This window comes from Salarias fasciatus, chromosome 13 (genome assembly GCF_902148845.1).
Source record: "Salarias fasciatus chromosome 13, fSalaFa1.1, whole genome shotgun sequence".
Lineage (NCBI taxonomy): Eukaryota > Metazoa > Chordata > Actinopteri > Blenniiformes > Blenniidae > Salarias > Salarias fasciatus.
The window spans coordinates 19265717-19329887 of record NC_043757.1 but is presented as its reverse complement, the minus strand read 5'-3'; the positions used below and the strand labels follow the sequence as shown (position 1 = coordinate 19329887).

Genomic DNA, 64171 nt, shown 5'->3' with positions numbered 1-64171 from the left:
GTCTCGATCCAGGCCTTCTGGTCTGCAGTCTGAACACCGGTCATGGCCTCTATGGACACTTGCTTCTCTTGGATTGTATTTCTGCGCCGGGTGAAAAGTAAAGCAGTGGACTTTTTCGCCCGCTTCTTTGGAATGAATCATAGCTGTGATTCATGCCTGAAAAATAATGACTCTGATAAGAGTATGGAGAAACCTTGACACTTCAAAAAGAGACATCAGTGCTTATCTGACTCTGATAACACATTAACAACATTTTCAATGTAGCTTTTTGCTAATTGCAGCAAATCCTGACTGAGCATGTGCTTGTAGAACATTTTCATGACCTATCTCATTAAGAAAACATTTTGGATAGGATGAAGAAACATTTATTGAGTAAAATATTTTCAGCATCAGACAGCCAAAAAGCAAACGACTCAGTACACAACAGGGTAATAAGGCAAATGGTCTAACACAAGGGTTTGATTGGGATGTCCACTGTCCTCTACAGCAGCCTAAAGTTACTAAAAGAAGCACTTGATGTGAAAGAGGCGTGATCCAACCAGGAGCTAATGGCAATAGAAGTCCATGTCCTGAGAGAAAAGCAGAGCATGATTTTGGTTATCATCATAAAATGGAGTAGTAGAAGAAAAAACACATTATAACACAAAATAATGTCACATCAAAGAGATGCAACAGACTCACAGTTGTTTGCATCGCCACTGTGTCTTCAGTAAACTTCTGCGTCTCGTTCACCACAACTGCTGGAAAGTATCCGATGATGCCCATCTGGTCCACATAGCGCTCACTGTACACCTGCCAGCAAAAGTAACACAGTCCCTCGAGCAAATTAACATGCAAACCACAACAAATGCTTCACATTTCCCTTTCTTTCATAAAAAATGACACATTTTAATCCTTGTTCATGTTATACGCCATAAAATTCAGATTTTAATGAAACGATAACCTGCTTGGTTTAGCACAGCTGATGCCAGTCATGGGTACAGTTGTGAGAGTGTAACAAATATGCACATACACTTCCAGACCAGAAGACTCCAGCGCCCTCCGATGGCACAAGTTTAGAATACACATAAACCATCTGACCCCTTCTGAGGTTGATGAATCTGCAGTCAGGCGCTATGAAGTCATCCAAAGCAGTGGCCATCGAGAGAACATCTAGAAAATCACATCGAGCTGCAGTCACTCATATGTGTCCACTGTTTTAGAATGCAGCAAAGTGCATGAATTATTTTGATGCATGTTTCTAATTTAAAAGCTTTCAAAATCCTTTCATGCAATGCATCATGCATTCCTTTTACGGTCCAACTTACATGAGCATTCTGGATCTCCACATCTTTTGTTGTCTGCTAGTTTATCCATCATGGTTGCCCTTGTGGTCCAGTGCAGTAATCCCACAATCAACAGAATCACCGGTGCATAAGTCATGATTCACAGCTGATCAGGGTAAAGATGGGATGTGTCTCTCAGTGAAGGTGAATGTGGATGTTTGAAAGATCTCAAAGCTAAAAAAGTCCCAAAAAACTTCTCTCAGACAGAACTGAATGGGCTGAGCCCCTGCATCACAGGTTGCTTGACCAATCAGTGTTTAGTTTGAGAAATGCCAGAGCCTGAAACTTTATTTCCCACTGGGGAGTTGGCTAACTTTCCTCTAATCTTTCTCTCTTGGCAGAAACAGAGTTCACAACTGTGTGCTTTCAAATCTGGAAAACAGGATGCTTGTGCTGCAGTGCAGTGTGTTTATGTTTGCAAAGATTTTTAAAGTGGCAAAATGCTGCAGAAAGACAACACATCTCTCCCGTAATGGTGCTTCTTCATTGGCTTCTTCTCAAAAAAAGAATTTGAAATTGTCATTTAACACCATCTCCACTTTTAAGATCAGGTTTAAAACCTTCTTGCTTGATCAAATTTACTGACAGAACTGCTTATCTCACCGTGGTTAGATTGCTGCATTGCAAGATCCTCTTTAGTGCACTGAGCTTCTCTGTTTTCTCTCTCTGTACATTGCTGTTTTAGTATAACATGCCCCTAACATTCTGTCTGTCCTGTAGTCTGTGCTCTTTCCTCTCTGTACTTTCCTTGCAGCAGCTCTGGGAAGTTCATGATCTGAACTCTCTGCCACCATCGATTCTGTAGCAAGTGGTTTAACCTGTCAGTTGTCTCTCTCTTTCCTCATATGCCTTTTATCCGTCCGTTGTTGCAAGTTTCATCTCCTTGACGGTGGTCTGCTGCAGAAGAAGCATCTATACCAAATATTATCGCAGCATGATACTAAGACACCCTTGTCTTGGTTTAATAGCATGCTTTTTGAATTTTTTAGAACAATGAGTTTTAGCAATTGAACTGCGCTCATAGCTATAAATCCTACTATTTTATATAACTTAAAATAATAACAATATTAAGTTATGAAAAGTCCTCCAAATCATGTTTTTTCTTCACTGTAATCATATTACAGTAATGACTGTTTCAACACTGTGTAATTTCTACGTGTGTGATTTCACTGAGCATGACAGAAAACAATGTGATGTGTACTGTTATGATATCACAGGTCGTTTCTCTCTGACAAGTTTTTAGAGTGTTTTGGGTGAATAACTTATTTTAAAAATAAATTGAGTTTCACACATCATGTGGGAGTTAAGTTTTATGATTTACTAGAATAAAATCAAGTGAATTTCCAGATGTGACATTGTGAAAACAGTTGAAACCTTAAGAGAGAAAAAAGAAAGAGAATCATACATTTTGGTGAAAATACAACATTGCATCAAGAGATCTGGGGCCAGATGTGTTCCAACTTTGAAATTTCCTATAAATAAAATTAACATTTTCAATCACTAATTTGCAGTCAACTATTGTAAAACAGGCCTAAATGATTTATGGTCTGTTTTTTCTCCATGTTTATTGTTCATTTTCATGAATTCTACTTTCTTTAAATTCAAAATGCTCTGAAACAATATTTTGAACATTTGGTATAAACTCAAATTGTTTCACAAATGAAATACTGATGGCACCAAAAAGTCCCTTTTTTCATGTTATTGTATGTATGTATGTATGTCAAAACATAGCATAGTAGATGAGATGGACTCATCACAATAGACCAGTAAAATGCATTAACTTAAAATAAATTGAGTTTTGGCTTTACTAAAATATAAACACACCTCTGTAGAAGCGTTGAAGTGGCTTTATTTACATCTAAATGCATGTTTTGGCTGATGAAACAGTCTCATATTTTCTGACATAATCTGTGTGAGCTCGTAATTATGTCCCTTTTTATCTGATGCAAAGCCCTGCAAAACAGTGTGCGTGTGTATGCTTGTTTCTCTAACATCGCCAGTTGAGGTGGGCGGTGTTTCAACAGACTTACGTCAATGTGCAGGATAGGCAGCAACGTGTGCCGCCCCCTCGTGCTTTGCAGTGCAACAAAACGATCGCACACTCTTGGCTGTCGGGATCGTGACGTACATACAGTGTAAACTAAAAAGCGGAGTCTCGGACGGGACTGTTATTGTTTGATTTGAAGAGTTTTGGGGGGAGTCCGGTGCTTTATTTTTATTCAGGGGGATATAACCTACTACAAGGAGGATATTTACGAGTCAGTACTAACATTTTACTTGCCTGATCTGGAGTGTATTGTAACAGTTTCGCATCATAATCGTTCAGGTAGTGGTAGGCTAAAGAGTTAGGTCCCAAAGCAGTCGATGGATGCGCGGGTATCCGAGCTGTTCGGCTCAGGAAATGGACATGGCTCCGGACACCAAGGCTTTGGAGTAGCTCCGAAAAAAGCTAGTGCCAAGAACAAGAAACCAAAAGCTCGCTTCAGTCGCAACTTTAAACCAAGCAATAACACTCCGTATCTACCTCCAGAGGTAAGGAGGCGCACACCCGCAGCTAAGTGCTGATATTCTTAACCACATGTAGCTATGCTTGATAGAAGAAACGTGTGTTTTGAAATGTGCAAAACTGTGTTTTAAACATTATATTACATTTTCTGGCGCCGGCCGGGTTAGCCGCTCTTCCTCGGTGTTTCAGGTTAAGTGGTTTGCCCATTGACTGATGAAGACTTCCTGTTAGCCTTCCAGCTAGTAACTGTAGTTGTTGATAAGATACATTAAAAGTAGGACACTTTGAAACTTTATTGTGAATGCGGTTGAACAGCTTTCTTCAGGACAGCTTCGGATTTTTAACATCTGGTATTACTAGCAGCAACGACGGACACTAGAGGAAGCTGGTCACCATTTAACATGGAAACCACTTAATCCAAAACACCAGACTTGTCGGCGAATCCGCTGTGACACGTCGCTACTTGGTGGAGGGAAATGAATGAGATAGCTTTCTTGGGCCAGGATTAGCAAATTAACATTTAATGTCGCCAAGTTCCGCTGTGGTTGCAGTCTTTGAGCCTAATGTGTGTGCGTGCAAAGCCGCTTCGTGTGACTTACTGGGAGGCTCGTAATTTGCGAGCTAGCAGAAGCGGAACAGCTGTGTTTGTAAATAGGGGGGCGGGTGTAGGGATCACACAGCCTGAGCTACTACATGATCACTAAAGGTCAGGACCTGATTATAGCTTTAGTTTAATTAACTTCACTATAGTCATTAAAAAAAACAGTTTCTCACCAGTAATATAAATACAGATGTACTTATTGAAACGGAGAGAAACCTGTAAACAACAAAGATAAATGATGAGCGTAAGTTCAGGAATTACCTCAAAGTTTGTCATTTATTCCGATTAGAAATGTCAGATTGACTACGATAGTCCCCCCCTTTTTCATTTTAATGAGTTTTTTTCGTGGAAAGCTCCTTGGGAGTGTTCTGTGATAATATAGTAAAGTATGCGTTACTATATTAAGAGTAATTGAATAACTGAGAATCATTTTTGTTTGCATCAATTTAAAGAAGGTGACACTTTTCCTAATTTTCTGGGTTAATAATATGATCTTTTCAAGGTCATCAAAGGTTATAGCAGGCAAATTAAATGAACTGTTTTGGCTGGGCAGCTGGGTCATAAAGTTCACAAGGTTCGCCTTCAGCTGTAGAGATAATCAACAGTTGACAATTTCTTTAACATAGTCAAAATGTCCCACGTCTCATAACAAATTCAGTGGTTGTGTGTTTGTGTGTGGCTGACAGCAATTTCCTATTCACAGCAGGACACTGACTCCTCATTCAGTCAGATTCCTTTTCTTTTAAACAAATCAATAGCCTGTTGTTTCACTTCTCTACAGCCTGACAGGTGTTGTTTTTTTGTCTCTCTTTGTGTCTCTACGCATCTCTTAGGCTGAAGAGGGAAATATAGAGTACAAGGTAAGCAAATTTAATTTGTTTTTAAAGGGACCTGTTAAGACCTATAGGTTTATGGAATACAGCTGTGTCTTGAAGTTGATGTGAATGTTTTGGGTAGAACTTTTACAGTCAGACTGTGTCAGAAGAAATGTGTGAGAAAAGTCATCCTGTCGTTGAGATTCAATACCTACAGCAGATAAGCATATTTATAGTTTGTACCTGGACAGCTGTCTGCATCGACTTTACGGCTTTGTTGCCTTGGTGTTTCTTTGTCATTCTTTGTGTCAAGGTGATAGGTTTATTTACCTGTCGACGGGCGTGTTTTAAGGAGAGCTCTAAATTACGCCACCTCTCCTTTGTTTAGCTGAAGCTGGTAAACCCAACACAATACCGCTTCGAGCACCTGGCAACACAAATGAAATGGCGACTGCAGGAGGGTCGAGGTGAGGCCGTCTACCAAATAGGTGTGGAGGACAATGGCATGCTGGTGGGACTATCGGAGGAAGACATGAGGGCATCACTGAAGACGCTGCATAGACTCGCAGAGAAGTAAGTTCAGCAAGACTTCCTCTGTATTGTTCTTAGTAAAGCTAATATCTGTCTTTTAGAAAAAAATGTACCTAATAAATTAAATCTTGGTCCCTAATGTACTGTAGGCCACACAATGCTGTAGTAGTGGTGAGCACGCTCACCTCACAGCCCGGTTTGATTAACTCAGGGACTTCTCTGGTTTCCTTCACTACTCTCTGATGGACTGGCCACCTGTGCCTGGTGTTTCCTGCCTTCAATTCCAGCACCCTGCAATCCTGTTGGATTAAACAATGCAGAAGATAGATGGATGGATACATGCAATTCAGCTCCTGTAATTTCTGGGGTTTTCCGTTGACAGGGTCGGAGCTGACATCGCAGTCCTCAGAGAGCGGGAGGTGGACTATGACTCCGACATTCCTCGTAAGATTGCAGAGGTTCTCATCCGCAAGGTGCCAGATGACCAGCAGGTTGGTGCAGTTTTCTGAAGACTCAGAGTTTTCGTTGAATACTCTTAGATTCTCTGACTTTTCTCTCTGCATTATTCCTGCAGTTCTTGGACCTGCGAGTAGCTGTACTGGGTAATGTGGACTCTGGTAAGTCCACTCTGTTGGGTGTGTTGACACAAGGTGAGCTGGACAATGGACGGGGAAGAGCGAGGCTCAACCTCTTCAGACACCTACACGAGATCCAGACTGGACGCACTTCGAGCATCAGCTTTGAGATCCTTGGTTTCAACAGTAAAGGGGAGGTGAGATAATGTCATAGATTAAAATAAACTCTTTTTCACATATATTCGCCCTGCATCTGTTTGTAAATGTGATTTATCAGAAGACTGTCGACAACTAAAGCCTGGTAATTACACTGTCTTGACTTTTACTTTTCCCCCTAGGTTGTGAATTACAGCGAGTCTCGGACAGCAGAGGAGATTTGTGAGAGTGCCTCTAAAATGATCACCTTTATCGACTTGGCGGGTCACCACAAGTACCTGAAAACCACCATCTTTGGCCTCACCAGCTACTGTCCAGATTTTGCAATGCTGGTCGTCAGTGCAAATACTGGCATCGGTGAGCACAGCTCCGACCTGGCACCGATCCCATGTTTATGTGTATAGACACCACATGGTAGTGGACTTTAACAGCTCCTGCAGAATGTGATATCTGAGCTTACGTAACAGGCCGCCCCTCCAACCCACGACTTCTTTATCCCCACCACTTGCTTTTTTTCCCGGCATGGCGAGTCTAAAAATATCTCAAATACCATCCATTCATGTCAGTGTAGCTTGAGCCTGTGGAGGTAAACTCTAAACCTGCCTGCTTAAAATCTGAGCCCGTCTGCGCTTCAGCACTGCTGACATTGCAGAAAGGACGCACAGACAGTCGCAGAAGTTGAACTCAAACGCTTTCAGGTGTCCCAGTCTGATCAGAGGTTCGACGTATTCTTGTTGTTCATGAAATCCAGTTTTTGTGTTTTTATAAACTGATTATGTCAGATTGAATTTTAAAAAAAAATTAACATTTACAGAAACTCAAGAAAAATATGAGCCTGGTAATAATACTTTATTTACATATTGTACATTGTTTAAAAAAAAAAAAAAAGTCCAAATGCGTTTCTGCTACCTTGACTCAGCACAAACACGACCTCGAAAAAGAGGAACATCTCCTTTTCTTACTGCTTTTGTACTTTAAGAAAAAAGGAAACCCAAAGTCTTACTTCAGCTTTCTGTCAAACTATATGTTTAATTTATGTATTCCATTTGCGTGCATTATTTATTTCCATAAGCCCAGACTTTGTGTGATTGCAGCCAGTGAGACTGAGTGCATAAATCTCTGCTCTTTGAAGAATATACTTTGAAAACGGAGCTGCTGTGACGGGTGGTACAGCGTAGACCGTTATCTGATGTTATTTGTTCATATAACCTATTTTGAAGTAGATATAAGATGAAATAGTGAAACAGCCTCTCTAAGTCGTGATTCAAACCCACAGTGTATCAGCTGGGGACAGCCTGGCTTTGGATTTCTGTGTCTCTGTCAGCTGTGACCGATGAGAGGTTTGTGGTACAGAAAACAGTGGTTGCTTCAGGTGGGAACAGACGGCGATATACAGTTGGAACATAGTGTCCTTTTCAAAATAGTCTGTGCTTTTGAAGAGTCTAAAATGGCAGCCTTTAATTAGAAAATCTGCTTGTTTTAATTTTGCAAGTGTCAAGGAGACTTCGTATGTGAAACCTGAGCCTTTGTTACTGCAGCCCTGGTTATTAGGTGAGCTATATTCAGCCGCTGTTAATACACAGTTACATTAACGGCAGCTTTTCTTTTTTTTATATGCAGTTGTACTGAAAGGTTGTAAACAAATGAAATCATGTATTTGGGAGATAGTTTCACAGTCTTTGTAAAAATAGCTATAAATAGATTTAAAAAGAAATTCCAGTTTTACACATGCAGTAAACAATGTATGGCCACAGTTTTAGAAGCAAACTTTTGAGTTTCCTGAGCACAGTCACAATATAAATAACATGTTTTGTCTGTGTGGTTGCATTTCTCACCATCAAAAGAAAACAAAGTGTAAATAGCTGGTCAGTGCAGCTTCGACCTTGATGTGTCCTTCAGTAACATGTGTTTATTTCACTGTAGTAGGTGTAAAAAATTACACTTAACAAGATAATCAAGTGTTAATTATAGAGAGATGATAATTATCGCCAGGATACATTTTCATTCTGACAACAGAGGGAAATAGACTCAAAGTTTTAGGGGCATCTGTGATAGAAGTGGTAGAGGTAATCGTCCTGTAGATCACGTGTCAAAGTATATGCCACTAAAGTTATTGTAAGTGAAAAGTCTTGTATTTCATTTCTTCATATAATCCCACGTTTTGTGAACCCCTGCTGGAGAATCTACGAGTAAATGAAGGCTGAATTTAACAAGCGTTTTTTTTACACAGCCACATAAGTAAAGTCCATAAAACATTTCAGCATTTCGGGGGTATGAATGTGATTTAAATCCAAACAGAGGCGGTTTCCTAGCTTGAATTTCTCCACAGGCTGCGCCGCAGACATCTCTGTGTTTATGTGCGTGTCTGCTCTGATATAGAGCCCGCCGGGAGAAACGGGGTCAAGAACGCAGACCACCTCAGCAATGCAGCAGACGGAAAGGGACGGGCTGCGGCCCAGGAGTTCCAGCCTAAATTATGAAACACAGTAATCGATCCGTACAGGGTTCGCCTTGGATTGTATCTGTGACAGTTCCACGAGCCAAAGGGTGCCTCATCAACTTGTATCTGTTTATCATCCTGTGGTGTGTCGATATTCTCCATATATGCCAGTTTAATTGTCAACCAGAATGAACTTTACCCTGAATTTAATGCATGTAAAAGGGGTCAAAATAGTTGGATTTTTCATCAGCTTGTGAATGCATGGTATGTGAACAGCATCTATAAAATCCTCAGTGGGCAGGTCATGTTGAGACATGTTCCTCAACCTGCTCCACATATCACATTCTCATTCATGCATATAAAGAAACACAACCCAGCAGTCATTCCTCTGGTCATTCCTCCTGGACATTGCAGCCTCTGGGTGAAGTCAGTTCAGCAATGTCCGGTTTGTTCTGTCATTTTGAACAAGCTTTACATTATTGTCATAATTACTATGAATGGCTCAGTATTTTCCAGCCCTGCGCTCCTTTCTGCTTTCTCCAGTGACATAACATCATACGTCATGGGAAAGTCTGCCTGCCCTGAACTTGTCTGCAGGGTGAAGGGTCGGACCGTATAGATAAACAGAGTTATCTCAGGTCGCAAATGTAGAGATTAGACTGTCTGGGTGACTTCCACAGCGCTGCAGTGACAGTTGCTGCAGTGTTTGTACACAGATGAATTTCAATGGCTGTGTAGTTTGTTGTTTGATATTGGACACTTGTTGGCACGTTCTTCTCTACTCGTGGTAACAGTTTTAGAGTTGTGCCTCCACAGTTATGTCCTTGTGAAAGTTCAGGTCGGGGACTTGTTCCGATTCTGCATATTTAAGACATAATTAGGCTCAAAGAACTACATACATACATACACTTGGTAAACATCACTTATGAACAGTCAGATTATCTTACCTGTTTCTCCAAACTTTGGTTTCCAGCTGGCACGACACGAGAGCATCTGGGCCTGGCCATGGCGCTGAAGGTGCCCATCTTCATCGTGATCAGCAAAGTGGACCTGTGCGCGCGGGCCACCGTGGAGCGCACTGTGCGGCAGTTGGAGCGTGTCCTGAAGCAGCCGGGCTGCAACAAGGTTCCCATGGTCGTGAGCAGCACAGACGACGCCGTCACTGCAGCGCAGCAGTTCGCCCAGTCGCCCAGGTGTGAAACACGCTCACGCACTTAATTACCCGGTTTTCACTCGGTGTGCTTCGTGGCTGAAGTGAGAAGCCGCAGAGTAACATCTTTTCGCCCTGATGATGATGGGCCTCTGCTCTCCCTCCCAGCATCACACCTATATTCACCCTGTCCAGCGTGTCTGGAGAGAGTTTAGACCTACTCAAGGTTTTCTTCAACATCATCCCGCCTCTCAGCAACAGCAAGGAGCAGGAGGAGCTCATGCAGCAGCTAACCGAGTTTCAGGTCAGTTCAAAGCTTCTCATCGATAAATATATAAGTATATTGTATATATAAATATATAAGTATGATTGACATTAGTGTGCATCACTGCAGGTGGATGAGATCTACACCGTGCCAGAGGTCGGGACAGTGGTGGGAGGGACTCTCTACAGGTCCGTGGCTTCAAGAACTATCATCCATCAAATTACTTTTTTTTTTTTTGTTTGGCTCGACTTTGCCTGATGTATTCTCTTTCTCTGTTTCTTTTTTTGGTGCAGTGGCATTTGTCGTGAGGGGGATCATCTTGTGGTAGGACCCACGGATTTGGGACAGTTCCACAAGCTGACCATCGGCAGCATCCAAAGGAACCGCTCGGCATGTCGTGTCCTCAAGGCCGGCCAGGCTGCCACACTCGCACTGGGCGACTTCGACCGATCGCTACTTCGCAAGGTTCGACTCTTGGTGTTCGGCGTAGATTTGCATGAAAAAATATCAACAATTCGGAAAACCTATGTAACAATAATGAGCATGTTTCAATTCATAGTTTTGAACCTCATTTTCTAAATACGTATCAGCTAAACTGCATGCTGGAATCTAATCTATTTGTATGTTTTCCTCTCCCAGGGCATGGTGATGGTCAGTCCAGAGATGGATCCCACCATATGCTGGATGTTCGAGGCTGAGATCGTGCTACTCTTCCACGCCAAGACTTTCCACAAGGGTTTCCAGGTTACTGTGCACATTGGCAATGTGAGACAGACTGCGACAGTGGAGGCTGTGTATGGCAAGGTTAGTTATCTTTCCTGAACATCAGTGTCAGTGTTGGAAGAGCCGTTCTCCCATCAAGCTTTTTTCAAGATGAGAAATTTTAACTGCTCAGTCGTGAAACAACTATATTGGACGGACATTAGATCAGAAAAATAAACAATTTCATAACATCAAGTTCTTATTCTTTGTTGTTGTGCTTCTGCCTGCAGGAGGAGCTGAGGACGGGCGAGAAAGCAGTGGTCCTCTTCAAGTTCATCAAGCACCCCGAATACCTGAAGGTGGGTGCGAAGGTGCTCTTCAGGCAGGGCGTCACCAAAGGTATCGGCCACGTCACCAAGCTGCAGCCCATCGCGCAGTACCTCCCCTCCCCGAGAGAGGATGACGACGATGCCTGAAGGTCCGGACACAGCCAGAGCAGAAGACACCGTCCCGCCCTCCTCCTGTTCCCCACACAGAGCTCTGTAACAGGACGTTGTTTCATCGCCCTTTTTCCAAAAGCCTCGTTACCATCTTGTCTATTCGTCCTCCTCGGCTAGTATTTAAGTCTGATTTCTCCCGCTGCGGTCGGAGGAGTGTCGTTTTCACTGCCGCCGACGCTCTCTGACAATTTCAGGGGAGAGCATCTACCGATGTGTTACTGTGAGATCACACATTCGCAGTGCAGCGCAGCGCGGTGACAACTGGGAAACTCATCCAGTGTCGCTTGCACAGTTTACATCAGAATGCACTCCTAACAGACACACACACACCACGTTACTCACACACATTTGCACTGAAATTTAAAGGCCAGTGTTTATATACTCGTGGCGGATGATATGAGATGCTTTGACATCCGGGTGTGTGACCTGCTGTCTGTGTTACCAGCAAAGTGCCTGACTGAAACACAACTCAGATGTTCACTGTTTAAACGTTCGTAAATCACACCCCTTCTCAATAACGCTACAAAAGTCAAACAGCTTGTCAGTCGCACAGAATGTGACCGGCGCACTTTATGGAGGTTGGGGGAGAGCACTGCAAGGTATTAAAAGTTTGACCCTGGTTGTACGTCCTGCCTGCCAAGATAGCCCACTCACCTTTTCTCTGTCACGTTCTGTCTGGGAGTCGTCGTCGTTTGTTTCTTATTGTTCACAAATATTGCCTCACGATAGGGCAGAGAGGTGACAGAAAGTCCCGCTGCCTATCTTTCAAGTGCTTTAGTTACTCAGGTCGGCGTAGACGCGTTAGACTGCATTCCACTTTCACAGGAACCCCCCCAGTGGAGGTTTCTGTTGCTGACTGAGAGTTCAAGGAAAAACAAACGAGACTTGTTTCTTCCAAAGAGGTGCGTTTTTGATTATGCATTTATATGTGAAGCTGATTTCTGACGCAGCTCAGTTTTAAAAGCAATTATATCTGAGGTTTCTTGATGTTCACTTAAGTTACTGATGTCACAAGCTTTGGAGGGTTTTAACACAGTGCCTGATTGGAGCTGCTGTCTCAGCAGTTTCCCTCACAATTCCCACTTTTACAACTTAGGTAAAAATAAAAAATACTCAAGTTGGTGCTACAAGAATCACCCTTTGATATCCAGGAGACAACATTGAAAGTAAAAGTGAATTTCTGCCCTGCTAGAGGTGGCGGCCGGCCTCGCCGTCCGTCTTTAGTTTTGCATGTTGATGTGTTTGCTACACGCTGCTCGATGCAGAGTTCTGGTTGGAGCACCGATGTTGTTCGTGTGTGCAAAGAATGCATTTCAACCAAAATATTTTATAGCATTTATAGACTTCAGGTAATCAAGTTTGTTTTAATGCGTCTTTGAAGTATTTTATAGATTTCTAGGAGTTTCGGGTTTTACTCTTCATTCACATTTTTCCCCCACTGTTGCAGCCCTCCTAAGATTACTGCTTTTCTTTCAAATGAAAGTGTAGTATATATATTATGTTTTTGGGGTGAATTGCAATATTTATGTACAGATCCAATTTGTGTGTCAAGATGTACATGAATAAAATATATTATTGCTTCTTTTTTGGGTTTGTTTTATTTTTGTTCTTGAACAGATTTCTTTTCAAGGTTGCGGTATCGTCGCAGATCAAGACTCACAACTAAAAGGCGAGGTTTTGTTTTTTTGTCATGGCTCCTCCCTGCTTTTCTGTCCAGCTGATGCAAGAAAAGGCAAGAGTCATTTATCCAGGCGGGTCTTTCCCTGTTGGTGAACTTCACCACAGTACCTACTCCACGCTTGTAAAACTGTGAAGATAACTCTGATTTTTATGACACAATTTCCCTCCGACGAGAAATCAGGTTGAAAGTCTACCCAGTTTATGCCTTTACTTAATGTATGCCCTCAAATTAGAACTGATTACAGTAGAAACTGTTTAATCACAATTGTCTGAAGGGACGTGAGCATTTCTTTGCCTGTGGATGTTTGAGATGTTTTTGTTCCAAGGAAAAACAAGATTTCTTTTCTTCTTTATATTTGTTTTGAAGCAGCAGGCCTCATCAGTGTGAGACTTGTGCTCGGGAGTCTTGAAACTGTCCAAGAACAAATAAATCTGTCCACATTCCCTTCAAGGTTTCAAGTAAAAGCATAAAACCATTTTCTGTCCAAATGTGGCACCTGCTGGCCTATCCGAGTACTACACCCAGCCTGGACAGTTTACGGCAGGTAACTCAAAAGTCACCATTCCATGTAAGAAAACGAACATCCTCCTGCTTAGTTTAAAAGTTTTATTTATGTTGCTGTATCACAAAGACTTAATTTTAATTAAAAGAAAAGATTATTAAAATACTAAAATCTTTAAATTTCCATTTAATGAAGAAAAAAGGCAAAAGCTTAATTTACTTTTCACACATTATGAAACTGCATCAGCGTAATGATCTTCATTAGACTCCTCCTGTTCGAACATGGCTTTTGATTCTCTGGGTAAAGAAAGGAGTCTTAGCAGGATTTTTTGGTCCATAATGAGAAATCAGCACCTCATTTAAAAATGACAATATGTTCATGCTTCAAGGCAGCAAAGTCAAACTGCGGCTTTTCTTGTCATGAGACATGAGTGTGTGTTACCCACACAGCCTCAGTTTCTCTTGAAAAAAGAATCCAAGGTGCCTGCGCTTCCACCTTGGGATCGCTGTTTTTTCGCAGCGGGTCCTGACGGACTTTTGGTTTTTGTCTTTCCCCGAGAGGAAGGGGTGGAGCCTCCCGGTCTGAGAGAAGAAGAGGGGAGCGTGGAGGAAGATGAAGACACCGTGGAGGAGGACAGTGTATTGTGGAGGTCAAGGGCAAAGTGGTAGTCGGTGTGTTCGGGCATTTCCCAGACGAGCACGTCCTGACCACAGCGCTCGCAGGTCAACACGTCTTCTTTGGACACGCTGGAAGGACGGTGGTTCGTTTGGAGATCCGTTTCCAGATCGTCTCTCCTGTCGTCACATGGCGATTTGTCAGCGGGCCTCAATCCAGTGTCTCTGAAGTCTTCTTCACCAGACGTCTCCACCATAGAGCTTCTCTCAAGGCTTTTCTTCTGAAAGAAAGAGGAAATGCCAGCAGAGAGGCTCGCTGAAGAAGCAGGGCAGCTCGTACTGGTCTCAGGCTGACTCTCTGCCTTGTGGTAAAGGATGGAGGGCGGGGGGGAACCCGCCGAGCTCTCCTCTTCATCCTTCCTCACCCTCTCCTTTTGTTTCACAGCTGCCTTCTGAAAGAAAGACTGAATGGTGCCAGGTTGTTGTGTGCAGGGAGACTCATTTCTCGTTTCAGAACGTGAACTAAGTTGCGACTGAGTGCTGGAGGGAAGACTCTGGGTGGAGGGGAAGTCGCTGCTCAGGAATCCAGCGATGCCCCCGGCTGACGGAGCGTCGCTGAATTTGCTCGCTGACATGTGCAGCAGCGTGAGCGGCGGAGACCTGCAGATGAGAGGTGAGACGCATCAGTCCCAGAGCTGCCAACCATCATCTATCAAGACCCACCGGTGTGATTTTCCCAAATGATTTAACGTGTGCTCTGCAAAGAGCAGTTACCATGTAGATTGCTGGTTTCCTGCCGTGTTGAGACTCTTGATGATGGCGAAGCTGTCGCTGGAGATTTTCGTCGCCTCGTAGCGCACTAAAGCGCAGCATCGCGAGAAGCTGCTCGTCCTCTTGTCTCCGAGCTGCCGGACGCCGACCGTCAGCAGCTTGGCCACCCGACCGTTCTGTGGGACAAGAGAAACGGCAGATGAGAAACAGCGTGTTGGCAGAGCCCCGCTGAGGGAGAAGAAAGGAAAGGAGCATTCTCGCACCGCTTCCCTGTCCTTGGTCAGCCTTTCCTCCAATTCCAGAGCCAGCCGATGAAGCCAGTGTTGTATCTACACAAATGTTTTTGACAATTAATGAGAAGTCACAACATACACACATAAACTTCTCCAAGGCAGCATTCATTTCAGATAAATGTGACAAACCCAGAACCGGGAAGTCTGTACCTGCTCTTTAGTGGCCAGCGATGTCCTTCCTGGGAAGTTTTTACTGCAGCCGATGGACTTGGGAAGCTGTCTTGGTTTGATGGCTTCAAACTCGATTCCCCGACACAAGTCGTACAGCCACGGACTGCGGAGCGTTTCAGGGATGCAACGATGAAATGCATTGAAAATCACTTAAGTTCAGTTTATTGATGAGAAACTCTTATCAAACTTGAAAAATCAAACATTAAGTCAAGATTTATGCTGCCTGTTATTTAGAGATGTTTGTTTATTCTTTACCCGGTTTTATCTCCAAAGTGCTGTCCCAGCTCGGCCTGAGAGAAGCGAGTGAGATCTCCCATGTTCTCAACTCCCAGGGTTTCTTTAATGGAGACCCCCAGCTTACCTCCGAGGTTACGACTACACAGAAGAAAAAACAGATATCGAAGAATCTATTTCTCAACACTTTTGCATTCGGTATATAAATCACACTCACATCTTGCCAATGGGCAAAGTACTGAAGAGTTGAGCCACAGAGTCCAAAGGCAGAATGGTTTGTCTGTTGGGTTTATTCAGACCACAGGCTAGTTTTGCCAAGACCTGAAAAAAATAGAAAGGATTAAAATACTTTTTTCAATCTATTCAATGAGCTCAAATCCTGAAAGTGATGACAATGTCACAATATTCATGAGCCTGACTAAATGCCCCACCTTATTGTGCGAAATGCCAGCTGAACAGCGAAAACCTGTGTGTTTCTCCACAGCGGCTCTCATTTCCTCGACAATCAGAGCTCCCACAGTTAACTGCAGCTCTGCAGAGCTCTGCTCCCCGACTGAAGGGACACGCAAGGATTCCACCCACTGCCTGACACCTCTGGACCGCTGCTCCTCTGAGGACAGACAAAACGCTGTGAGTGAGGTCCGACAAAAGTTTCTTTTCACTTATTTTATTATACAGCTTGTGAGCTACCTTTATCTGCAGCAGCATCCTCAGCTGGTTCCAGTTCAGGTAAAGTCTGCGGGTAGCCCTGGACATAAGTGGTCTTCAGGAGCAAAGCCTCAATATGTTTGTCCGTCATGTCTTTCAGCCGCTGCTGGACCGCAGCAGTCAGATCCATGTAGGCCTCATCTATACTGGCTCTCTCGATCACAGCAAAGCGAGACATCACCTCAATCACCTCCACACTCGCTTCCCTGTAGCTGCAGAGAGACAAGAACTGTTTTCAGCTGAGACATCAGGACAGGATAAATATCTTTTACATGTCATTCAAAAAGCTGAAGTGTGCGCATGGCCAGTGCTTACTGTGTCAGGTCCGCTTTGCCATGAGACTCTCGTACTCGGGCCACTTGGAGATTTGTACACAGACTTTTGGCATCGTCCACCCACATGCCCTTGGTGACACCGTGGGCCCTGGCCTCGTAGCTCACAGCTATGATACTAACGAAAGAATCACATGTAGTTGAAATTGATCATTTCAAGACATGCTGAGAAGCAGTGAGAGCAAGTAGAGGTAACTACAAGGGGAATATGTGTTGTTCATGAGGACAGGTGAGCTGCCAGTACAGATGTAGCAGTTTAAGTGATCGATGCAACTGATCGGCTGGGTAAGCAGCCTTTGGTGGAACAAACTGAAATAAAGGGCATTTCTGGGTAAATACAGGAAGTCACGGCAAGAGCAGATTTCACTGAACAGGAGCGACAGCAAATCTTCTTTCCTCTTAAGGGAAATGGCAGCAGATTTTAATACGTGTCACAAGGTAGAAACTTGTGACTAAATTCTCCATAATATGAAGCTTGCATGTTTGTGAATTTCTGTGTGTGTGTGTGTGTGTGTGTGTGTCATTTTCCTATGCTGACAAGAAGGCCTGTACAAAATCCAGAGTGTCTGCCTTCCACAATTAGTTCGGATTGGCTCCCACAATTCTTAATTCTGGTACAGAATATGGAGGATTACAAATCTGCTCTCTGAAACTATGGTGTTTAGACGGGATTTAGTCGGGCATTTTGGATCACACATCCAGAGGCCGAACAGCAGTGCGAGATAACATCGCTGGCACCTGCAGCCGTACCGATCATAAAAAAAAAGAGTTGCCCCTGTGTCAGTAACTCACCCGCCACCTTTCCACGTCTTGTACTGGGCCACCACACACGGAGTGCCCTTCAGAGCCGGGTTCAGCCTCTGCTCCACCTGCACGTAGAAGCAGTCCATGTCGACCAAAGCTACCACTCTCTCCTTCCCGTACTCCATTAAAGATGACGACAGATGTCAGGGAAGATGGTACATGTAAACTAATTCTCATAAACTGTAGGTGGTCCCTGAATGCTAAAGAGGGAGCCGAAATATATTCGATCCGATTCCGTAGCTTTGTATTTCGCGCAATAATCGTCTGTTATGTAAAAACGTCATCAAAACTCGACGGAAAAGACATATGACGCAGCGTCCCCCATGTTCCGCCATCTTGGTGAGGTCAAATTTTCTGAAAATACACAAAATTGAAAGACAAAAACGTTTAAAACTGTTAAGATGTCAAACAAAGCAACACACGACAAAATAATCAGGCAATATTAATTTTATTTCACTTAAAGGGGCTGTATCATGCTTTTTTAGTTAGTCCAAACCCTAGTATAGGCATTAACATGGTAATAGTTTATTTTTGGCACTAAGGAAAGGTCATTTTGTGAGAAATAAAACATTTTCTGGGGCCAATTCTGAAACCCAGAAGAGAAAAGGCTTTGTTTCACTGAAAATCCCGCCTTTCCCCCTGTGGACTTTAGAGATAATAACCACAGATCTTGGTGTGGCTATAAGGGGGAAATATCTTTAGCAATAGATCAATTGCAAACAAGTAAAGCCCCAGGCCCAAATGGGCTGTCAGTAGAAATTTATAAAAAAAAATGTTTAAAACTAAATTACTGTCCCCTCTTTTCTGTATGTTTTCAGAATCATTTGAAAATGGAATTCTCCCCATCTCATTACGAGGAGCACTGATAACCCTACTGCCGAAACCTGGTAAACCCAGCAATAAATGTGAGAATTTAAGGCCAATAAGTCTACTTAATGTAGATTTAAAAATACTATGCAAAATTTTGGCTCAAAGATTGGAGAAGATATTGCCTAACATTATTTTCCTGTGATCAGAGCAGATTTAGTTTGGGTAGACGGGGATTTCATAATGTAAGAAGAGTGCTGAATATTCTTCATAAACAGGAAGACAAATCAAACACGGCTCTACTTTCATTGGATGCTGAAAAAGCTTTTGATAGAGTTGAATGGCCATATTTATTTGATATTTTAAAACATCTCTGCTTAGGATGGACGGATGGATTTTGAAACGATTTGGCTGTGCAGATAGATTCTGTCAGTGAGTTAAACAATGAACCATTTGCTGAAATATTAACAAACGGAGTTGTATCTAAATCATTTAAAATTAATCGTGGATGTAGACAGGGGTGCCCTTTATCCCCTTATTATTTATTCTAGCAACTGTACCATTTTCCATTGCAGTGTGGTCTCATAATAGCATACTGTAACTGGAGTGCTATAGGCCAGCAGGAACACAGAATCGCTTTATTTGCAGATGATGTTATCTTATTCCTAGAAAAACTGGAAAACTCTATCCCAGCCTTTACAGATTTAATAAAATCCTTTGGGAGGATATCAGGATATAAAGTTAATAAAGAGAAGTCTTCACTAATGTTACTTAAATCAGAAGGAAAAATAGTGCCAGTAACTCTTTCCAATTCAGAACGGTAGAATGTTTACATATCTGGGGATAAAGATAGTGCCATGCATAAGAGATATTGTAGAGGTTAACTACACTCCCATGGTTAACTCAATCACTTCCTCTATAGACCGATGGAACTCCTTGCCCTTATTGCTTATTGCAAGAATCAATGTGCTTAAATCAAACATAATGCCGAAACTTTTCTATCCGTTCCAGAATATCCCATTCTCACCTCTAATGACTTCTTTTTCACACCTAAAGAAATTGTTTGTACGATTTTTGTGGAATAATAGGCGTCCCAGGTTATGTTTGTCCCTCTTGTACCTACCATATGACAGAGGAGGCCTCAGGTGTCCCAATCCACTTTGGTACTATTGGGCAGCTCAATTGAGGGCTGCGATGTATTATTTCACAGATAAATCCCCCCCACCATGGATGAGTATTGAAAACTGGTCAATCCCTCTCCCTCTTCCTCAGTACCTATATTCAGCAAAACTCCAAAAGTTAAAAAAGAAGACAAAAAAATCCTACTGTCAAAAACATGATTATAATCTGGTATCAGGTTAAGAAATATTTGGGTGAACCCACATCCATCTCGCGCTTCAGCCCAATATGGAGTAATCATTTTTTCCTCCAAGCCGATCAGACCCGGGTTTTAGGAACTGGTCTGGGAAAGGTTTGCAAACAATAATGGACCTAATGGGACCAGATGGTGAGACCTTGATGTCATTTGAGGAGCTGAGTGTCAAGTATGATATTCCACGCAAACATCAATTTAAATTTTTACAGCTGAGAAACTTCTTAAGATCATCTCAAAATCAACGTTTGTTGATCCCTCCATTATCCACCTTGGAAAAAGACATGAAAAATGACTGTTGTGGAAAGAGAGTCATCTCGAAATTATGCAATATGCTAGCGAAAGGTTCTTCTGAATCCTCTTCTCAATAACTTAATGCCTGGAGGGAGGATCTACAGGAGATCCTGTCCTCAGAGGACTGGGAAGAAGCGTCTGTTAAAGAGCAAACAACAACTACCAATACTGGGCTTAAGGTGCTGCAATATAACTGGTTAATGAGGCCATATGTGACACCAGAAAAACTCAATAAATATAATGGAGTTATTCCAGATTTATGCTTCAAGTGTGGAGAGGAGAGGGGAACGTTATTTCATTGCATCTGGGAATGTAATAAAGTTCAACAGTTCTGGGGTGAGATTAAACAGGCATTGGAGACTATAGGTGTAAAATTAGCTCTTGATCCTAAACTGTTTATTTTGGGTTCATATTCTGACGAGCATCATTTGTCTAGGAAAAGCATCACTGCCCTGGATCTGTGTTTACTGCTGGCAAAAAGAGTCATCGCACTCTCATGGAGGAAGACCAGTAAACCAAAATTCATTACTTGGATTAAAGAAATGACGGGGGATCCAGTATCAGAAAAAAATGGTTGTTAAAAAGGTGGAAGATTTCTTTTTGTTTTACAGTTTTTTTTTCATAAGCTTGTTTTCATCAAAAAGAATGTTGCACACCATGCAAAGAGAGAAGTGAAACAACACAAATGTAACAGCAGAAGCACGACAGAAAATTTCAACATTAAGGGCATCAGGCCGATACAGTACAGTGAAGCTAAAAAAAAGTCAAACCAACTAAATGTTGAAAATCTGGCTTTACATAGGACTTGATAAAGTCCAGTGCAGAACGTGAATATCCATCAAATTTGCTAGCACTCTTTCATCAAATAGGCATGTCATTGGACGATGGATCAAAAGCCAGAGAATTCCCAACCACACACACAGGGTTTCCTCACAGTCCAAAAACACACATATGAGGTTAGTTGTTGACCTAAATTGCCTCTAGATGTGAACCTGAGTCTGTTTCTCTGTGATGAACTGGTGACTTATCCAAGCTGTACCCTGCCAGCAGGGTGAGCTGGGACTGGAGAGAGCCACCCAACCTGATCAGTGTAAGGATGGATGATAAAAATTGTCACAAAATGAAATTTGAGTGAAATAAAAACTAAACTGTGCAGAAAAATAATTAAGATGACCTTGTTATAGTGAGTATAAAATATATGAATAAAGACTAAATCAAAACCAATGGAATGCAAATTCAACAAGTTGGAAAAAATAGAGCGTATTGTTCTGATAGCAAGAAAAAAAACAGTGCTGGTTGAATACAACAGGAAAACCTGTCAGAAATGAGGAACTGAGCCAGATAGAAACATCCGTGTGACAATGAGAGGACTCATTCATCTGCAGCACTGATGCAAATATGACTTTTCATCTAATCCTTGCTGGACTCCTGGGTAAAGCCAATATAAGATTCATGCTGCAAAGTATTACTTTATTTTGAAGATGTGCTGTAGTTCAATTAATTTTTTTGTTATGATGGAAACTTAAATACACATTTTAGACTTTATATCATAACCTGTACGTGGTAATAATGGACATTACATGACATTACATATTTATTTACATTAATGTATGCTATTTGTTTGTCAGGAATTCATTCTGGAACTGGAGCAGTGCCACAAATATCAGTGATTCCTGGAGACTCCATCACTGTTCCCTGTCGATACAACCAAGCCTACAAAGACCACATTAAATACTTGTGCAAAGGACAATGGTGGAGTTCATGCAAGTCAGTAATCAACACGACCCAAACAAGACCAAGGTCAAAAAAGTTTTCGATCACCGATGACAGAAGCCAGAGAATATTCACTGTAACTATTAATGATGATACGCCAATTCAGATCACCATTACTAAAGGGAGTTGTGATTAGAAGTGAGAGACCAAAAAAAAGCCAACCTGCGCACATACACAGCAAGACACGTGAGACAAGTCGCTATCAGACTAACGGATCAGCGTTCGCAGCTGCATATTCAGCACAACACGTCGTCACCACTAGTCGCCAGCAGAAAAGTGTGGTGGAGACGTTGAGAGTGGGGGAGGGAGTGCGTGTGGCATGTATGTGGCATTTCAGTTCATCAGTCCATGTACGTGTGTGTGGTTTGGCCCGCCTCCCCTTTGCACTCCGACTTGGATGGTAGTTGCCGAGACGGCCTTGAACGAAACGGTTCAAAGGTGAACTTGGGCAGCAGCTGGGAGAAAGAGAGAGGGAAGATAGAAAAAAGCAATCAATCTTGTCCTTGAATCTTTAGGGCGATTGTTTAGTCTTCCAGGGGCACCAGATGCAATCAGAAGGTATCTTATTTTGGCAGAAGGAGCCGTTTGACCTTCCTTTGCTCGGTTTCTCCACTTTTCAGACAGAAGCTGGTTTAACCCTCTTGGTGATGGTGACATCCAACTTGCGTCTCAATCGTCCATAACCCAAATTGTCCACCTTTTGAAAGAGTTCGCACAAACGGTCAGCCTCAGCTTTTGCCCGTTGCTTTGAAAAGACCGTCCTCCCTTGGACATCTTTTGTGGCATCTTTTGGATCCCCCGCTCCTGTGCCCTTTTGTTGAAAAACTTGTATTAATTGCATAGAGAGACCAGCTGATCAATTCCATGGTTGATATTTGGTGTGTTCGAAAAAACCAAGTCAAGTAATTACTCCAGTCAAACAGACGAGACAATAGAGCAGCAAGCAGAGACAACAGGGAGGGAGAAGCAAGTAGGGAGCGATAGAAAAAGTGTCCGCCTCCTCCGAGAGTCAGCGAAAGAATTTACCGATTGTTTGACTATAACTTTGTGTAAAAAAGTGAGACTACACAGCATTTTGGAGCCTGTTGGGATCTTCAAGACTGTAACCAAATCTTTATTGTGTTGATTTCAACAGCAAACATAAACACTGAAATGTGCATACTGTAAATTTTTCTTGTGTGACTTATTGGTTTGTTTTTGGTTGTGTCACTCTCCATGTAAAGTTTTTAATTAGTGAACAGCAAAACATGATGACCAGGTGATTTGTTTGTTTGTTTGTTTTTCCATCATGGCATCCTTTTGTTCTGTTTTTTGCTTTGTGTCCTGTCCCGTAATGTCCCAGACAGATTTGCTCTTCCAAGGGGAGCTCAACGGAATAAAGCTTCGGCAGTTGATATAATTTCTGATTTCATTTTATTGAGTTTGAACACTGGTAGTTGTACATGATATGGCTGGATCTGACATCTGACAGGGTGGAAAAATACAGGAAGGAAAAAAAAAAGAAATGGAGTGAAAAGATGAAAGAAAGTGCAAAGATACAACAGCAGTCCTTCAATCGGAACCTGCATAGAAACACAACAGAGAACATCTCGTAGGTGGTAATTATCCAGGATGTGAAAACTGAGGATATCGATGTCAAATTACAAACCAGAGATCAGTAGAGACACAGACAGCCATTAGTCTAACCCCCCCCCCCCCCCCCCCCCAGACAGCTTGGTGACTGAGTCCGCATGCAGACACGGCATCTTCTGTTTTTTTGATGGGATGTACAGTATTTGGCAAGAAGTGAACATTAGTCCTCAAGCAGAATGTTAGATGTGTGAGGAATGGGTAAGTGCAAACATCTGAGACAGACTGACAAACCTGGCCAACTTGGACTGATGAGATGGAGACGTTTACAGCATTTCAAATAATTAAAAATGATTAAAAAATATAGCTTACAGGAAACACTTCACAGATATTTTGATCCAAAGTTACAGCTGTGGTGAGAATAAAATATACTTTGCTAAGGTCTTGTCTGGAGCAGCAAAACCACAAAAAAATTAATCAATCAAGGAAGCAGATTATTTCTGAAGTTGCTTAAAATTTTGCTTTTTTTCTCAGAAGATGAATTCTCTTATCAATAGGGAACGGTAATCTATTCATCAGTTTAACAACATTTGTAGTACTTTCGGATCATTATTCATTTGTAATATTGTTTAGTACACTCACAAGCCACACAGACGATGAAGATATGTTTAACTTTTAATGTGTGGAATGTAGAAATATCCAGTGTTACCTAATTATCTAGCTTTTGTATTTTTGCCACAGTCTAGAGGCGGGGAAACAACTGCAGTTAAAAAGAGAACTTTAAGAAAAAGAGGAAGTGGACATCAGTCATCTAGTGCGCCAGTTTCTCTTCTCAGCTTCTTCATCAATATGAATTTTTACTTTTACATTCTTTTTCTTCTAAGTGGACTAACAGGTTAGTGGCATCCCTCTTTTAAAACAAATATTACTTATGCATCGTGGGAATATTTGTGATCTCGTGTGATTTTTACATTTACATTTGACTTGTCTGTTATGATTCTGTGTTCAAATACTAATCATGAAAAATGCACACAATCTAATAAATTGTTCTTTTTGTAGGAACTCATAGTGTGACTACAGTCACAAAAGTATCAGTAAAGGCTGGACAGTCTCTCTCAATCCCCTGTCTCTATGGCACACAGTATCGAAACCATGTGAAGTACTTGTGCAAAGGATCTCGCTGGCGTTCATGCTCATATGTGATTAAAACAAATGAACAACAGAAGTCAAAAAAGTTTTCTATATCTGATGATAAAGATCAAAGAATCTTCACAGTGACCATGAGAGAGTTAACAAATGCAGACAGTCACTTCTGGTGTATTGTGGAGATTAATAATGGCCTAGATGATGGAGAGTATTTTCACCTGTCAGTCACCACAGGTAAGACAACTTCTTTCTCCACATTTCAAATCATTTACCAAATTCATTTCTGACTGAAACTGATAACTGACTGATCCTTGTATTGATTTGAAGATGAATTCTGAATGCTCCTAAACAGACTGTTTTCTTCCCAGGTTCCCCCATCCTCAGTGTGAGAGATCAGAAGATTACAGGGTTTATAGGAGAAAATGTATCCATTGAATTTCACAACTGCATCTCAGACAGACTGCAATGGTGCAGGTTGGGTGGGCCCTGTGTGGGAAACCCTTCTGGATTCATGGATGGAACAAGAGTGATCATTAATAAGACAGGCCATAAAGACTTCACTGTGACTTTGAGTGGACTGAAGCTTGAGAGTGGCGGCTGGTATCTGTGTTCATCAGGGGAATATCAGATGCCGGTGCATCTATCTGTTTATGAAAAACCAACTACCAGTAAGTTACTACAGACTAAAATATGCTGCGTTATTCTGGTAACTCAATTTTTGTGTTGCTGGTGTTGTGTGTATATATATATATATATTTTTATATAAACAGTAACCCATGTTCTGGGTTTTCAATGTTATACACCTTATCTGGGTTGTTTTTCATAGAACAACTCATTTTGTGGTTGGAGGCTTGTTTTTTTTTTTTATGAATACTTCAGGTACTAAATACTTCAGCATGCTGTGTGACTACTATGACCATACACTGCAATGTTGGTGGTAATAATAGTTATGACAATGGCTGTCTGCCATTTAAAATACATTCCTAGAAGAGGAAGGAGGAGGAGAAGAAGAAGTGCAGTGGGCTGAGTTATTCCATCTACATAAAACCATAAAAAAAATCTACATATTCTGATAACAAGTGGAAAAATTCATCAGTTTTTATTTCAAAGCTCCTGATCTTGGATATTCTGCAATGTTTTGTGAAATTAAAGATCAGAGGGGATTCCACTAGTAGTAGTCTGATGGTGCTTTTGAAATTAATAAGAAAGATTTTGGTCATATTCATGTGTGAATAATTGTCCGGCATTGTCTTCCAGCTGCAGCCACCACTGAAGGAACAACCGTCACATCACTTGAAAATAGACAAGACAGGTATGAATTCTGGATCCCTGTGCTCAAAAAATAGCTAAAAAGTCCTTTCTAAAAGAGACATTTTCACAACTTCTCCAACCGAAGTCATTATACATTGTGCAATATGACTCTTTCTTTCAGTACTTCGTTTGACCTGAAGAACCTCGTCATTCCTCTGAGTGTGCTGATAGCAATCGTAACTGTGGCCTTGATCATCTGGCTTCTGTTGAGACGTAGTAAGTCTGAATAAAATCATATTCCAAATCATGATTCCTAATCTTTTTGTGTGAAAAAAAATTGTGCAATGTGACCATGTGGAATTAACCTCATTACATGCATTTGTTTCTCTTACTAGAGCAGAAAAAAGCAGAAACATCTGTCACAGCAAAGGTTCGTTATGCTAATGGACCATTTTCACAGCTCCACTACTTCCTGAAATTAGCTGTGCACATTCATTTCCTGTCTTGCATTATTGGCCAAAATGATTAATCCAGTTGTGTCTTGTTGCAGCAGTCTAAACCAGACACACCTGGATTAATCAGTTTGGCCAATAATGCAAGACAGGAAATGAATGTGCACAGCTATTTTCAGGAAGTAGTGAAGCTGTGAAAATAGCCCATTAACTTCCCTTCATGCATATCTAAAGAGTAGGACGGGACTACCTCAGTCCGAGTGTTTTTATGTGTTGAAAACTCAATGCATTTTTAAAAATACAATATTGAACACTGTAATGATAAAACTTTTTGAAGGAAGAGTTGCAAAAACAACTCTTTATGATATTTGATACATTATTTGCTGCAGGTGGAAGAGGAAGTAACAGATGTCAAACAGAAAAGCAACTCACCCTGTATGGCACAACATTTTGTGTCATGAAGAAATATCAATATTTCAGTTGTGTCGAGTGCAGGAATGTCCAATATTTCTGTTATGCTCTATTTTTCACTGATAAATCACAAATGATTTGTTTGTTTGGTCACAAAACCATTGTCTGAGGTTCAATCGGTCAGACTTATTTGCCTTCAAACACTGCTGTTATTCATGCAGTGTGAAAGAGGACTTGCACTTATGAGGACTTAAGAGGACTTAAGAGGACTTATACTTTTGATTTTAAATTCATTTCCATTTGATTTTCTGATCAACAGGCTGAAGATGAAGTAACTTACTCCGGTGTTGTGCACATAAAGCAGAATCTGCCCCAGGTAACCTGAACACACAATTATTTGCATTTAGTATCACAATGATTCCTGAATTCTTATGCAGATTCATCAAAAAGAAAAAAAAAGTATTCATACTTTTTGTTCCTGTTTTCTCGAGAGATCAAATGATGAGAGGGAAGCGGATGTGTTGTACAGCTCTGTGGTGACCAGAAAGGAACAAAATGCAACAATGGTAAACCACTTTCAGTTTTCTTATGTCTTTCCATTCAGTCAACTTAGACAACTTTTCATAGCAGCAAACAAGACTGTTTATCATTTTAAGTTTTTTTTCCCCCCATACATATGAATAATTTGAAATAATTTGTGAAATGCTCATATTAAATACTGTGTAATCTGAAAAGACAGTTCTGCAGATTAAACACCTACAGACAAATTTACTACAACATGCTTGGAAATTAAAGAAAGTAAAAGAAAGTTGGGAAAAAAAAGCTGTTGCAGAAACTGTGATTTTTCAGATACATGTGTCTCTTGTTATTTCTTTTTTTCACCCTCCAGAGTTCACCAGCGAGAAGTGATGAGGATGTGGTGTACACTTCTGTAATTTCAGTGAAGAACCAGGCTGCTAAAAAGGTACATTTCGGGAAATTCAAGCCTTTCATTTTCAACCACACTATCAACACAGCTCTGCAATTGCAACATCTGTGTTGTAATTAAAACTGAAATATTCCACCAACGTACGTGAGAAGAAAAGAAGAACAGTCATTACAAACTGTCCTTTGAAGTTTCCAGCCACCACCACCGGTCAGGACCGTAATTCCCTTCATACAGAGATATACACACGTGGACAAAACTGTTGGTACCCTTTGTTTAATGAAAGAAAAATTCACAGTGGTCAGAGAAATAACTTGAATCTGACGAAAGTAATAATAAAAAAAATCTATGAAATTTCACTAGTTAAGACATTGCTTTTCAACCATGCTCAAACAGAATTATTAAAAAATAAAAATAAACTCAAGAAACAGGCCTGAGCAAAAATGATGGTACCCCTAGAAAAGATTGAAAATGTAGTGACCAAAGGGACATGTCAGTCCAATGTGAGTCCACTAATTAGCATCACAGGTGTCAACAATCTTGTAATCAGACAGTGGCTCATCTAGAGGGCAACAGGTAGTCACATGAAGTGTATCACATTCAACATGGAGCAGAGGAAGCAAAGGAAAGAGTTGTCTTAGGAGATTAGAAATAAAATTATAGACAAGCATGTTAAAGCTAAAGGCTATGAGACCATCTCCAAGCAGTTTGATGTTCCTGTGGCTACAGCTGCACATATTATTTAGAAATTCAAGATTCATTGGACCGTAGCCAACCTTGCTGGACGTGGCTGCAGGAGGAAAATTGACAATAAATCAAAGAGTCGGATAATGCGAATGGTAACAAAAGAGCCCAGAAAAACTTCTAAAACTTCAAGCTCAAGGAACATCAGTGTCAGATTGCACCATCCGTCATTGTTTGAACCAAAGTGGACTTTATGGGGGACGACCAAGGAGGACACCATTGTTAAACACAAATCATAAAAAAGCCAGATTGGAATTTGACAAACTACACGTTGACAAGCTGCGAAGCTTCTGGGAGAATCTTCTTTGGACGGATGAGACACAAATGGAAGTTTTTGCCAAGGAACATCCGCTCTATGTTCACAGAAGGAAAAATGAAGCATATGAAGAAAAGAACACTGTCACTACTGTGAAACATGAAGGAGGCTCTGTTATGTTCTGGAGCTGCTTTGCTGCATCTGGCACAGGGTGTCTGGAATCTGTGCAGGGTACAATGAAATCTCAAGACTATCAAGGGATTCTAGAGAGAAATGTGCTGTCAGTGTCAGAAAGCTTGGTCTCAGTCGCAGGTCATGGGTCTTGCAACAGGACAATGACCCAAAACACACAGCTAAAAACACCCAAGAATGGCTAAGAGGAAAACATTGGACTATCCTCAAGTATCCTTCTGTGAGCTCTGGCCTAAATCCTATCCAACATCTTTGTAAAGAGCTGAAACACGCCGTCTGGAAAAGGCACCCTTCCAACCTGAGGCAACTGGAGCAGTTTGCTCATGAGGAGTGGCCAAAATACCTGCTGAAAGGTGCAGAAGTCTCACTGATAGTTACAGGAATCATTTGATTGCAGTGATTGCCTCAAAAGGTTGTGCAACTAAATATTAAGTTAAGGGTACCATCATTTTTGTCCAGGGCTGTTTCATGAGTTATTTTTTTTAAATGATTATGTTGAAGCATGGCTGAAAAACAATGCCTGAATTTCATTGGTTAATTTTCATATAATTTTCATTACTACTTTGTCACATTCAAGTTGTTTCTCTGACTGCTGTGAATTTTTCTTTTATTAAACAAAGACTACCAACAGTTTTGTCCATGTGTGTACCTCCATACAAGAATATGACAATGAGTTTGACATAAATGAAGTACAATTACTGATATTCTGTACTCTAACAAGTGACAAGTGTTTATTTGAGTTGCCGAACAGTTTGCATTGAGTCACAGGTTGTTCAACAAGTGTTTGATTTACAGCTGGAATTGTCTTTTGTTTACCAACAGACTGGAGCAGTGTTTGAAGAAACTACATATAGCACTGTGGCTGAGCACTTTTAAGTTCTTCATCCGTCAATACCGCTTGTGTGGAGGGAGGACACCCTGGACAAGTCATCAGTCTGTCACAGGACAATCAGAAAAACACACATTCACACACTGGAGCAATTTAACATAATCGATTACCTCACATATGGTATTGGTATTTGGACTGTGAGTGGAAACTGGTGTACTTGCAATAATAACCCACCACATGCACAGGCAGAACATGCAAACATAACAATCCATAAAGACTCGAGCACCTTATGGCCCCACTCTGACCTCTGATAGCCTGTATATACCTGTATGATATATTAATTTTCAGATATCACAGCTGTTGGTATTGCTTGGTTTTACTTAGCTGAGTAAATATTTCAGAAATTTCTAGTTTGGTTGCTTCATTTGTGCTTGACAGGAACGTTGACAAAAACTCTTCCAGTTCATTGTTCCTATTTTACTTCTGGGATGTGCACACACACACACACACACACACACACACACACACACACACACACACACACACACACACACACATGTTTGTACTTATATATCGTTGTGAGGACACTCATTGACATAATGCATTTCCTAGCCCCTTACCCTAACCCTAACCATCAAAAATGAATGCCTAACCCTAACCCTAACCCTAACCCTAGCCCAGGAAGGAGCTAGAGGACTGGGCTGGACTTCAGACGACAGCTGAGGGCCTCAGCAGTGCAATGGTGGTGGTTTCAAGTGTCTACCTGCAATTTTAAGGGTCCAGGACGCAATCTGGAAGGGGATTCCAGATTCCAGATTGGAAGGGGATTCCAGATTCCAGATTGGAATGGGATTCCAGATGCGGTCAAGCAATGATAACTCCGCCCAGGAAGTAGCTAGAGGACTGGGATTGGCTTCCACTGACAGCTGGGGAGGTCCCTGACAGGTGTGGTGGGGTGTCATCTCTCCAGGACCTCTAGAAATGTTTGACTTCACCAATCGGCCCCCGCTCTCTAGCGTTGATCCGGGCTGATGAGCTTTCTTTGTCCTCAGGGTCGGTTGGGTCAATTTCCACCGTGAAATTTTGGACCCCTCGGGGACCGGCGGGACCCCCACCCACGCGTTTGTGGGGGTGTGACTGTCTGTTTTGTGTGTTTTGGGGCTCGTCCCAACATTTTTGGCATTTCGGGTGAAAATCCCATATGGCCGGGTTCTCTGATTTATTTAGAGTCATTTTGGTGAAAAACATGGGTTAGCCACTGGAAAACTGAATTTTAAAATGGTTTTCTAACTTTTGATGGCTCTCTAGCGCTCAAAACATAGTGGTCAAAATCCGGAATTGAGATTCCGGAACTGAAAAAACCGGATACGGAATTTTCAGTTCTGGAATTCCAGATTCCTATCAAATCGACGGTGTCCCCTAACCCATACCCTAAACCTAACCTAAACTCAATTGTAACCCTAAATCAAAAACCAAGTCTTAACCCTCAAAAAGGTCAAAAAAGGCCTGTCGAAAAGTGAGGACCGGCAAAAATGTCCTCACTTTGAAAAAAATGTCCTCACTCTGTTGGTGAAAAACGAATTTTGGTCCTTACTTTTGGGTATGTACAAGAACACACACACACACACACACACACACACACACACACACACACACACACACACACACAGTCTAGTTTTGAATCAGTTTCATATTTAATGGTTTTGGAGCTACAGCTCCATCGTCTAGTGGCATGCTCCAAAAAGAAAAAAGTCAAACTGACCAAGTATTTTAATGTTCTGTTCAGGGGCTGAAAAAAACATATTAGTGTTTGAAGAAAATCAAAAACAGAAAGTACTTATTTCAAGTTAATGGATACATCACAAGAATAAGTAGATATATGACAATGTGCTACATAAATGTTCTGACATAAATTTTATACTTGAAAGTAAAAATTGCCATAGTTTAATCATTATATTTCACTTATATTATATTCATTTTCAGTGCATAGACTTAAAAATTTGGTCCCAACCAAGAAAATTCAGGCACAGTTCAATGTGAAGACACAATCAAATGGAAATTTTGAATCTCATTTGCTGTAGGACGTTCAAAATCCTGATCCTGATCTACAATACCCTACTATTGTTCATATCCAACATGTAACTGAAGGAACTAAGGTAAATAAAAAACTGTGTGTCGTGACATTTGCTTACATTTGTTTTTTAATTTGTTCCCCATGAAAATAAACCCCCTCTTACTGGATATCTCATCCACAGCAGGGCCATACCCCCATAGAACCAGTGACATACAGCACCATTAGAATGAAGAATGATAAACACTCAGCAGTAAATGATCCACAGTAAATTCAGAGGTTTATTTAGACGATGATCATCATCAGGTTGTATTATGAACATTTGACAGCTTTTTCTAATCCATTCCAATTTTTCTTCTTGGATTGAGCCAGCCGATGGAGGAGTGATTTACAGTTCACCAAAACAGTATTGAGACATATGGAAGAGGAGGACCTGGCAAGAGAGGCCCCAAAAAAAGAGTGATGCTACGTTCACACCGAACGCGTCGCGGGCGTCGTCGACGCTTGGGACGCCTCGAAGCTGACGCTTGTGACGCTTCAAACACGACGCTTGACACCGGGTGGTCACAAAGCTCGCGACGCTCGCAACGCTCTTGATGCACGTCAGTTAATTGGCGTGCTGGAGGCTGATTTCTGTTTCCAGCTATGGCGGATCGCATCAGGAGAGCGGCTTGGCTTTATTTGTTAAATAAAGCTAGACCGCGTCGTCGTCGGAAAAGTGGCTATTGGCTGCTCTGCTCCTCTCTGCTCTGACTGCAGCAGGGAGCGCTGCTGAGACTGACCGCTTGTGAGCGCTTTGGGACGGGGGAGGCGCTCACGCAGCACCCGCTGCTCATTGACGACAGCAGCGAGACGTCCTGTCACGTCTCCAGAGCACCAGAGAAGGTTGCTAGATTTGTCGCTAGTTGCTTTTGACAAAAAAACGTTGCCAAGAGGCTTTGGAAAGTCGCCAGATTTAGCGAGAAAGTCGTCAAGTTAGCAACACTGGCCGGCCCGCATCGGTGCTCGGATCACTCGTAGTGACGTAGCACCGGAGGGATCGTCTCTGATTGGTTGACGCTCAGCGGCAGCGCGTCGAAAGTTCAGTTTTCCCAACTCTCAAAAAGCGACGCTCACGACGCTCTTGACGCCGGGGACGAGCGTCGTGGGCGTCGACGCTCGAAACGCTGGAAAAGCGACGCTCATGACGCTCCTGATGCGCCGCCCCGCCGCCCGCCGCTCCACGACGCTCGTCCACCATAGACTTTGCATAGAAAAGCGCCGCTCACGACGCTTGCGACGCGTCCGGTGTGAATGCACCATCAGACTACACAGAGCTTGTTGAGTCTGTTGGGATCTTTAAAGGTGCATTAAGGAGTTTTACAACCTTAAAAATACTTATATTCACCATAAATATGTTACACATTTTTAATAATGTGTACAATGTGCCCTGACATATTCATTACAAGTACCTCTAACAGCGCTAATTTGTCACTTGAAAGTTGCAGTGCCGGTCCGGCACCAGCATTTTTTGGGGGAGAATTTGAAAGGAATGACGTAATGCACGCTCCGGCTAGTTAGGTTTCATTTTGTCCGCCATTACTCTGCCAGATGCTTAGTGAGCAACAACTGAGCAGGAGCTTCTTGTCCTCAAGTTGGATATGTTAGAATTGAGAGAAATGGGTAAGTGCAAAGATTTGAGCGAGATTGAAAAACTGGGACAAGGTTTGATGGATTGATGAGAGGGAGACATTCAGAGCATTTCCAAAACTACAGTTCCTGTGTGGGCCAAGGCTCACCATTAGAATGAAAATGAAAATGAAATAAACAAACACTGTGAAATATCTGTTTTTGCAGCGGGTTTTTTTTTTGTTGTTTTGTTTTGTTTTCATTCTGATTGTTCTTGTTTTTGTCTTTTTGCGCTTTCAAATTCCTGAATATACAAATTATTATTATTATTATTAAAATGTCCTTACCAACTAACATTGATGGTGTAAGTGGAGCTGAGCAGATCACTGAACAGTGGCAGAAGCACTACTGTGATAATTTTACAGTTTTTCACGATTGTTAACACACAAAAATCTAAACTTTGGGACAATTTGCACAACCTTAACTTCACATACCATTCGCTCGACTCAAATTGTCACTACTTCACACTCCTTTATGACTCCGCTAGACTCTGATTTTCCTTCTTTACATTCTGATGCCAATTGCACATCATCTTGTGGTCTAAACACTACACACTATGTTCAGTTGTTGCACACAGCTCTCATGTAAAAGCTCAAAGCTTCAACCGACAATACACTCTGCAGTCAATTGCACATTAACTTGTTGTCAAAACACTAAAAACAATGTTCTGTTGCTACACACACTTCTCATGTATCATGTAACATCTCAGTGGTATCAACCAACAACACACAAGTGTTCAAAACTCAACAAATTCAGGTCAGTACACTGTATACCAGGGGTCAGCAACTGGAGGCCCACGGGCCAAATCCGGTCCGCCAAACCGTCCAAGCAGGCCCGTGACTGGATTCCAACACAGCCACGCACGCACCCCCTGGGGCCCGCGAGTGGACCCCCCCCCCCCCGCACCGCGGGTGTATGCCTCCGTAGCTCTTGCCACTATCCCAAGCCCCCCCCCCCCCCCCCCCCCCCCCCCCCCCCCCCCCCCCCCCGGACCGTGGTCTACACTGGACCGTGTCCTCATTAGCTATGAAACGGGTCTACAGGGTCCCATTCCAAAGAAACACAGATCAGGTGATGGAGCTACGGCACCAGTTTGTGCTTGTAAATCCCATACAGTACAGTAAAGCACTGACATACAGGTATTGTAGCCTACCTGTGATGTACAGTAACACATTTTTTTTCCTCTTCTACAGTGTCTTTTGACCTCTCTGTCCATACAGTAACTTGCATTCTCTCTGTTGTTTCAGCGAATCGAGGAGCTTGATATGCCGAATGAACTATATGAATATATTATTTTGGTAACACTTTACTTGAAGCACCCAGTATAACACATTATAAGTAGTTATAAACACTCATAAATGATCACAATGCTTTATAACCAACTATACAGCATAGGATTATGGTTAGGGTTAGGTCCTGATGTTATAAAGCATGTTGATCATTGATGAGTGTTTTTAACTATAGTTATACAGCGCAATGATGTACTTGTAATGTGTTATACAGAGGTGCTTCAAGTAAAGTGTTACCATTATTTTCATAGATGAGGCTGGGTTCACTGTGATCTGGTCAAGAGGAGGTGCAGGGGAAGAAATGTCATAGGCCAGCGGGTCATTATTGGGGCCCCCGGCCAGTGTGGTGGGAACATAACCGTGTGTGCAGCACTAAATCATCATGGTGTCCTGCACCGCCATGTACATCTTTGTGCCTATAACACAGACTTGCTGCTGGCCTTCCTTGATGACCTCCACGAACAACTTGTTCCACCAGATCACACTAATGATCCTCAAAGAATTACTTATGTTGTCATCTGGGACAGTGTGAGTTTCCACCGGGCTCTGCTTGTACGTCAGTGGTTCCAGGACCAGCCACACTTTACAGTGTTATTCCTCCCGCCGTACTCTCCATTTCTAAACCCCATAGAGGAGTTCTTCTCTGCTTGGAGGTGGAAGGTGTATGAGTGATACCCCCAGACCCAGGTCCCACTGGTCCAGGCCATGGAAGGAGCCCGTGGTGACGTCAGCCTCGAGTCCATTCAGGAATTCATGCGCTGCTCAAGGCGGTTCTTCCAGAGATGTCTCGATAGGGAGAACATGGCCTGTGATGTGGATGAGGCCATCTGGCCTGACAGAAACCAAAGGCATGATGATGCTTGATCATGATGATTCCTCAACTATGTCCAAAAATAAAACATTTTTGGCTACATATTTGTATGCTGTTTTAAGGTTTTTTTTTTTTGTTTTGTTTTTTAAAGTAGGCTACATTGAGTCATTTTTACTAAAGGAGAAATATCTTACTTTCCAGAGTCACTGTCATTCATATGGCGTGTTCCATTTTACAATTGTGTTTTTAGTTGTGCACTACAATGTGCTGTAAATGCTTGGTAGTGTGCAGCAAAAGCTTACTTGTGTGTGCTCAACGAATGGTGTGTGTCATACGACTGTGTGTAGCAAATGAAAATATGAGTTCCATTTTGTGAACACAATGTAGAGATTTGACGGCAAGAGTGTTCTTGCAAAGGGAGTGTCAGGTTTAGTGTTTTGTGTGTGCAGTTTTCAGTTTTGTGTGTGCAGTATTGAGAAAGTCGTTATTGTATTGAGAAATGTGTGTTAACAATCGTGAAAAACTGTAATGCTGTCGAAAGTGAATGTTTTTCTGTTGGTCCTGTGGACACGCATGATAACACAATTATTTCTCGGCAAGAGATATATGAGATTGTGATGAAGCTAGAGAACAACAAGGCATGTGAAGTCGATAAATTATCAGCTGAGCATTTAAAATATGCTAGTAGGAATCTGTTTCCTCTGCTGGCCATTTGTTGTGCAGGCTTCCTGGTTCATGGCGTTTTGCCTGACACACTGATATCCATCATTCTTGTTCCAATCGTGAAAGACAAAGCTGGTAAAATTAACAGCAAAGAGAATTATAGACCCATAGCTCTGGCTAACACTCTTTCAAAAGTGTTGGAGAAGGCTGTCTTGAACAAGATGGAAAAGTATCTGTTAACATCTGACCACCAATTTGGCCTTAAACCCAAGCATGGAATGGACGTGCATCTTTGCTTTGAAAGAGATCTTGGATCTTTATAGTAGACACAACACTACTATCTTCATGTGTTTCATTGATGCATCTAAGGCCTTTGATTATATAAATCATAAAAAGCTGTTTGAGAAACTGAGTAACAGAGGTGTTCCTAAATGCGTGGTGAGGATCCTTGTGTTTTGGTATGCCCACCAGTTAATGTTTGTAAGTGGGGTAATTGTGTCTCTATGCCTTTCTGTGTGTCTAATGGGGTGCGGCAAGGCAGCATTTTGTCTCCTCTTTTATTCAATGTATATATGGACGACTTATCAAGACTGTTAAATGACTGTGGAACAGGCTGCAGGGTTGGCTATAATGTCATCAACCATCTGATGTATGCTGATGACCTTGTAATTTTTTGTCCATATAGCGCTGGACTACAGGAGCTGCTGGAAGTGTGCAACAAGTATGGAACTGACTTTAACATAAAATATAACTCAAAGAAAAGCACCATTATGATCATTCGGAGCAGAGAGGACGCTAAACTGACTTTCCCGGACTTCTTTCTGTCGGGTAATAGACTAATGGTCACTGAGGAACACAAGTACCTGGGGCACTACGTGACTGCAGACCTGTCGGATGATAGAGACATTTATAGACAGTGTCATTTGCTCTATGGACAGGGCAATATGCTGATCTGCAAATTTGGAATGTGTACACCAGTGGTGAAGACCAGACTTTTTGAGGTCTACTGTACTACAACGTATACAGCTCACCTGTGGAGGCGCTATAAAAGCAGCAGTATGCACAGACTTATCGTGGCATACAATGATGCCATGCGCATGTTGTAAAGGTTTCTGGGATGGAGCAGTGCGAGCCAAATGTTTGTGAACGCAGGGGTGCCCACCTGTCCTGCTGTGCTGCGAAACCTGATGTACCGGTGCAAGTGCAGGTTGTCAGACTCTGAGAACAACATTATAGCTGCACTGACCAACCCTGGACTGAGCTCAGTCAGATACTTTTCCAGTTTAAGGACTCATTGGTATTTGAGCCTGTTTAGAAAAGTTTTTTAATTATCTGTTTGTGTGTCTTTTTTTCAATGTTGACATATTGTGTCTGAAATAAATGAAATTATTATTATTATTATTATTATTATTATTATTATTATTATTATTATTATTATTAAATGTCTTACATTTACAGGAAACACTTCACAGCTATTTTGATCTAAATTACAGCTGTTCTGAGATGAAAATGGGAAATACTTTGCAACATTTATGACTGAAGCAGCAAACCCACAAAAACTGAATTAATTAAGGAAGCAGTTTTATCAGAAGTGGCTCAAAATTTAGCTTTTATTCTCAGAAGATGAATTCTCTTATCAATAGGGAATAGTAATCTATTGATCAGGTTAAAGACATTTCTAGTACTTTCTGATTATTGTTCATTTGTAATATTGCCACACAGACAATGTTTAACTTTTAATGCGTGCAATGTAGAAATGCCCAGCATTACCTAATTATCTAGCTTGTGTATCTTTGCCACAGTCTAGAGGCGGGGAAACAACTGCAGTTAAAAAGAGAACTTTAAGAAAAAGAGGAAGTGGACATCAGTCATCTCGTGTGCCAGTTTCTCTTCTCAGCTCCTTCATCAATATGACTTTTTACTTTTACATTATTTTTCTTCTAAGTGGACTAACAGGTCAGTGGCATCCCTCCATTAAAACAAATACTACTTATGCATCGTGTGAATATTTGTGCTCTCGTGTGATTTTTACATTTACATTTGAGTTGTCTGTTATGATTCTGTGTTAAAATAATGATAACAAAAAATGCACAAAATCTAACAAAATGTTCTTTTTGTAGGAACTCATAGTGTGACTACAGTCACAAAAGTATCAGTAAAAGCTGGACGGTCTCTCTCAATCCCCTGTCTCTATGGCACACAGTATCGAAACCATGTGAAATACTTGTGCAAAGGATCTCGCTGGCGTTCATGCTCATATGCAATTAAAACAAATGAACGACAGAAGTCAAAAAAGTTTTCTATATCTGATGATAAAGATCAAAGAATCTTCACAGTGACCATGAGAGAGTTAACAAATGAAGACAGTCACTTCTGGTGTTTTGTGGAGAATAATAATGGCCCAGATGATGGAGAGTATTTTCACTTGTCAGTCACCACAGGTAAGACAACTTCTTTCTCCACATTTCCAATCATTTACCAAATCCACTTCTGACTGAAACTGATTACTGACTGATCCTTGTATTGATTTGAAGATGAATTCTGAATGCTCCTAAACACACTGTTTTCTTCCCAGGTCCCCCCATCCTCAGTGTGAGAGATCAGAAGATTACAGGGTTTATAGGAGAAAATGTATCCATTGAATTTCACAACTGCATCTCAGACAGACTGCAATGGTGCAGGTTGGGTGGGGCCTGTGTGGAAAACCCTTCTGGACTCATGGATGGAACAAGAGTGATCATTAATAAGACAGGCCATAAAGACTTCACTGTGACTTTGAGTGGACTGAAGCTTGAGAGCGGCGGCTGGTATCTGTGTTCATCAGGGGAATATCAGATGCCAGTGCATCTATCTGTTTATGGAAAATCAGAAATCAGTAAGTCACCATGCATCTATTGTTTTCAATCTGCTCTTGAGCCCCTCTTGTTTGCACATTTTTGCAAAAGTCAAAGATAACCATAAAAATTTCAATATTTTCTCAAAATGACTTTAAAAGTTCATCACTGACTTTGTTTTAAAGCTCCTTTTTCTGTATTTCCTGCAGTATTCTGGATTATAAAAGATGTTGTTCCACAGACAAGATTTTAGTAGTAGTTTTACGGTGCCTTTGAAATTAATAAGAAAGATTGTGGTCATATTCATGTATGAATAATTGTCCTGCATTGTCTTCCAGATGCAGCCACCATTACAGAAACAACAGTCACCTCACTTGAAAATGAAAAAGACAGGTATGAGGTTTTGATCACTGTGCTCAGAAATGGTTACATTTTCATTTGAAAATAATTTTTCAAAGATATAATACTTTTTCCAACCAAACTAAATATACATTGTGCAATATGACTATTTGTTTCAGTAATTTGTTGGACCTGGAACTCATCATTCGTCTGAGTGTATTTATAGTAATCATATCTGTGACGTTGATCATGTGGCTTCTCCTGAGATGTAGTAAGTCTGAATGAAATTATGTTTCAAATCATAATTCTTTGTCATTAATGGATTCATCCTGTCACGTCACCATGAGCCAATAACATCTGTATTTGTTCTTTTGTTACCAGAGCAGACAACAGCAGAAGCAGCAGTCCCAGCAAAGGTCAGTAACACTGAGTATTTTCCCACACTGTTCGAAGGAAGATATTAACATTCAAGTATTTATGACACTTGGTACGTTATTGGCCACAGGCAGAAGAGGAAGTAACACATGAACAGACCCACCCTAAGTTGCAAGAAATTTTGCGTTATGAACAAATTAGAGTCAAAAGTTCAAATCTTTTGATTACGACTAAAAATGGAATTTTCAATATTTTAGTTCATTTGTTGGGTGAGATTCCAATGGTTGTACTTATTGCTTTAAAATACAGCTATTAATCATGAAAACCTTGCTAGTGTAAAAGAGGAATTGTTGATGCACTGCAATTACAGTTTCACTGGTTTTAAAGTTATTTACATTTGCTTTTCTGATCAAACAGGTTGAAGATGAAGTGGCTGACCACAATGTTCTACAGATAACCCAGGTCAACCAAACACACAGTAATGTGCATTTGATATAACAATAACTAATGAATTGTTTCTATTATGCAGTCATTATAGTCACAGACCCGTCAAAAAATGTAAGCTTTTCCACCTTTTATTTCTGTTGTCTTTCGAGATCACATAATAAACCATCAGTTTCGACCGTATTTCATGTATTTTGTGGTTTTTCATAAGTTTGAATAATTTGAAATTATTTTTTGAATGATCAAATTTGATATGTGTAATCTGAAGAGGCAGCACCCCAGATTAATATTAAATACAAACAAAAACCTCCAAGTCCAACTGTTTCAGGTCCTACCACAAAAAAAATAAACCCATAAATATTATTGTCCAAGCTTATGTGCAATCCTGGTGTATAGGTGGGTTTCATCCAGGTCCTTCAGTTTCATACCACCGTCCAAAAATGTACATGTGAGTTTAATTGGAGACTGTAAATTTCCCAGAGGTATGAATGTGAGTGTGTGTGATTGACTGTCTCTGTGTGTTTGCCCTGTGATGGACCTGCGACATGTTCCGGGTGTGTTCAGCCCTGGCCAGTGGTTAACTGGGATTGACTTCATGCGCCCTGCGCCCCTGCACAGGATTAAGTAGTGTTTAGGATGGATGGACGTTATTGTCTTACTTTAATTCACAACAAGCACACATAAACAGATTCACTCCAACACATTGGATGATAAATACACCAAGATAAAGATTTCAAAAGCTGTAACTTAAATTATGTTTTGTGAAATACATCTGTCTCGTGTTTTTTTTTTCCCTCCCCACAGGGTTCACCTGCCAGAAGTGATGAGGGTGTGGCATGTACAGCTCTGTAATTGTTGTGAAACAACAGCCTGCTTAAAAGGTACAGGAGGTGTTTCATCAGAGTAAATTGTACTGTTGCTTGAGTATTGCTTGACCGCTTTTCTCTTCTTTAATAATAAGTGAACAAAATACAAACATCTTCCAAACTGAATACAGCTTCACAGCTCAAACAATCACAATGACGACAGATAACCTATCATCCTCACTAAACAGTTTGCATTGATTCATAGGTTGTTCTAACAAGTGTTTGGTTTACAGCTGGAAATGTCTTTTGTTTGCCAACAGAGTGGAGCAGCACTGAAGAAACTACATATAGCACTGTGGCTGAGCGCTTTTAAGTTCTTCATCCGTCAATACCGCTTGGTGGAAGGAGGACACCCTGGACAAGTCATCAGTCTATCACACGAAAATCAAAAACACACACATTCACACATTGGAGCAATTTAACATCATCGATTACCTCGCATATAGTATTATTTGGACTGCAATTGCAAACTGGTGTACTTGCAATAATAACCCACCACATGCACAGGCAGAACATGCAAACATAACAATCTATAAAGACTCGAGCACCTTATGACCCCACTCTGACCTCTGATAGCCTGTATATACCTGTATGATATATTAATTTTACAGATATCACAGCTGTTGGTATTGCTTGGTTTTACTTCACTGAGTAAATATTTCAGAAATTTCTAGTTTTGTTGCTTCATTTGTGCTTGACAGGAACATTGAGAAAAACTGACGGCAGTTCTCCAGTTAATTATTCCTATCCTTCTGGGATGTGCACACACACACACACACACACACACACACACACACACACACACCACACACACACACACACACACACACACACACACACACACACACACACACACACACACACACACACGCCCATATACAAAAAAGTGTAGTCTTGAAACAGTTTCATATTTCATATTTAATGGTTTTGGACGTACAGCTCCATCGTCTCAAAGTCGAATGCCCCAAAAAGAAAGAAAGAAAGAAGTCAAACTGACCAAGTATTTTAATGTTCTGTTCAGGGGCTGAAAAAACATATTGGTGTTTGAAGAAAATCAAAAACAGAAAATACTTATTTCAAGTTAATGGATACATCACAAGAATAAGTAGATATATGACAATGCGCTACATAAATTTTCTGACATAAATTTTATACTTAAAAGTAAAAATTGCGGTAGTTTAATCATTATATTTCACTTATATTATATTTATTTTCAGTGCATAGACTTAAAAATTTGGTCCCAACCAAGGAAATACAAGCACAGTTCAATTTGAAGACACAATCAAATGGAAATTTTATATCTCATCTGCTGTGGGACGTTCAAAATCCTGATCCTGATCTACAATACCCTACTATTGTTCATATCCAACATGTAACTGCAGGAATTAAGGTAAATATAGTGTGTATCGAGGCATTTGCTTACATTTGTTTTTTCATTTGTTCCTCATGAAAATAAACTCCTTCTTACTGGATACCTCATCCACAGCAGGGCCATACCCCCATAGAACCAGTGACATACAGAACCATTAGAATGAAGAATGATAAACACTCAGCAGTAAATGATCCACAGTAAAATCAGAGGTTTATTGAGACGATGATCATCAACAGGTTGTGTTATGAATATGTGACAGCTTTTTATAATCCATTCCCATTTTTCTTCTTGGATTGAGCCAGCTGATGGAGGAGTGATTTACAGTTTACCTAAACAGTATTGAGACATATGGAAGAGGAGGACCTGGCAAGAGAGGCTGAAAAAAAAAGGTTGAGACTACACAGAGCTTGTTGAGTCTGTTGGGATCTTTAAGATTCCATTCTTATATATATATATATATATATATATATAAAAAACTATTTATCTTCATTGTGCTGACATCATATTAAACATTGAAATGTGTTTTTGTACGATTTATCAGAAGCTTTATTCATTTATTGTGTTACACTGACACACCATGTACGCTTTTTATGCCATCGGGCGAAATGATTATTCCTTTATCAGGGAGTCCTTTTTCGATTGGATGTACAATATTTGGTAGCAAGTGAACATTTTGTCCTCAAGTTGGATATGTTAGAATTGAGAGAAATGGGTAAGTGCAAAGATTTGAGCTAGATTGAAAAATTGGGACAAGTTTTGATGGATTGATGAGAGGGAGACATTCAGAGCATTTCCAAAACTACAGCTGCTGTGTGGGTCAAGGCTCAGTATTAGAATTGAAATTAATATCAGACAAAAAAAAAAACAACAACAAAAAACCCACTGTGAAATATGGTTGAAATAGGGTTTTTTGTTTTCATTTTCATTTTGATTGTTCTTGTTTTTGTCATTTTGTGTTTTCAAATTCGTGAATATAAAAATTGTTATTATTATTATTATTGTTGTTATTATTATTATTATTATTATTATTATTATTATTATTATTATTATTATTATTATTATTATTATTATTGTTATTGTTATTATTATTATTATTATTATTATTAAATATCTTACTTTTGCAGGAAACACTTCACAGATATTTTGATCTAAAGTTACAGCTGTACTGAGATGAAAATGGGAAAATAGACTTTGCAAAGGTTATAACTGAAGCAGCAAAACCACAAGAACTGAACTAATTCAGGAAGCAGTTTTTTTTTCAGAGGAGGCTCAAAATTTAGCTTTTATTCTCAGAAGATGAATTCTCAATCAATCAATCAAACTATTTGTAAAGCACTTTTTCATATTTATAAAAACAACGCAAAGTGCTGAACAGTAAAAACAGTAATAAAAACAAAAGAATAAAAACCGCACCATCAATTAGTATACACCATACACACACACACACACACACACACACACACACACACACACACACACACACGCAGTCTCGTATTTCTATCCTTGTGGGGACCGTCCATTGACTCCCATTCATGTCTAGCCCCTAACCCTGACCCTTACCCTAACCCTAACCCACACCACAACAAAGCCTAACCCTAAAGAAATGTTTTTGCACTTTTACTTTTTTCAGTAACAACAACATGGTCAAGAAAACACTGTTTCTCCTACTTAGGACCGGAAAAAGGTCCCCACAAGGCACGTCGTTCCACGTTTTGCTATCCTTGTGGGGACATTTGGCCCCGACAAGGATAGAAATACGAGAACACACACACACACACACACACACACACACACACACACACACACACACACACACACACACACACACACACACACACACACACACACACACACACACACACACACACACACACACAGAAAAAAACACACTCCCAATTTTTCTGTGCACAGCAGAGGAGATGGCATGGCACTAAGTATCATGGGAAAACACTACCAGTGTGGCTGTCCACACCAGGACGAGTTAAGCAGCTAAAAACATAAAAAGACATGATACAAAGTTAATAGAAAATAATTAAGATAAGATTATAAAGTAAAAAAAATAAAATAAGTTAATAGTATATAATAAAAATAAAATGAATAAATAGGATAAGTAGATTCTCTTATCAATAGGGAACAGTAATCTATTGATCAGGTTACAGTAAAGACAATTCTCGTACTTTCTGATTATTGTTCAATTATAATATTGTTTAGTACACTCACAAGCCACACAGACAATGAAGATATGTTTAACTTCTAATGGATGCAATGTAGAAATGTCCAGTATTACCTACAGGGTTCCTACGCAGTATGGAAAGTATGGAAAAGTATGGAATTTGATTTTATAATTTTCCAAATATGGAAAAGTATGGAAAATTTCCCCTGTTGTATGGAAAAATATTCATGTTTCCAATACTTCTATCATTGTTCTATTTTCTATCAAAAAAAAAAAAAAGACAGAAAGAAAGAAAAATAACATAAAACAAAGAGAAATGCATCGAACTGTTGGCAGCGCAGCTAAAAATGTTTGTGTGAGAGCACACAGACGGTTTACAGTCCGGAAAACATTTGGGCAGATTTCTCAGCTTACATTACACTCTGGTCTGGTAGGTGGCAGGCTGGCAGCAATGCACCTGTAAACTGGATGCCAGCCATCAAGCAAAACCAACAGAAGAAGAAGTGGGGCAGGTGAACAAGCTATTGATCCTGAGCGAGCTAAAATGGGAGGATGTAAATTTTCAGAGGAGTGACTAAAAAATCCCAAATACAAAGGCTGGTTGGCAAAGGATTCCAGGCAGACAAGAAAAGCACTTTGCATGAAGTCCTTCGACATCTCCAACACGGGGGAGGTGGCGGTGCTGAGCCACATGATGGGGAAGAAACACAGCTCAGGATGGAAACCAAGGAGTTCCTTGTCACAGCTGTGACAAAGCTGCTGGATAAATGTCCCCTTAAGTGCATTCTGGTAAGAAACCCAGCATGGCTGGATCCACAAAAGATCAAAGATCAACCAGACACCTGTGAGGAACAACTGAAACTCTGCTTGCAGATCATCTCAAGTGCTGGATGAGTTAGAGAGAACAAGTGTGACAGAATCCTCAACCAGTTCAGAGACTTTGCTATGATGTGCAAAACAAGTGAGGATGCCTCACAGTGGCCGACCGGTGGCCACTCCAGGCTGGACACCTTCTTCTATGCACAGCTGGCGACACAACATCAGTTCAGAGAACGGTGGGAAATTGTCCAAAAGATTCTTCTGTTGTCCCATAGCCAGGCTCCTGTAGAACGAGGGTTCTCTATTAATAAGAACATTGTTGTTGAAAACACGAAGGAGAGAACCTTGATTGCCCAGCGGGTAACTGTAGACCACTTGCACCATGTGGGTGGGGTAACTAAGGTACAGATGACCAAGGAACTACTTCAGTCTGCACGCTTTGCAAGACAGAGGTACCATTCATACCTTGAGGAGGAAAAGAAGAAGAAGGAGCAATCACAGCAAAAACTGAAACGGAAGGCAGTGCAGAATGAAGTTGGCCAACCCAAGAAAAAGAGAAGAAAGCTTCAGACACGCATACATGCACTCCTGGTATCAACAGATGAACTCGCAGTTGAAGCAGAAGTGACTGACAAGATATACTGTATGTCCTCACAAAATCAAATGCCCTCCGCAAAGCTGCCAAAGACAAAAAACAAAACACAACAGTTAATGCAGTATGATGAAGAATTAGAAAAGAAAATCTCAGAAATGAATGCACTCTAAGGCCATGCAGTCTGTGTGCCATTGTGTCTGTATCTGCAAGTGTGTGTGTGTGTGTGTGTGTGTGTGTGTGTGTGTGTGTGTGTGTGTGTGTGTGTGTGTGTGTGTGTGTGTGTGTGTGTGTCTGCCTGTCAACCAGTTCCTTTTCACAATCCCTCAGTGGTTCCCCAGTTATTTTTTTTAATTTATGTATAATTTATGATTTGTTAACTTATTTCCGTATTAATTGGCTTAATTCATCGTTACTTGTTAAATGTTTATTTGATGTTTAAGAATGCCAATGAGGCCAAGTCTTTGTAAACCTCCTTTGTGTTAATCCAGGGGTTTTTGTTAATTCCCTTGTGTTACTCCAGGGGTTTTGAGAGATGTACTACAGTACTGTAGTTCAGCTGTTCACGTGCAACTTAAAATAAAAAAGCTGTGCACTGAAGTCATCTGGGTTTCGTCTTTATGTATTTGTATGAGCAACATTACCCAGCTATAATCTTCAGGAAATTATTCAGTGACATATTTACCTCCGCCAAGAGGTTATGTAATCATGTCGGTTTGTTGGTTTGTTGGTTGGTTGGTTGGTTGGTTTGTTGGTTTGTTGGTTGGTTTGTTAGCAAGATCCCGGAAATAGTAATTGACGGATTGCAATGAAACTTTGTGGAAAGGTGGGTCCTGGGCCAACTTAGAATTGATTAAATTTTGGTGATGATCCGGGTCACTGTCTGGATCCAGGAATTTTTTAAAGGATTCTTTATAATTGAGAGATAGGGACTCTTTCACATGGGCGGGCAGGCCCGCCGACAGGGGGCGACAAATGCCTGGTTCACACAGGACGCCCCGCCTCAGACGCAGAAGTGGGAAGCGCTGCGCACCGACTGTCAGATTGGCGCAACTGTTAACCTATCTGACGCTTCATACAAGAGAGGCGGGGGACCGCGGCATCCATAGCGGCTCGCGCCGTGGACCGTGGCCGCTGTGCTCCTCTCTATTTTCTCCACGAGCTGCGCACCGTGCACTGCCAGTTGTAAAGCTGGAACGGAAAATACAAGAGAATCCGGTCAATTTTCGAATTGAAATGAAGTAAAATAACATAAATTATGTCACTTTTTGGTTTTCCTATTCAGATAAACACACACACACACACACACACACACAGGGAGAGAGGGCGACAGGGCGACAGAGAGAGGCACCGCACGCTGCAGCGCTCTGCTCCGATCACCCCCCCCCCCCCCCCAATCACAATGTTGTGCGATTATATATGATGTTCTTACGGTTGTTGGTGACTGATTTGAGCTGTAGCGGTGGTCTGCGCTCTCTGAGTGCCAATTTCTAGTTACAATTAACATACAATTAAATTCCATAATTTTTTTACACGATTCACTACATGCTCAAATGACACAAATTATGGAGAAGGTGGTGGTGGAGGTGGTGTGGCATTGTTCACTCACACCACTGTGGCGTTTAAGGTGGTGGAGCACAAGTGAAGCGTAGATTACAATGGATTTCTGATGTACCCCCTTCTTAACCGTCCCTTTCTAACGTCTGGAGTAATAGTCTAGTGGTAGAGCGTACGCCTCTCACCCGAGAGCTCGTGGGTTCGCGTCCCGCCTGTGTCGTGTTGTTTTTTTCACTCATTGAAATTCTGGAATTAACTAAAACATTCTTCAAGTCAGCTTCATCAACAAAGCACAACACTTATTTTAGTCAATGTTTCTTATGCCACAAAGTTTCTTTGCTTGTTACAAGCAAATCTTCCCACATTTTGGACTATTTTTTTCTACTTTTAAATGGGGCTGTATCATGCAAAATTCACTTTTTCTGTGTTTTAACTTTGTTATATAGTTATGTACTCACCAAAAACACCCCCCAAAACGTTTTTTCTTTTTCCTTCATGCCTGCCTGTTTGAGCTTTGCTCGTTGCTGTGCTGCTCAGAGAGGCAGCCCCTCCCCTACCCGTGAAAACGCTCTGTTTCCCATGTTCACGTCGCACGGACAAGATGGCTCCCCTGAGCCCCCCTCCCGCAGGCCCTCGGTCATCATTTGTAAGTGGGATTACGGAGATAAACTTTCACCATGGTCTGAAAGCAACAATCAAGCAAGAGCAAGAGTCTGAAGGGTCTGCGCTTGGTGAGTTTCTAACAGTAAAAGCCGCTTTTGTGTGTCTTTGGGTGAAGACAAGCTCGAGCTAAAGAGCTAAAGCTAGCCAGCGTTTTTGTTTTGAAGCGCTGATTGGTTGAAGTATTGCAGCCAAGTAAATTTGGCTTGCAGGCAAAAAAAAAAAAAACAAAACAGCAATTTGTAATGAATGAATGAATTGAATGAAGGTTTGAATTGAAAAAGGGTTTATCCCTAACCAAGTGTGAGATGCAGCGGAGTTGCCTGCCCTCCCAATCCCCTCTCTTGCAACTCCGCTCTCGTCTTCACACCTATTCAACAGACCGCCTGACTGACGCCCCACAATGAGGGCGAACAGCTGTACAGAACATGCGATTCACGAGCCCCCGCTCGAGCAAAGCACGATCTTCCAGGCAGAACTGCTGAACAAATAGTGAAATAACGCGAACACTATTTCAATTGCATATAATGGAGATGAGTGTGACTCCTGGTGCGACCACATGACAAGTTTGTGAAAACCCCACTTACGGAGTCCTGCCAGGTCACCGAGAGCATTGTGACACAGATTTCACATGATCTAGCACACCTGCTCCGGTTGCGGCCACAATACGAGCGATTGTTTTCCACTTGTTCAGGTGCATGACGGGAAATAGTGACGTCAGAGAAAGCTGATTGGACGATTGAAAAAACTCACTTCCTGCTCTTCGCCCGCACCTTCTATTGTGTTTCTATAGTTTTTTTAAACAAACAAACAAACAAACAAACAAACAAACAATGAGAAATCGCTCTCCGTGCTTCAGTCACGTCAGTGTTTTATTTGGTGTATCCATTGTTCTGCTGCCGTTCTCTCAGTCATGTAACACTAGGTGGCGCCTGGGAGTTAAGCCCTCGAGTTTGTGTTACGAGCCTGTCGGGCTTCCGTAAGCTGGACTTTCCAGAGTTTTCAACCAGCCCTTGTGTTTTTCTGAGTCAGCATTTGTACTTTTGTATTTTGCAAGTGAAATATTGTCAGTTGAATTTGTCCGGGAAGAAGGTGGAGAAGAGGGGGAGATGGAAAAAAAGGAGAATTGAGAGCTTCTTTCAGTTTTTTCTTTCTTAGCCATATCCTGGCTATTTCAAGTGCTGTTTTTGTTGTAATTGTTATCACAGCCACGTGAGTATTGTTTAATTATGCAATGTGCCAATTCACTTCAAGCAGTTTATATATATAAAACTGAGAAATTTCATTGAAAATCTTTTACTGATTTGCAGTGTCACCGCAGTAAAGTCAACCCCCCCCCCCCCCAAAAAAAAAAGAACAAACACTGAGCACCATTAAAGGCATAATATACATACGATATAGTAGAATTTGTTCTTTTTAAACGTATGTACCTACAAATAATAATGACAGTAATTGAATACATATTAGTAAAAGCTATTTCTTAATGAAGTATCAGCTCTTGCTGGACTTTTTGGTGCAATGTGTGCATTTATTCCTCTGTTAATGGCAGATGGCTTCCAAACAGAAGAAGCACAGAGCCATGGGGGAGGAGGAGTGACTTTCTCTCCTGCAATGGTTTCCTGCTTCCAGCGTTTGGCCCTCTGAGGCAGGAAACAGAGCAGCACCACGCCAGAAAAAGTGGCATGATCTTTATGTGAAGGTAAAGTTGGACAGAATAATCAGCATTCAGTGTGCACTTATTAAGAATAAACTTTCTTAAAATAAAAGTGTGAGGCATTATAAGATAGATTGAGAAATGCCCAATGCAGCTGACGGGACAGCATTGTGGGGCGTCAGTCAGACGGTCTGTTGTACAGGTGTGAATACGAGAGGGGATTGGGAGGGGTAGGCCACTTCGCTGCATCTCACACTTGTTAGGGATACACCTTCTTCACTAAAACTTTTTGCCCTCTTTTTTCAACAAACCTTTCAACTCTTACAAACTTTGGAACGGACCATACACACACACACACACACACACACACACACACACACACACACACACACACACACACACACCCACACACACACACACACACACACACACCACACTAGACTAGCTTTGGCTACAGATTGAAATGGATTAGGACTGATAAATGTTGTGTTTGTGGCTAAATTCCTCCTAAGAGACAAGTATTAGGATCCAGGAAGTCAACTACAGACCAAAGACCTTGTGTCTTCCAGACCTCCAGAGACAAAGATGTGCTCTGCAAATCCATGTAACTTTATTACCAAGTCAGCATTAATGTCAGCTGCTTTTTTCTTGTTGTTGTTGTTAATGGGATGAAGTGAATATGAGACAGTTGTAGACTGAAGCCCGGGGTTATTTTGCTGATGTGTGTGTTCAATATCTAGAACATGAATAAGACTTGTATGTGTGTGTCATTTTCCAGCATCCTTGTATTCCCACAGCTGACCAGCCACACTTAGAGGAGGAGGAGACAGGAGACTGACTGTGAAGCAGCTTTGTGTGGAACTCCAGCTACTAAGGTGTATGTCAGGTTCAGAGGTCACTGATGAACATGTTACTTGAAATTGTTGTGTAATTCTCTCCTACTTGAGTTCATTTACTGTAAAAAAAAAAAAAAAAAAAAATAGATTGTCCTATTGTGTATGATATTTACATGTGAATACATAGAAAAGCCCAGACCTAAACATAAAAAAAATCTCAATTAAAAAAGCCAATGAAAATATGTGACACACTGTGTTTTTCAGGAGCTTTTCCATAGCCAGAGCCTTCCCAGTAAGCAGTGCAACAACACTTTCATCAAGTTCACGGATGACACCACGGTGGTGGGTCTCATCTGTGGAGGAGATGAGACTGCTTACAGGATGGAGGTGGAGCGACTGTCAGACTGGTGCACCATCAACAACCTCACCCTCAACACTTCCAAGACAAAGGAACTGCTAGTTGACTTCAGGAGGTGTAAACCAGACATACAGCCCATCGCACTCAACGGGGACAGGCTGGAGATAGTGAAAGACTTCAGGTTCCTGGGCACATACATCAGCGAAGACCTGACTTGGACTGCAAACTCCACATCGATTCTGAAGAAGGCACAGCAGAGACTCTACTTCCTGAGGATTGTCAGGAAGAATAACTTAAGAACTGAGCTCCTGGTATCCTTCTACCGCTGCCTGGTGGAGTCGGTACTCAGCCATGGCGTCTGCTTGTGGCTCTCTAGCTGTACAGTGGCGGAGAGGAAGCAGCTCCAGAGGATTATTAGCACTGCCCAGAGGCTGACTGGCTGCCCTCTTCCATCTCTGGAGGAGATCTATCAGACCCGCTGCCTCAGGAGAGCCCGCAGCATCATCGGGGATTCCTCACACCCCAGCCACCACCTCTTCCAACTCCGACCCTCGGGGAGGCGTTTCAGGGCAATAAAGACAAAAACAAACAGACTCAAAAACAGCTTCTATCCTAGAGCTGTCATTGCCCTGAATACTGCACCATAACCAGTCCCTGAACAAGAACAACATGTGACCAGCAACTGCGTAATATATTTAGATTTATATTGCAAGACACGCAAACTTTAATCTATTTATTTTATACCGTTTTTGCACTATTTTTGTCTTGCACTATTTTGTCCTTTTGTCTGTTTTGTTTATCTGCACTGCCCACGACAGCTGCTGTTCTCAATTTCATTGCATTCTTCTGAACAATGACAATAAAGGAATTCTGATTCTCATTCTGAACATGATGTGAGCGAGCGACCTGGCTGTCTTCAGCATGTCCAAGCATCTTGTGGGGAGAGTTTCAGCACGGCTGACAATTTAGCTGAGGTGGATAAGTCTTGATTTCTACTTGAAGACTTTTAAGGTTTGAGCACCTGTGGAAGCACCATTTGTAGTTGTGTAAATGAAATGATTGAACAAGTTTTGAGCACTTGTAAAAGCAAAACTTGCACCTGTGTATTGTGACTTGTGTACCTGCAGATGTTTTTTTCTCTTCAGAAATCCTGAAATTGCAGGTGTCCAAGTTCTCCAAGTGTCAGATTCAAAAAAGTTGCATGCAAAAGCTCCTCTCCTCTGATTGGCTTTTTCTCCACTGACTGAAGGTACACATGGTTTTTCAACAAATACGTCAGTGCAGCGCCAAGAACTTGAAATTGATGCAGGCCAACAAATGTTTTTCACCTCATTTATTGCAACACGTTCTCCATTGGTTGTCCACACACACGCACACACATGCACACACACACACACACGCACACACACACCCACACACACACGCACTCACACACACGCACACACACACACACAGACACACACACACACTCACACACACACAGACACACACACAAAGCAGCACATTGTGCTTTCTTCTGACCAAATATGAGAAACGCAGAAATGCTTCAGAGTGACTGGGAGACTTCCCTCCGTCCACGTGGAGAGTAAACACAGTTCTCCCTGGTCTCAGATCAACGTGACTTGCGGTCTGGTGGCGCCCCCTTGTGGGAGAAGGGAAGATGTGTGAATTGATTTCAACTCGGACAGTCCAAACTGTACAAATGAGGATTGTTGTGAATGTAACAGATGATCAATGATCCACCTCAATATCTCAGGCCCTTACACCAATTTTGAAAACGCCATGTTGTTTTTAGGTCACTTCAAATGCCATTTTAATTTCAGAGCAACATCAGAAAGTTGGTGAAACCGTGCTGTGGATAAGTGATTTTGGCATTGAAGGGGATGAAATGCTTGACACACACACACAGACCAAACAAGAGTGGAGGTGGTGTGGCGTTCTTCACTCACACCACTGTGGCGTTTAAGGTGGTGGAGCACACGTGAAGCGTAGATTACAATGGATTTCTGATGTACCCCCTTCTTAACCGTCCCTTTCTAACGTCTGGAGTAATAGTCTAGTGGTAGAGCGTACGCCTCTCACCCGAGAGCTCGTGGGTTCGCGTCCCGCCTGTGTCGTGTTGTTTTTTTCACTCATTGAAATTCTGGAATTAACTAAAACATTCTTCAAGTCAGCTTCATCAACAAAGCACAACACTTATTTTAGTCAATGTTTCTTATGCCACAAAGTTTCTTTGCTTGTTACAAGCAAATCTTCCCACATTTTGGACTATTTTTTCTACTTTTAAATGGGGCTGTATCATGCAAAATTCACTTTTTCTGTGTTTTAACTTTGTTATATAGTTATGTACTCACCAAAAACACCCCCCAAAACGTTTTTTCTTTTTCCTTCATGCCTGCCTGTTTGAGCTTTGCTCGTTGCTGTGCTGCTCAGAGAGGCAGCCCCTCCCCTACCCGTGAAAACGCTCTGTTTCCCATGTTCACGTCGCACGGACAAGATGGCTCCCCTGAGCCCCCCTCCCGCAGGCCCTCGGTCATCATTTGTAAGTGGGATTACGGAGATAAACTTTCACCATGGTCTGAAAGCAACAATCAAGCAAGAGCAAGAGTCTGAAGGGTCTGCGCTTGGTGAGTTTCTAACAGTAAAAGCCGCTTTTGTGTGTCTTTGGGTGAAGACAAGCTCGAGCTAAAGAGCTAAAGCTAGCCAGCGTTTTTGTTTTGAAGCGCTGATTGGTTGAAGTATTGCAGTCAAGTAAATTTGGCTTGCAGGCAAAAAAAAAAAAACAAAACAGCAATTTGTAATGAATGAATGAATTGAATGAAGGTTTGAATTGAAAAAGGGTTTATCCCTAACCAAGTGTGAGATGCAGCGGAGTTGCCTGCCCTCCCAATCCCCTCTCTTGCAACTCCGCTCTCGTCTTCACACCTATTCAACAGACCGCCTGACTGACGCCCCACAATGAGGGCGAACAGCTGTACAGAACATGCGATTCACGAGCCCCCGCTCGAGCAAAGCACGATCTTCCAGGCAGAACTGCTGAACAAATAGTGAAATAACGCGAACACTATTTCAATTGCATATAATGGAGATGAGTGTGACTCCTGGTGCGACCACATGACAAGTTTGTGAAAACCCCACTTACGGAGTCCTGCCAGGTCACCGAGAGCATTGTGACACAGATTTCACATGATCTAGCACACCTGCTCCGGTTGCGGCCACAATACGAGCGATTGTTTTCCACTTGTTCAGGTGCATGACGGGAAATAGTGACGTCAGAGAAAGCTGATTGGACGATTGAAAAAACTCACTTCCTGCTCTTCGCCCGCACCTTCTATTGTGTTTCTATAGTTTTTTTAAACAAACAAACAAACAAACAAACAAACAAACAAACAATGAGAAATCGCTCTCCGTGCTTCAGTCACGTCAGTGTTTTATTTGGTGTATCCATTGTTCTGCTGCCGTTCTCTCAGTCATGTAACACTAGGTGGCGCCTGGGAGTTAAGCCCTCGAGTTTGTGTTACGAGCCTGTCGGGCTTCCGTAAGCTGGACTTTCCAGAGTTTTCAACCAGCCCTTGTGTTTTTCTGAGTCAGCATTTGTACTTTTGTATTTTGCAAGTGAAATATTGTCAGTTGAATTTGTCCGGGAAGAAGGTGGAGAAGAGGGGGAGATGGAAAAAAAGGAGAATTGAGAGCTTCTTTCAGTTTTTTCTTTCTTAGCCATATCCTGGCTATTTCAAGTGCTGTTTTTGTTGTAATTGTTATCACAGCCACGTGAGTATTGTTTAATTATGCAATGTGCCAATTCACTTCAAGCAGTTTATATATATAAAACTGAGAAATTTCATTGAAAATCTTTTACTGATTTGCAGTGTCACCGCAGTAAAGTCAACCCCCCCCCCCCCCCCCCCAAAAAAAAAGAACAAACACTGAGCACCATTAAAGGCATAATATACATACGATATAGTAGAATTTGTTCTTTTTAAACGTATGTACCTACAAATAATAATGACAGTAATTGAATACATATTAGTAAAAGCTATTTCTTAATGAAGTATCAGCTCTTGCTGGACTTTTTGTGCAATGTGTGCATTTATTCCTCTGTTAATGGCAGATGGCTTCCAAACAGAAGAAGCACAGAGCCATGGGGGAGGAGGAGTGACTTTCTCTCCTGCAATGGTTTCCTGCTTCCAGCGTTTGGCCCTCTGAGGCAGGAAACAGAGCAGCACCACGCCAGAAAAAGTGGCATGATCTTTATGTGAAGGTAAAGTTGGACAGAATAATCAGCATTCAGTGTGCACTTATTAAGAATAAACTTTCTTAAAATAAAAGTGTGAGGCATTATAAGATAGATTGAGAAATGCCCAATGCAGCTGACGGGACAGCATTGTGGGGCGTCAGTCAGACGGTCTGTTGTACAGGTGTGAATACGAGAGGGGATTGGGAGGGGTAGGCCACTTCGCTGCATCTCACACTTGTTAGGGATACACCTTCTTCACTAAAACTTTTTGCCCTCTTTTTTCAACAAACCTTTCTACTCTTACAAACTTTGGAACGGACCATACACACACACACACACACACACACACACACACACACACACACACACACACACACACACACACACACACACCACACTAGACTAGCTTTGGCTACAGATTGAAATGGATTAGGACTGATAAATGTTGTGTTTGTGGCTAAATTCCTCCTAAGAGACAAGCATTAGGATCCAGGAAGTCAACTACAGACCAAAGACCTTGTGTCTTCCAGACCTCCAGAGACAAAGATGTGCTCTGCAAATCCATCTAACTTTATTACCAAGTCAGCATTAATGTCAGCTGCTTTTTTCTTGTTGTTGTTGTTAATGGGATGAAGTGAATATGAGACAGTTGTAGACTGAAGCCCGGGGTTATTTTGCTGATGTGTGTGTTCAATATCTAGAACATGAATAAGACTTGTATGTGTGTGTCATTTTCCAGCATCCTTGTATTCCCACAGCTGACCAGCCACACTTAGAGGAGGAGGAGACAGGAGACTGACTGTGAAGCAGCTTTGTGTGGAACTCCAGCTACTAAGGTGTATGTCAGGTTCAGAGGTCACTGATGAACATGTTACTTGAAATTGTTGTGTAATTCTCTCCTACTTGAGTTCATTTACTGTAAAAAAAAAAAAAAAAAAAAATAGATTGTCCTATTGTGTATGATATTTACATGTGAATACATAGAAAAGCCCAGACCTAAACATAAAAAAAATCTCAATTAAAAAAGCCAATGAAAATATGTGACACACTGTGTTTTTCAGGAGCTTTTCCATAGCCAGAGCCTTCCCAGTAAGCAGTGCAACAACACTTTCATCAAGTTCACGGATGACACCACGGTGGTGGGTCTCATCTGTGGAGGAGATGAGACTGCTTACAGGATGGAGGTGGAGCGACTGTCAGACTGGTGCACCATCAACAACCTCACCCTCAACACTTCCAAGACAAAGGAACTGCTAGTTGACTTCAGGAGGTGTAAACCAGACATACAGCCCATCGCACTCAACGGGGACAGGCTGGAGATAGTGAAAGACTTCAGGTTCCTGGGCACATACATCAGCGAAGACCTGACTTGGACTGCAAACTCCACATCGATTCTGAAGAAGGCACAGCAGAGACTCTACTTCCTGAGGATTGTCAGGAAGAATAACTTAAGAACTGAGCTCCTGGTATCCTTCTACCGCTGCCTGGTGGAGTCGGTACTCAGCCATGGCGTCTGCTTGTGGCTCTCTAGCTGTACAGTGGCGGAGAGGAAGCAGCTCCAGAGGATTATTAGCACTGCCCAGAGGCTGACTGGCTGCCCTCTTCCATCTCTGGAGGAGATCTATCAGACCCGCTGCCTCAGGAGAGCCCGCAGCATCATCGGGGATTCCTCACACCCCAGCCACCACCTCTTCCAACTCCGACCCTCGGGGAGGCGTTTCAGGGCAATAAAGACAAAAACAAACAGACTCAAAAACAGCTTCTATCCTAGAGCTGTCATTGCCCTGAATACTGCACCATAACCAGTCCCTGAACAAGAACAACATGTGACCAGCAACTGCGTAATATATTTAGATTTATATTGCAAGACACGCAAACTTTCATCTATTTATTTTATACCGTTTTTGCACTATTTTTGTCTTGCACTATTTTGTCCTTTTGTCTGTTTTGTTTATCTGCACTGCCCACGACAGCTGCTGTTCTCAATTTCATTGCATTCTTCTGAACAATGACAATAAAGGAATTCTGATTCTCATTCTGAACATGATGTGAGCGAGCGACCTGGCTGTCTTCAGCATGTCCAAGCATCTTGTGGGGAGAGTTTCAGCACGGCTGACAATTTAGCTGAGGTGGATAAGTCTTGATTTCTACTTGAAGACTTTTAAGGTTTGAGCACCTGTGGAAGCACCATTTGTAGTTGTGTAAATGAAATGATTGAACAAGTTTTGAGCACTTGTAAAAGCAAAACTTGCACCTGTGTATTGTGACTTGTGTACCTGCAGATGTTTTTTTCTCTTCAGAAATCCTGAAATTGCAGGTGTCCAAGTTCTCCAAGTGTCAGATTCAAAAAAGTTGCATGCAAAAGCTCCTCTCCTCTGATTGGCTTTTTCTCCACTGACTGAAGGTACACATGGTTTTTCAACAAATACGTCAGTGCAGCGCCAAGAACTTGAAATTGATGCAGGCCAACAAATGTTTTTCACCTCATTTATTGCAACACGTTCTCCATTGGTTGTCCACACACACGCACACACATGCACACACACACACACGCACACACACACCCACACACACACACGCACTCACACACACGCACACACACCCACACAGACACACACACACACACTCACACACACACACAGACACACACACAAAGCAGCACATTGTGCTTTCTTCTGACCAAATATGAGAAACGCAGAAATGCTTCAGAGTGACTGGGAGACTTCCCTCCGTCCACGTGGAGAGTAAACACAGTTCTCCCTGGTCTCAGATCAACGTGACTTGCGGTCTGGTGGCGCCCCCTTGTGGGAGAAGGGAAGATGTGTGAATTGATTTCAACTCAGACAGTCCAAACTGTACAAATGAGGATTGTTGTGAATGTAACAGATGATCAATGATCCACCTCAATATCTCAGGCCCTTACACCAATTTTGAAAACGCCATGTTGTTTTTAGGTCACTTCAAATGCCATTTTAATTTCAGAGCAACATCAGAAAGTTGGTGAAACCGTGCTGTGGATAAGTGATTTTGGCATTGAAGGGGATGAAATGCTTGACACACACACACAGACCAAACAAGAGTGGAGGTGGTGTGGCGTTCTTCACTCACACCACTGTGGCGTTTAAGGTGGTGGAGCACACGTGAAGCGTAGATTACAATGGATTTCTGATGTACCCCCTTCTTAACCGTCCCTTTCTAACGTCTGGAGTAATAGTCTAGTGGTAGAGCGTACGCCTCTCACCCGAGAGCTCGTGGGTTCGCGTCCCGCCCGTGTCGTGTTGTTTTTTTCACTCATTGAAATTCTGGAATTAACTAAAACATTCTTCAAGTCAGCTTCATCAACAAAGCACAACACTTATTTTAGTCAATGTTTCTTATGCCACAAAGTTTCTTTGCTTGTTACAAGCAAATCTTCCCACATTTTGGACTATTTTTTCTACTTTTAAATGGGGCTGTATCATGCAAAATTCACTTTTTCTGTGTTTTAACTTTGTTATATAGTTATGTACTCACCAAAAACACCCCCCAAAACGTTTTTTCTTTTTCCTTCATGCCTGCCTGTTTGAGCTTTGCTCGTTGCTGTGCTGCTCAGAGAGGCAGCCCCTCCCCTACCCGTGAAAACGCTCTGTTTCCCATGTTCACGTCGCACGGACAAGATGGCTCCCCTGAGCCCCCCTCCCGCAGGCCCTCGGTCATCATTTGTAAGTGGGATTACGGAGATAAACTTTCACCATGGTCTGAAAGCAACAATCAAGCAAGAGCAAGAGTCTGAAGGGTCTGCGCTTGGTGAGTTTCTAACAGTAAAAGCCGCTTTTGTGTGTCTTTGGGTGAAGACAAGCTCGAGCTAAAGAGCTAAAGCTAGCCAGCGTTTTTGTTTTGAAGCGCTGATTGGTTGAAGTATTGCAGCCAAGTAAATTTGGCTTGCAGGCAAAAAAAACAAAACAAAACAGCAATTTGTAATGAATGAATGAATTGAATGAAGGTTTGAATTGAAAAAGGGTTTATCCCTAACCAAGTGTGAGATGCAGCGGAGTTGCCTGCCCTCCCAATCCCCTCTCTTGCAACTCCGCTCTCGTCTTCACACCTATTCAACAGACCGCCTGACTGACGCCCCACAATGAGGGCGAACAGCTGTACAGAACATGCGATTCACGAGCCCCCGCTCGAGCAAAGCACGATCTTCCAGGCAGAACTGCTGAACAACTAGTGAAATAACGCGAACACTATTTCAATTGCATATAATGGAGATGAGTGTGACTCCTGGTGCGACCACATGACAAGTTTGTGAAAACCCCACTTACGGAGTCCTGCCAGGTCACCGAGAGCATTGTGACACAGATTTCACATGATCTAGCACACCTGCTCCGGTTGCGGCCACAATACGAGCGATTGTTTTCCACTTGTTCAGGTGCATGACGGGAAATAGTGACGTCAGAGAAAGCTGATTGGACGATTGAAAAAACTCACTTCCTGCTCTTCGCCCGCACCTTCTATTGTGTTTCTATAGTTTTTTTAAACAAACAAACAAACAAACAAACAAACAAACAAACAATGAGAAATCGCTCTCCGTGCTTCAGTCACGTCAGTGTTTTATTTGGTGTATCCATTGTTCTGCTGCCGTTCTCTCAGTCATGTAACACTAGGTGGCGCCTGGGAGTTAAGCCCTCGAGTTTGTGTTACGAGCCTGTCGGGCTTCCGTAAGCTGGACTTTCCAGAGTTTTCAACCAGCCCTTGTGTTTTTCTGAGTCAGCATTTGTACTTTTGTATTTTGCAAGTGAAATATTGTCAGTTGAATTTGTCCGGGAAGAAGGTGGAGAAGAGGGGGAGATGGAAAAAAAGGAGAATTGAGAGCTTCTTTCAGTTTTTTCTTTCTTAGCCATATCCTGGCTATTTCAAGTGCTGTTTTTGTTGTAATTGTTATCACAGCCACGTGAGTATTGTTTAATTATGCAATGTGCCAATTCACTTCAAGCAGTTTATATATATAAAACTGAGAAATTTCATTGAAAATCTTTTACTGATTTGCAGTGTCACCGCAGTAAAGTCAACCCCCCCCCCCCCCAAAAAAAAAAAAGAACAAACACTGAGCACCATTAAAGGCATAATATACATACGATATAGTAGAATTTGTTCTTTTTAAACGTATGTACCTACAAATAATAATGACAGTAATTGAATACATATTAGTAAAAGCTATTTCTTAATGAAGTATCAGCTCTTGCTGGACTTTTTGGTGCAATGTGTGCATTTATTCCTCTGTTAATGGCAGATGGCTTCCAAACAGAAGAAGCACAGAGCCATGGGGGAGGAGGAGTGACTTTCTCTCCTGCAAAGGTTTCCTGCTTCCAGCGTTTGGCCCTCTGAGGCAGGAAACAGAGCAGCACCACGCCAGAAAAAGTGGCATGATCTTTATGTGAAGGTAAAGTTGGACAGAATAATCAGCATTCAGTGTGCACTTATTAAGAATAAACTTTCTTAAAATAAAAGTGTGAGGCATTATAAGATAGATTGAGAAATGCCCAATGCAGCTGACGGGACAGCATTGTGGGGCGTCAGTCAGACGGTCTGTTGTACAGGTGTGAATACGAGAGGGGATTGGGAGGGGTAGGCCACTTCGCTGCATCTCACACTTGTTAGGGATACACCTTCTTCACTAAAACTTTTTGCCCTCTTTTTTCAACAAACCTTTCAACTCTTACAAACTTTGGAACGGACCACACACACACACACACACACACACACACACACACACACACACACACACCACACTAGACTAGCTTTGGCTACAGATTGAAATGGATTAGGACTGATAAATGTTGTGTTTGTGGCTAAATTCCTCCTAAGAGACAAGCATTAGGATCCAGGAAGTCAACTACAGACCAAAGACCTTGTGTCTTCCAGACCTCCAGAGACAAAGATGTGCTCTGCAAATCCATCTAACTTTATTACCAAGTCAGCATTAATGTCAGCTGCTTTTTTCTTGTTGTTGTTGTTAATGGGATGAAGTGAATATGAGACAGTTGTAGACTGAAGCCCGGGGTTATTTTGCTGATGTGTGTGTTCAATATCTAGAACATGAATAAGACTTGTATGTGTGTGTCATTTTCCAGCATCCTTGTATTCCCACAGCTGACCAGCCACACTTAGAGGAGGAGGAGACAGGAGACTGACTGTGAAGCAGCTTTGTGTGGAACTCCAGCTACTAAGGTGTATGTCAGGTTCAGAGGTCACTGATGAACATGTTACTTGAAATTGTTGTGTAATTCTCTCCTACTTGAGTTCATTTACTGTAAAAAAAAAAAAAAAAAAAATAGATTGTCCTATTGTGTATGATATTTACATGTGAATACATAGAAAAGCCCAGACCTAAACATAAAAAAAATCTCAATTAAAAAAGCCAATGAAAATATGTGACACACTGTGTTTTTCAGGAGCTTTTCCATAGCCAGAGCCTTCCCAGTAAGCAGTGCAACAACACTTTCATCAAGTTCACGGATGACACCACGGTGGTGGGTCTCATCTGTGGAGGAGATGAGACTGCTTACAGGATGGAGGTGGAGCGACTGTCAGACTGGTGCACCATCAACAACCTCACCCTCAACACTTCCAAGACAAAGGAACTGCTAGTTGACTTCAGGAGGTGTAAACCAGACATACAGCCCATCGCACTCAACGGGGACAGGCTGGAGATAGTGAAAGACTTCAGGTTCCTGGGCACATACATCAGCGAAGACCTGACTTGGACTGCAAACTCCACATCGATTCTGAAGAAGGCACAGCAGAGACTCTACTTCCTGAGGATTGTCAGGAAGAATAACTTAAGAACTGAGCTCCTGGTATCCTTCTACCGCTGCCTGGTGGAGTCGGTACTCAGCCATGGCGTCTGCTTGTGGCTCTCTAGCTGTACAGTGGCGGAGAGGAAGCAGCTCCAGAGGATTATTAGCACTGCCCAGAGGCTGACTGGCTGCCCTCTTCCATCTCTGGAGGAGATCTATCAGACCCGCTGCCTCAGGAGAGCCCGCAGCATCATCGGGGATTCCTCACACCCCAGCCACCACCTCTTCCAACTCCGACCCTCGGGGAGGCGTTTCAGGGCAATAAAGACAAAAACAAACAGACTCAAAAACAGCTTCTATCCTAGAGCTGTCATTGCCCTGAATACTGCACCATAACCAGTCCCTGAACAAGAACAACATGTGACCAGCAACTGCGTAATATATTTAGATTTATATTGCAAGACACGCAAACTTTAATCTATTTATTTTATACCGTTTTTGCACTATTTTTGTCTTGCACTATTTTGTCCTTTTGTCTGTTTTGTTTATCTGCACTGCCCACGACAGCTGCTGTTCTCAATTTCATTGCATTCTTCTGAACAATGACAATAAAGGAATTCTGATTCTCATTCTGAACATGATGTGAGCGAGCGACCTGGCTGTCTTCAGCATGTCCAAGCATCTTGTGGGGAGAGTTTCAGCACGGCTGACAATTTAGCTGAGGTGGATAAGTCTTGATTTCTACTTGAAGACTTTTAAGGTTTGAGCACCTGTGGAAGCACCATTTGTAGTTGTGTAAATGAAATGATTGAACAAGTTTTGAGCACTTGTAAAAGCAAAACTTGCACCTGTGTATTGTGACTTGTGTACCTGCAGATGTTTTTTTCTCTTCAGAAATCCTGAAATTGCAGGTGTCCAAGTTCTCCAAGTGTCAGATTCAAAAAAGTTGCATGCAGAAGCTCCTCTCCTCTGATTGGCTTTTTCTCCACTGACTGAAGGTACACATGGTTTTTCAACAAATACGTCAGTGCAGCGCCAAGAACTTGAAATTGATGCAGGCCAACAAATGTTTTTCACCTCATTTATTGCAACACGTTCTCCATTGGTTGTCCACACACACGCACACGCATGCACACACACACACGCACACCCACACATGCACACACACACGCACACACACCCACACAGACACACACACACACACACACACACACACGCACACACACCCACACAGACACACACACACACACTCACACACACACAGACACACACACACAAAGCAGCACATTGTGCTTTCTTCTGACCAAATATGAGAAACGCAGAAATGCTTCAGAGTGACTGGGAGACTTCCCTCCGTCCACGTGGAGAGTAAACACAGTTCTCCCTGGTCTCAGATCAACGTGACTTGCGGTCTGGTGGCGCCCCCTTGTGGGAGAAGGGAAGATGTGTGAATTGATTTCAACTCAGACAGTCCAAACTGTACAAATGAGGATTGTTGTGAATGTAACAGATGATCAATGATCCACCTCAATATCTCAGGCCCTTACACCAATTTTGAAAACGCCATGTTGTTTTTAGGTCACTTCAAATGCCATTTTAATTTCAGAGCAACATCAGAAAGTTGGTGAAACCGTGCTGTGGATAAGTGATTTTGGCATTGAAGGGGATGAAATGCTTGACACACACACACAGACCAAACAAGAGTGGAGGTGGTGTGGCGTTCTTCACTCACACCACTGTGGCGTTTAAGGTGGTGGAGCACACGTGAAGCGTAGATTACAATGGATTTCTGATGTACCCCCTTCTTAACCGTCCCTTTCTAACGTCTGGAGTAATAGTCTAGTGGTAGAGCGTACGCCTCTCACCCGAGAGCTCGTGGGTTCGCGTCCCGCCCTGTGTCGTGTTGTTTTTTTCACTCATTGAAATTCTGGAATTAACTAAAACATTCTTCAAGTCAGCTTCATCAACAAAGCACAACACTTATTTTAGTCAATGTTTCTTATGCCACAAAGTTTCTTTGCTTGTTACAAGCAAATCTTCCCACATTTTGGACTATTTTTTCTACTTTTAAATGGGGCTG

General features: G+C 41.8%; 5 protein-coding genes across 7 annotated transcripts; 3 read left to right on the top strand and 2 right to left on the bottom strand.

Moving 5' to 3' along the window:
• Positions 1-355: 355 nt before the first annotated feature.
• Positions 356-1534, bottom strand: LOC115399497 (otoraplin). Its single transcript, XM_030106913.1, has 4 exons — positions 1308-1534; positions 1013-1152; positions 682-792; positions 356-569 (listed from the first exon to the last, which is right to left on the bottom strand). Exons 1-4 carry the CDS (start codon positions 1420-1422, stop codon positions 546-548), a joined length of 390 nt encoding a protein of 129 aa, XP_029962773.1. The 5' UTR covers positions 1423-1534; the 3' UTR covers positions 356-545.
• Positions 1535-3443: 1909 nt separating this feature from the next.
• On the top strand, positions 3444-13151 carry gtpbp2a (GTP binding protein 2a). Its single transcript, XM_030106458.1, has 12 exons — positions 3444-3857; positions 5266-5292; positions 5636-5820; positions 6161-6269; positions 6353-6550; positions 6692-6866; positions 9923-10142; positions 10268-10403; positions 10494-10552; positions 10658-10829; positions 11004-11168; positions 11357-13151. Exons 1-12 carry the CDS (start codon positions 3690-3692, stop codon positions 11540-11542), a joined length of 1800 nt encoding a protein of 599 aa, XP_029962318.1. The 5' UTR covers positions 3444-3689; the 3' UTR covers positions 11543-13151.
• A 718-nt stretch (positions 13152-13869) lies between these two features.
• polh (polymerase (DNA directed), eta) lies at positions 13870-17929 on the bottom strand. Its single transcript, XM_030106457.1, has 10 exons — positions 17665-17929; positions 16856-16990; positions 16523-16752; positions 16264-16442; positions 16050-16153; positions 15854-15973; positions 15578-15701; positions 15398-15463; positions 15138-15310; positions 13870-15023 (listed from the first exon to the last, which is right to left on the bottom strand). Exons 1-10 carry the CDS (start codon positions 17799-17801, stop codon positions 14201-14203), a joined length of 2091 nt encoding a protein of 696 aa, XP_029962317.1. The 5' UTR covers positions 17802-17929; the 3' UTR covers positions 13870-14200.
• A 6367-nt stretch (positions 17930-24296) lies between these two features.
• Positions 24297-30242, top strand: LOC115399193 (uncharacterized). Of its 2 annotated transcripts, XM_030106459.1 has the most exons (10): positions 24297-24386; positions 24551-24871; positions 25006-25305; positions 25895-25949; positions 26070-26164; positions 26284-26318; positions 27071-27127; positions 27243-27317; positions 27641-27715; positions 29691-30242. In XM_030106459.1, exons 1-10 carry the CDS (start codon positions 24341-24343, stop codon positions 29742-29744), a joined length of 1113 nt encoding a protein of 370 aa, XP_029962319.1. In that variant the 5' UTR covers positions 24297-24340; the 3' UTR covers positions 29745-30242. The 2 variants fall into 2 exon arrangements, 1 of the variants encoding a protein (XP_029962319.1); XR_003932637.1 differs by lacking the exon at positions 29691-30242 and having other exon boundaries at positions 27245-27317; positions 27641-27713.
• A 7830-nt stretch (positions 30243-38072) lies between these two features.
• Positions 38073-41713, top strand: LOC115399194 (uncharacterized). 2 transcript variants are annotated; one of them, XR_003932638.1, is made up of 9 exons: positions 38073-38155; positions 38320-38640; positions 38775-39074; positions 39372-39426; positions 39552-39643; positions 39754-39788; positions 40165-40305; positions 40996-41072; positions 41318-41713. XR_003932638.1 is itself a non-coding variant. In XM_030106461.1 (9 exons), the coding sequence occupies exons 1-8, from the start codon at positions 38110-38112 to the stop codon at positions 41041-41043; spliced, it is 942 nt and encodes a 313-aa protein (XP_029962321.1). In that variant the 5' UTR covers positions 38073-38109; the 3' UTR covers positions 41044-41072; positions 41318-41713. The 2 variants fall into 2 exon arrangements, 1 of the variants encoding a protein (XP_029962321.1); XM_030106461.1 differs by having other exon boundaries at positions 40165-40209.
• The last annotated feature ends 22458 nt before the right edge of the window (positions 41714-64171 follow it).

Bases quoted from the DNA above. Each gene is read 5' to 3' on its own strand.
- LOC115399497 (XM_030106913.1), bottom strand. From the start codon at position 1,422: ATGACTTATGCACCGGTGATTCTGTTGATTGTGGGATTACTGCACTGG. The intron at 793-1,012 runs GTATGTGCATAT...TTTTGCTGGCAG, and splicing joins GAGTCTTCTGGTCTGGAAGT to GTGTACAGTGAGCGCTATGT. The intron at 570-681 runs GTGAGTCTGTTG...CTTTTCTCTCAG, and splicing joins CAGTGGCGATGCAAACAACT to GACATGGACTTCTATTGCCA.
- LOC115399194 (XM_030106461.1), top strand. From the start codon at position 38,110: ATGACTTTTTACTTTTACATTATTTTTCTTCTAAGTGGACTAACAG. The intron at 38,156-38,319 runs GTCAGTGGCATC...TTCTTTTTGTAG, and splicing joins TCTTCTAAGTGGACTAACAG to GAACTCATAGTGTGACTACA. The intron at 40,210-40,995 runs GTCAACCAAACA...CCCTCCCCACAG, and splicing joins ATGTTCTACAGATAACCCAG to GGTTCACCTGCCAGAAGTGA.
- polh (XM_030106457.1), bottom strand. From the start codon at position 17,801: ATGGAGTACGGGAAGGAGAGAGTGGTAGCTTTGGTCGACATGGACTGC. The intron at 16,154-16,263 runs GTGGGGCATTTA...TATTTTTTTCAG, and splicing joins CTGGCATTTCGCACAATAAG to GTCTTGGCAAAACTAGCCTG. The intron at 15,311-15,397 runs GTGCGAGAATGC...CTTGTCCCACAG, and splicing joins TGACCAAGGACAGGGAAGCG to AACGGTCGGGTGGCCAAGCT.
- LOC115399193 (XM_030106459.1), top strand. From the start codon at position 24,341: ATGAATTTTTACTTTTACATTCTTTTTCTTCTAAGTGGACTAACAG. The intron at 25,306-25,894 runs GTAAGTTACTAC...ATTGTCTTCCAG, and splicing joins TTATGAAAAACCAACTACCA to CTGCAGCCACCACTGAAGGA. The intron at 27,716-29,690 runs GTACATTTCGGG...GTTTACCAACAG, and splicing joins AGAACCAGGCTGCTAAAAAG to ACTGGAGCAGTGTTTGAAGA.
- gtpbp2a (XM_030106458.1), top strand. From the start codon at position 3,690: ATGGATGCGCGGGTATCCGAGCTGTTCGGCTCAGGAAATGGACATGGC. The intron at 5,293-5,635 runs GTAAGCAAATTT...TCCTTTGTTTAG, and splicing joins AGGGAAATATAGAGTACAAG to CTGAAGCTGGTAAACCCAAC. The intron at 10,553-10,657 runs GTCCGTGGCTTC...TTTTTGGTGCAG, and splicing joins GTGGGAGGGACTCTCTACAG to TGGCATTTGTCGTGAGGGGG.